This window comes from Cheilinus undulatus, linkage group 22 (assembly GCF_018320785.1).
Source record: "Cheilinus undulatus linkage group 22, ASM1832078v1, whole genome shotgun sequence".
Lineage (NCBI taxonomy): Eukaryota > Metazoa > Chordata > Actinopteri > Labriformes > Labridae > Cheilinus > Cheilinus undulatus.
This window is the reverse complement of record NC_054886.1, coordinates 33,378,255-33,450,122: the sequence shown is the minus strand read 5'-3', so window position 1 is coordinate 33,450,122 and position 71,868 is coordinate 33,378,255. Positions and strand designations below refer to the sequence as shown.

Sequence of the window (71,868 nt, the reverse complement as noted above, 5' to 3'; positions counted from 1 at the left end):
CCCACGACCCCTAACTGGATAAGCAGTATAGAAAATAGATGGATGGATGTTTGAACCATAGAAGGCAGAACTGTCCTCTCATTAAAGAAGCAGTTCATGTTTTCACACCATTCTCTCACGGATTATTAACATAGTACAGACTTTGTGGTTCAAGTCTTTTGCATGGTTGCTATTTAACCACCGTATTATTAATGTAAATACATCTCCTGCTGTGTGTCTGTCTGGGGTCAAACTTTGATCGATGGTTCTAGTTTACCACAAACAGTCTCACTGAGGTCACAGCGATTAAGTTCTCAGCTACTTCAGATGTGAACAGGCTGAGCACAAACACCACGGCGGTTTAACCACTGCATCATTATATCTCCAGCCTTTAAAAATAAACTTAGCTAAGCGGGGAGACACGTTTTAGCCTAGCTGAGACCAGATATATGCAATGCATGGGCTGAAACTTTCAACTGCTTGCAGGGTGCTTTTCTGCTGCATTCAGATCATGCCGCTGCAACTGGAGAAAACAATGTACCATTTCAGTGGCTACAACTCTTACATCCACTAATCTAAGAGTAATTTATCTTCAATTAATGTGTAGTCTCTCTATCTATACATGAAGAACAGTGTTGCACATTCTAACCATTGATATGTACATGCATGAAGAAGTAGTCACAGATTGCCCAGCAGTCCTTTTTTGTTTACTCATTTTATGCCTGTTTTTTTTTCTGTTTTATGCATTCTGAAACAAAAATGTTGCAGAAAAAAAATGTATATATGGTAGTTCAAAAGTTATAATTACTATTAAAGGCCAGGTCCCAGCTACAGAAATGACTGAGTCTCTAAAAGAATGAGTGAATTTGCCTCCTTTTAGATGATATCTACATTTCTGCATTATCAAATTTAACTGGGTTAAAATTCATCACTATTCTTTCCTTTGGTAGTAAATTCTGTTTCAGGACCTTTACACAAGTACAGCGTTCATGATGTGAACATAAAAGAAAATAATCTCCCTCTGCCATGCAGCTGGGCTCTGAAAACCTCCCACCACTACAGCTCACAGAGATTCTCTTCCAGTATTCAGTGTTTCTGTGCAGTCATCTGAAAGAGACAAAGGGCAAGTTACAAACAGCTGATAAGATAGAAAACGTGATATCATACTAACCCCTTTAAGATGATTTGATTTTTCATTTTTTGTATGAATTTCTTTGTTGATAAAAAGCCATTCAACACCTCATAAAGGGAATGAGCTTTGTTGAATGAACATTAATGTAAGTGTATTATTATTCCAGTATTCGAATAACAACACTGCTAAAATAAAGTGCATGATTTAGAGTTATCATTAGCAAAACCTTTAAATGTGAGATTCAAGTTGAATATTAAGAAAAAAAAGTCAAGTTTGACATGATTCAACAATTTTGGCAAATCAATTGACATTTCTGTATTTTATGTTTTCAAAATATTGTAAAACCTAAAGAAGTACAACTTGTTTAAAAATGAACACATCTCCGGGTGCACAGATGGTTGAGTGGTTTAAGATGCTTAAGTTGCTTCTGTACGCAGGTGGCCGGGTTCGAATCCGGCCTGTGGCCATTTGCCGCATGTCTGTCCCCACTCTCTTCCTTGTTTCCAAGTCTATCCACTGTTCTTCCTCTTTCTCATAAAGGCATAAAAAGGTCCAAAAATAAACAAATCTCCATTATTTAATTCATACTATCAAAAATTCCATAAACGTAACAAATTTAAGTTGTAGGCTTTACATGAAGAGAGAGTACTGTCTATATTTTTTCAATGTACTGGCAACATTGGAGAAGTGGGAGCAGTTGGTGGGGGGTGGGGGAGATCTTATGTTTCACCAACTGAGATTTCAGAATAGGGCAGGGCCACATTCTGGCCGCAAAGTTTGAAAATAGATATTTTTCCTTCAAAATCTATTCAAACAATCAGCCCTCTTGGACCATTCAACGTAGCCTTATGATTTTTAGTCTGCTTATGGGTGATCATGAGACCTATAATTAGTATAATAATAATAATTTATCTCTGCTGGTGCTGTGAAGTTTCACTGACATCCACCGCGTAGCAGCATCCAATCAGAGACTGATATCCAACAAGGGGGCGTGCCTTTGAGTAAAAAGAGTTCCAGGAAGCCTGCTCTCATGTGTCTTTGCTCATTGGTCTTAAAATCTCAGTCCTTGGTCTTATGGTTTTGGTCCTAAAACCGCGTAAGAGCTTTGGCAGGGTCTTTAAGATGACGGATCAGAAACTACTTCCGTAGGACCGAGAACCGATCTATAAGAGACTTGGGATCCAGCTAGTATGACACTTAACACACGCTTATGGAAATATCTCATCAAAGTGCCCCCTACTGACAACAGGAATTGATTAAATTGGGTCATTTATTTATTTCTCTCACTGTGCTGAAACTAACAAGCCCAGGTTTTGAGCTGACATACTCTATATCAGTCCGCAACACAGATATGTGTTTTGTATATCTCTCTCTGGCGATGGCAAGCACTGCGATATCTTGCCAGGTACACAGGAAGTTGGCCATGTGGAATGTCTGATTTCGTTCAAATTTCACATGTATGGGGCTGTTATCTTTTTTTCTATTTAATTCCAGTCCCAGGAAGATCTACTTATGTCTCTGCTGTGCTGCAGCACACTTCATGGTCTACGAACATGCACCCAGGTGTGAGGGCCCTTCAGTGCTGCTTGCAGCCCTAGTTCAATATGCTTTTTAAATTCTAAATGCATCCTAGGGGAACATATGGGGACCATCATTTTTTATTCATTTATTATGGCTGATTACTTTCAAATCTGCAAATCCTCCTCCAAACTTATGCTTACCTATGCTTTCAAGCCATTGGAATATTTTAACCCAGCTCATTCGTTGCCAGACTGGCCTGTTAATTTTGTGATCACACTGTGATTGGGATCATACAGATCCCTCTCTGATCGTTTCCATCCATTATTTGTAATTGCATCATACAATTTAGACAAATTTTTGCAGTCTTGTTCTTTTAATACCCAGGATAGCTAAACTCCTTATAAGAAAGATCTTTGAACCCTGTGTCACTGCTCATCTCCTTTTATCCCCCCTCACTACTTCAGCACTTAGAGATCACAATCACCCACCTCACACTAACTTGCATCATAAGACTAATACTGTAATCGGATTTCCTACTTAGGTTTATCATCAGCACATCAATAACAAAGGACTGAAAATTAAAGATTCAAGCACTAGTAAAAGCCTGTCAGTTGGTGCAGAAAGGTGTAAATGTCCACAATTCTTCCTGCAGTGGCATCCATGATAATGATTTTTACTATCTGAATACATGTATTTTACTGACCTGTTTGGTCTTCTACTGAGTGGGAACCTCGGGCTGATTTTCCAGACAATACACCAAAACATACTGGGGAATCAATGAAAGTATCATTAGAAGATGGACACAATACAGAAAAAAGCAGATATCAATGAACAAAAAATTATAGAGAGCAACTGTAGATAGATAAACTGTAAATAACACACAAAAAAATGCTTATGTTTTTTTAACATGACTTGAAATGCTGTACCTCGGTCGTTGCAGCAGAGAAAGAGTCCCATCACTAAAAGAAGTGTGGCTACTATGGAGGTCCTGAAAATCCACGGCAGGGTGGGAGAATCAGATGAATCGGAGAAGTTTTTGGGAGGTTGAGTCTCTTTGTAGGTTTTGTTCTCTTTGTTCGAGACAGTCAGCCAACTCTCTGGTGATTGTCCACTTCCAGAGATGCTGCACTTGTAGAGTCCTTCATGAGACTTGGAGACATTTCTGATTTTCATGTTGTTGTCATACTCAGTTCTCAGAAAGTTACCATCTTTGTAGAAATCAGTAATACGTGTTAAAGTTTGGCTTTTCTTTCTACAGTAAAGAGTCACATTAGATCCCTCTATCACAGGACGGGCAGGAAAGTCCAGAATCACAGATCCAGCTGAAAAATGTCATACAAAGAGTGCAAAAGTCAGTTTTCATACATAACACAAAACATTCTGTCACATATAACAGTGTTGAGAAAGTAATTTGCACCAGATTTTCAAAGTAAGAACTCCCAAAGAGAGAAGTGTGTTTACAGTAGGACTGTTACTACTGTTTTAACTTCAATTCATTAATTAACAGAAAACTGTTAAAACATACACACAGATAAATCACACTATAACATCATAATCCACTGATTGTTCAAGGCAGGGCTCATCAAGTACATCTGCACAAGGGCCAGATTTAGTCCTGAAGGGGACTCTGGGGGCCGGACTTTCAAATAAACTAAAATTTAGTAAATATTTTAGCCTATATAACATATTATTGTATTAATATTACCGTTTTCTTTTCAAATGCAGAAAATGTTTCAGCATCAACAGTGACATCTATTCCCATTATCTATATGAGGCAGGCCACAAGGAGACAGATCTGCCCACAGAATCGGCTAGGCCCCTGAAAAGTTTTTTTTTTGCCAATCTCAGGACATGTTTTTATCATTTTTGCCAATTTTCACCCATCTTGCCACATTTTAACCCAATTTCACCACTTTCCTGCTGTCATTTTTTGCCTCTTTTTAACCCCTTTTCAGTACTTTACCAGGCTATTATTGCCACTTTAAACCCATTTTTGATACTTTTAGCCCTTTTTTGTCTTTTCTTACAATTTTTTGCAACATTGTAACATTTTTTCACCACTTTTCCAGCCAATTTTTGTCTCTTTACAATACGATACGATACAATATGATACAATACACTTTATTGTCCCCTTAGGGAAATTTGTCTTGGACTCCAAAAGCTGCACAGATGAAGCTGCCAGTTAATAACACAGAAGTGATAGACGAGAACAAAGATACAATCACATAACCCACACATATTGAACAGGACTCACATATAAATAGTTAAAAAAGATAACACCATCACGTTACTGAACAATCCAGCTACATCCTCATGAAATATTATTCAAAAACCCTAATTGAAGTGGGCATGAATGAGTTTTTAAAATGGTTCAGTTTACATTTGGGGACTCTGTATCTCCTACCAGACGGAAGGAGCTTTACTCAGGGTGAAAGATGTGAGAAGGTTCAGATAAAGCTCGCTGCACTTGCCTGAGAACAGACTGTTCATACAGGGACTGCAGAGAAGAGTATTCAGTCCTCCCTACAACCTTTATGGCGGTCTGCACCAGACGAGCAAGTTTAGATTTTAACTGGACAGAGAGCTTACCACACCAGGCTGACATCCCATCATGAATAATGCTCTCTAGAACAGCCTGATAAAACAAAAAACACGATCTTCTGATCAACACCAAACCCCCTGATTCGGCGTAAAAAATACAGCCTTTGCTGTAAACGAGAACACAAACTAGTAACATTTTTTTCCCAGCTAAACTGGTTATCTAAGTAAATGCCTAGATACCTGTAAGAGCTGACCTGGTTGATTTTTTTCATCATGGATTAACAGTGGGGTATGATCACCAGCTGAACGAGGGTCGAGTACCATCTCCTCTGTTTTTTTACATTTATGGTGAGATAGTTAACATCAATCCAGTGGACAAAAGACTGCATCTCATTAAAGTACATTGAGAGATCTGAGTCTTTGAACAGGAGGCTGAGGATGGCATCATCCGAGAACTTAAAAACATAGTTTCCATGGAAGCTGCTGGTGCAATGATTGGTATAGATGGTAAAAAGGGCAGGTGAGCTCACACAGTCCTGAGGTACACCTGCACTGATGCTTTTTGAGTCAGAGATGGTGTTATTATTTATGTCACCCCACAACTCATTGTACAACTTATCACCCATTTCAGCAACTTTAACCCAGTTCACCTCTTTATCTGTCCATTTTTGCAATATTTCTGGCAGTCTTAACCCATTTTTAAAATAGATTTTTAAGATACTCACAAAAATGTCCTCAAATGTTAAGTTATTCTAAAACTATTTCAATGTAAATTGTTTTTGGTGTGGGGTTAACAGCTGAAGACATTTAAAGCCAAAAGATACTCTTTAAACCACATGTTGTGTTCCTCATCTCTAAATTTAATGATGTCCCGGGGGCAAAGTTGTGAAGTTTGTTGTACCTGATTAATGATATAATATACATTTACGTTGATTGGCTGAGTTTCTTGCTTAAAGTATTTTCTACATACCATTAACAGAAATGTTGATGGAACCACTGGTTTTTCCATCCTTGTCTTCACACCAGTACTCTCCACTGTGTCGTTTAAAGGCAGGCTGAATAGTGCAGCTTGATGCAGGAGGGGTAAAGATGGAAGAATTTGTTGGTTTGTTGTGTCTGTGCATCACTCTCCATCCAGTCAGTCCCATCAACTCTTCACAACTAATGTGGACGGTCTCATACTCAAAGAACTGCAGTCTGTCTGGAGTAATACGAGGACGAGCTTCACCTGAGGGTTACAAGGAAAGAAAGGAACACCTGATGTTCAAGTATTCTCTTTTAGATAGCATGGTTGAGTTGAGTTTTCACCTTCTGCTTCATTTTGCACTTCCACAAATACAGGCCTTAAGTTTCTCTACTCAGACTTATAAAAGTTATAAAACCAGTCTCTGTGTAAAAAATAGTTCTGTTTAGATGTTAGCAGAAGACACATAACTATATGATATGCTATTAGAGACACAAGCACAAACTGAGTGTGAAACCTACCAGCACTCTGAGCAGAGTGACTCTGGTTAATCTGTGCAACCAGCAGAACCATCACAGCAACCACTGGAGAGACAAAATATATATATATATATATATATATATATAGATTTTAACTGTACTTATGAAAACAGTTAGGAGTGAAGATCTAAGAAGAACCTGAACTCACAGAGTCTGCTGCAGAGAGATGTGACGTCCATGATGCCTGACTGCTGACTCTGAACTGTAACGACCACACAGAGACACCCTGTCAGTGAGAACTTCCTCTTCCTGTCTGATCTATTTCTGATTCAGCAGTTGTGTACATATACAGTATATTTATATATTAGTCTCTTTACCTTGGTCATAGTTTTTGTTATCTTTTATTTTTCAGTTGGCTAGGTTTTAGTTTTAGTAATAGGTTTGATCTACAAATTTAACAACCATGTTTTTTTCCTGCTTTATATGGCTACAAACAGCAACAAAACTATTCTCACCAAATCCTACACACACAATCAGCATTGCCAGCAAACACAACAAACAGCACGGAATTAAAGCCTGCATAGCTCTGAGCTTTCTGAATATTAATGAAAATAAACAGAACTAATTGTTTATGGCCCCAATGGAGCCTGTGATACACCTCTGAAGGACCTGGACCCCTTGTTGCCTTTTTTATGTTTTCATCGTCTGAGGCTCAGTTTAATGATTTAAGTGGGTGATTCATACTTATTTCAAAATTTTTGGACGACTGCAGTGGCCCCTTAAAGGTAGAACATACTACTTCTTCAAATTGTCTCTTACATTTAGATCTTTTAAAACCTGTTGTCCTTATGACTTGTTTTATTTCCATTTATTTATTGATCTTATTTGTTTATTTCTTTGTGTAAAGTCAATGTTGCACACAAAGTTAACATGTAAAATCACGACTTCCCCTCAGTCTCCTGCTTGTACTGCCGTGTCCATATGTATTTCCCTGATCCTGATTTCTGCATTCTTTGTTGTTTTTTGGAGGGAAAGGCATCAAAAAAAGCGTATGTTAACATTTTCCATGTTTTAAAGTGCTGATGTCTGATATACTGTAAGGATTACTAATTTGAACTTGAATTTTAACAGAGGCAGAGGCAAAACAGGAAGAAGAAAATCGTGTTAGAGAACTGAACAATCAACACGAGATGGATCAACTTAATGAGAAGTTAAAGGAGACAGAGGAGGAAAAAGAGGACATGAAACTAGTGATTTCAATATTGGAGGAGCAGAAAAAGGATCTGGAAAACTCAGCAGATAAACTCAAGTCAAAGCTAGATGAAGTGGAGCATGATCTGAAGAAAAAGAAGGGGAACCCAATTCAGAAACTATAAAGGAAAATGGACAAAGATGCCAAAGAGAACTGGGCTCAGATCAAACAGGAATTTCAAATCAAAAAGACAAAATACAAAAATTCACTGGAGAGCACTGAGGAAAAACTCAAGAAAATGGCAGAGTTGATTTCAGAAATGATTGAAAAGAAGGAAAGAGTGTAAATCCAGATCAGTGAAATTAACCAGAGTTTAAAGACAATGGGCTCTATTTTCGTCACGCAGGGCAGGGTGGGGGAGCGTGACGCACCCCGCGCAGTGGTAATTTCGTCCAGTACACCACCGTGCACAGGCAATTTGACAATTTGGTAGACCAGGCTGCGCTGAGATGGGTGTGGCGGCGACTGGGGGAGGTGTCGACAGATTCAGCTTGGTGCAGTGACAATGTCACCAAAACCTCACAGGCAGGTTTCCAGAGTGTCAGGCACATTTCAATGCAATAAACAATCACAGCAACCACTATATAATGTAACCGTCTGAACCAGCATATACATTTGTATCTATATAAATTGTCCCGTCACATCTGATGTCAGATCAAAGATGTTTGTCACACGTAATTGAAACTCAACCTGATGGCAGCTGGGAGTGATAAAAACTAGCGAGTTCACATCTCTCAGCCAACCACAAACAGCCACGGCATCCGATACGGAGTATATATTCGGCTTCTCTCATCTCATGAAATTCAAAAGAAAAGAAAAAAGAGAGAGACGCTCGCTGAATAAATGTAAGTCAGTCGGTGTCTTAAGGATTTACCTGTGATTGCCCATATTTCTCTGTTTTAATCTTTATTCTTAACGTGATCTAAAAAGATGGAGTACATTATTGCAAGGAGGATGAGGAGGAGATACCGGGAGAGAATATATCACCAAAGGTTCTCCTATTTGGCAATGACAGAGCAGGACTGCAGGTGAATCACAAGCATGATGCCTGGATTAGCTTGCTGCTGTGTTTAATGTCATTGTCACTTAATTTTGTACTCCTATTCATGACACAGGAACAGATTACAACTGTCCCGTGAGATGGTCCACACGGTGACGCGCATCGTGGCCTCTGATGCGCAGCCCTGTAGCCACTGTGTGCCTTCTTTGCTCTGACAGCTTTTTTTTGGCCCTTCTCCTTACATCATTGAACCGTTTTTTACATTGGGCAGCGGTTCTCAGAATATCTGGGCAAACTTGATTGACAATATTAGTAACTTCCTCCCAGGCAGTTTTTGCATCATCAGCCCTGGAGGTCTGTTAGCATTACCATATATTCTGGTACTGCGAGCTTGGACCTCCCGGACCAGCAGATCAGTTTCCTCCTGGGAGAAGTTTGGCCGCCTGGAGCTGCTGCTGCTCTCTTCGTCCATGGTGGTGGCGAGGTGAAATTGGCACTGCGCCTTGCCCGCAGCGCGTTTAAAGGCGAGGAGAGGCGTTCATTTGATCGGTGAAGATTACACTCGGCTGTGTAAAACCCACTCACACCTTCTCTCCTCCTTCTTTGCCACTTGTGCCGGTGGGAGGGACGGAGGCATGGGTGCGCCACACTGTGCCGGACTGCGCCATGCATGAAAATTGCAAAATGCCCTGGACACACCCCGTTGGCATGGTGCAGGCGCGGCGCAGGGCAGGTACACCACGCCGTGGATGAGTTGGGCATGTCCAGATTGGGATGCTTTGCTCACGGGCTTCAGCTGGTTGTGCACGAAGGGCTGCTGTCTCAGAGAAGTGTAAATGATGCCCTAGCAACTAGGAGGAAGATCGTGGGTCACTTCAGACACTCAGCTGGCTACTACACGCCTTGAGGACATCCAGATAAAGCTGCAAATACCCATCAAGCATTTGCAACAAGATGTGCCAACGAGGTGGAACAGCTCACACTACATGATTGAGAATTTACTGGAGCAGAAACACTCAATAGCAGCTTATGGACCTGACCACAACGTGCCAGCCACCCTGACATCCAACCAGTGGGCTTAACTGGAGTGGAGCATAACTGTTCTAGCACCATTTGAAGAATTGAGAAAGCAGATCAGGTCCTCTACCTCTGTTGCAGCTGAGGTTATCCCCTCAGTCACAGTGCTCAAACGACAGCATGTTCAAGAGGCCCAGGAGGACACAGGCCTGAAAACTATGAAAACCACCCTTCTGGAGGCTGTGAGTAGGAGATTCAAGGATGCCCTTGTATGCTGTTGCCACACTTTTGGATCCATGGTTCAAAGACAGGTATGTCTAGTAAATACTAGACATTATTTTTTGTTTTGTTTTGTTTTTTTTGTTTTTTTTTGTTTTGGTGCAAAATTTTACAGTCCATAACAAAAGTGTGTAGAAGTACTAGAAATATTGCAGTTTGCATGAGTGATTACTTCTGTTATTGTAGACTATTGAGGAGGTTGTTTATTTTATTTACTTGTTTTTTTTAAACATATTTATTTGTTTATTTTTTTAGATACTTCACCAATGCAGAGAGCATCAAGCATGTGAAGGATGCTCTGATCAAAGAGGTGAAGAAAATGGAGGCATCAACAAAATAGTGCCACAGCTGAGTCAGAGGCAGCAGGTAGGGAGCCCCCTGAAAAAGAACCACACAGGGAGGCACAGGCAAGCAGCAGCTTAAAGGGGCTGTTTGAGGAAATCCTGCAGGAGCGCAATGAGGGACATGGGGCAAGCACCTGTAGCGTACAAGTTCAGATCCAAGCGTACCTGACAGAGCAAACTGTCCCACGCTCAGACAACCCATTTCATCACTAGTACATCAACAAAGTCAAATGTTCCACCCTGGCTGCCACAGCTGCGAAATTTTTCAGTGCTCCTTCTACCAGTGTGGAGAGTGAAAGACTATTCAGCACAGCCTCCAACATCGTTGATTGGAGGAAAAAGAGAAGAAGTGCTCATCTTCTCGAGGAAGAACTTGCCATTGCTGTTGAAATTGTGAGCATACTGAGTTAATACTGCGATCTGTAGCTTACCATACCAGAACTTGATTTGATTGTTTTCCAATGTTTTTGTTTTTATGAATAAGTTGCACTGTGCAGAAAGGTGTCTGCACTTTTTTTTATATTGTAAGAGTACCACTACTCTTTAAAAAAGCTCAGGGCCTTAGCCAAGTAGCTGCTGTTATTTTGTAGTAATTGTTGTTCAGTTTTGAATGTTTACTTTTTAACTTGATGTTGCTCTACATTTTATACTTTACTCTTTACATGTGCAGTTTTATAAAGAGGTTCTATTTTTTGAGAATTTGAATTGATTCTAAGATTTAGTGAAGTTGTTGCACTGTAAGTGTACTACTGCCTCTTAAAAAGCTCAGGACCTTTGTCAAGTAGCTGCTGCTATTTTGCTGTAATTATTCAGTTTTTAATGTTTACTATTTGACTTGATTTTTCAAACTTGAAACTGTTTTAAAGAGGCTAAAAGGTTATAATAAATAAATGTAATAATAAATATAATAAATGACTCTTCAATGAGTAATTACTCTTTGAATGGGTTTCTGTTAATGTACAAAGGGTTAAATCTGAGACAGGACGTACAGTAATGGTAGTGATCATATCACATCCTTACAGACTACACAGCTGTTTACATTTGATTGTGAATAAATTTAAATTTAAAAATTGAGCACTGTCGATTGTAGAATGTACAGATAACTGTATAAAGTTGTGTGCCTTGTATTCCAACAGATGGCGATATTTAAAGTTCTGATGTATGAATATGAATGAGACTTGACAGTGGTGATGTAGGTTAATGTGAATTATTGTAATATTTTGCAGTAAAACTCACAATATAGCTGTAAAAAACTACTTAAAGTGTCACTGAGGGGCATTACAGTACCACTGTATTTGTTAAGCCATGTTCTGAGTTCACTGCAGGGCTAAAATAATGTACCAGGTTTTCACAGCATAGTCGGTCTAGAAAGTTTGTACCGGTATCAGATTGTACTCGGTATCGGGCGATACCCAACACTCTGGTATCGGTATCGTATCAGGGAGGAAAAAATGGTATTGGAACATCCCTAGCTGTTTATCTTACATGCAGAATTGAGGAGTGATGAGAGAACATCTTAGTCAGAGCCAGCAGGTGGATGCTGGGGTGGAGCTGGGTTGAAGTGAGAGCACAGTGCTGAACCAGGGCAGCAGGCAATTGCAGCACAGAGGAAGAGACTGGACATCTTGTAGCTTAAATAGACCACTGAATTAGGAGGATGTGAGTCATGTGATTTGATTAGATACATGTCAGGTGTGAATCATCAATTAAAATTACTGCCTAAACTAACTCAGGAGGTCGGTCACATTTATCCCATGTTTGGATCAAAATAGTCACTGAGAGTAAAGGCCGTTTTATTTGTGTACAAGGTGGACACTCCTGTTTATCTAGTTATAAACTGGAACTGTGAAAGCATGAATCATTTTATTGTCAGACTTTGGTCACTGAAACCGCGGTGAGTGGACTCAAGGAAACAGCAGGCAAGACATGGGAAACTTTTATTTTCTTTGTTTTTAGACTTTAGTTTTTTGCTTTGGATATGAAATCTGATGTGTTTACAACATCAATTTAATGTTTTAAGTTCTAAAAAGTATTTTTTATGTCAGTTGTAAAGCAGAAATGAACAGCTGTGGTCCTTTTTGTATATGTTTTTCTGAATTTTCCATGCCTTACCAGGTGACATGGTGACGACTTCAGGTCTATCCAGCGTTCTTTCTGAGTCCTCTGTTCTGATGACATTGATTTTTTCCTTGGCTGTTGTTCTTGTGGTACTGTATTTGGTGTTTTTATGTTCAGGTAAGTCACTTATCATTATGCATACATTAATAACACCACTGACTGCTTAACAAAATTCAAGTTTAATAAAGGACGTTCTCTTAGTTTAACATCTTTTAATCTTTGTACACCATTTATGCCATTATAAAATTATAGTTTTCAAAATGGTGTAGGCCCTGTTTTGATATAAAATGCTTGAAAAGAAAAATATCGATGTGGCTATTCATAGTCATTGTTTTGTTTATGTTGAATGAAATTAATTTAGTTTATTGTCATTTTACATTTTCTCTTCACTATAGGAAAAAGTGAGAAAAATGCTCAAAATGAATCACAACAGAAGATGGAGCGAGAATATAAGGGCTTGGTTGCTACACTGGAAAAGGTCAAAACTGAACTGGAGGAGCAAAAAAAAGAACTTGAAGTAAAACTTCAGGACGTGGAAGATGAGATAGAGAAGAACAAGAGGAAGCTTCAGTCAGTGGAGGCACAAATAACAGAGAGTAGAGAGGGCAGAGAAATGTCTGAACAAACAGAACTACTGAGGGAAAAAGAAGATCTCATACAGGCCGATAAAAACTATAACAAGATTAAAAAAATGTATAAGCGTGAGATACTGAATAGAGAGAAACTGCTGGATCACATAGAAAACACACTTCCTCAATTTAATAGAGATAATGTTTAATTGATATAGATGAGACAAGGTAAAGCACAAAGAGAAAACACTTTCTCTAAATAATGTCCATTACACATGCTTTGCTCCTGATATACCTGGGCTAGAAAATACAGATTAATTATGGAATGCACGCATTAAGTTTTACACATGAATGAAATAAAATGGATCTTAAAGTTGCTGTAATCTCACTGTTTATCTGAATCTTGTGGAATATGCTGACATCTTATCAAAAAGCTAAATAAAAACTCGGACTACAATTTTGATGAAAAAATCAGTTTTGTGTGTGTTTTCTGTGTTGATATTGCTTGTGTTTGTTCTTTGGCTTCTAAATTCAGTAATCTTTACTATTTTGCCAGATGATTGAAATTGTCTTGAAAAATAAAGTAACATGAAATAGTTTAAGTTCTTGTAGCATTTTTCCACTGTTTAAGTTTATGTTTCATATTAAATTCTCTTTTTTCTTGAATAGTTGCATAGAAAGAATATTTCATATTTTTAAAAAGCATGTTTTACAATGTTTAGAGAAATAATAGCAAGGAAGACAAAAGTGAAATTAAAAAGTCAAGATAATTCAGGTAGAAAGAGACCATTTGAGCCTTTGAAACTTTATGATGCAGTTCCAATAAAAAAAAAAAAAAAATCCTCTCTGGGTGGTCGTGTGTCTTCCTTTTGGTTTGGATCCTCTACCAGAACCCTGGGAGAATGAGGGTTCTGCAGAGAATATGCAGCTGGTTTCCAAGTATAAGAGATGCTTAATCTGTAGCTGAAATATTAAATTCATAAATATTTAAAAGAAGTTAACATTAAAAATGCTATATATTATTTGATTTTTTATTTTCATTTGTCCTTACCTTCCACCCAGGGTGTGCTATTTATGTTTATCTTTGCCTGTATCAGCAATACTAAATAGTTCTAATTTCTAACCAGTTGTAGAAAAGTTATAAATACAGTTGTTTCAGGACTCTACACTGCTGTTTAGTTGGAATGACAGTCTGGCTTCTACTGACTATGCATCAAGGTTATAATAGTTTTGGATTTTTCAAAAGTTTTATTTTTATTTCGTTTTCACTTTCTTTTTTAAATTTCAGTTTAGTTTTAATTAGTTTTTACCGCTGGCTTCTTAGTTTAGTTTAGTTTTTATTTTGTAAAAATGCTTCGTGTCAGTTTCGTTTTTATTAGTTTTAGTGTTAGTTTTAGTTTTTCAGATAGATGTTAGGGCTGAGGGAACATCATCATACATTTTTAAAAAACATATTCAAGCAGGCTACTCTTCACTTTTAATTTTCTTTATTTAAAGATGATGTTTGAATACAACTCCAGACATTAAACTACCACTGTATGAAGTCTTAACCAATCAGATATAAGTTCCCCATGTCTTACCTGCTGTTTCCTTGATTCCATTGCCAAGTAACTTTATAGCCGTGTTCAAAGTACGTTCATATCATTTGAGGGCTTGCCTGAAGGACGTACTGACAAAATGAGGGGACATACAAATAAGGTATGCTATGATACTAAAGTCTATTTACTTATATTTACCAAACTTTGTCACCTTTGTCTTGACAGAATTAACACGATTCCAGTAAATGCAAAACCAGCTAGAATACAGGCTATTCTGTCCCATAACCTGTGTGTACAGAGTGCTGTTTGTATGTTTTACAAAAACCACATTAAAACAGGAGCGTGAATTGATTTCCTGTTCAAATAACATGAGTGCACGGCGTAAGCCTCAAGAGATGATAGGGAAGATGCCTACACTTAGTCAACTAAACTCTTCATACTCTACGATAGGGCTCTAAATGTTCTGCCCTAAAACAGTCTGTCTCTGGTAAAACCTGAAACTTTAAAAAAATTACGAAGCAAATTGAATTTCTACTTATTCTGTGTAATTTGTTTTGTATGGTTTTTTTAGCACTTCAGGATGTATCACATAGAAGATTTGTTTCGACATACACTGGTCTTCTGTCTTTTGGCTTTCTTTAGAGGAGGTAAGATAAATTCATATCACTCTTGTGGTCATTTGTTTTTAACCTAATTTTGATCAAATAAAGACACCTATCAGGTAGAAAAAGGCAACCACTGATTTATCTGTGAGCTTCTGTAATTTCTACATGTTCAAGGCAGCAATAGTCCAGGCCTCCAGACTGCCCCTAAATGGTCGCATTTTGCCCCTAAAATTTGAGACAGTGAGAGTAAATTTTTCATCTACTCACGAATGTGCAACCAGTAAATTTGCAGATTTTTTAAAAATTATTATTAAATATTTTTGTTGCTGACAAACTTCTGCCCCACACTTCAGCCCAGTAGTTGGCAATAATGCACAAGTGAGCTGGTTTGCCAACTCCAAAAGAAGAAGGCGTATTATCTGCCTCGAGGCTTCGCTTAAATCCGTCATGTATCCTTACATGCTGTGGTATAAGCTTGACATCTTGCTGTGGCGCACGGTTTGCTGTGTTTCACACGGTTGGTAATTTGTGTGAAAATCATGAATGAAAAGAAAGAAGCTGATGCACTCATGTTGACAGACACTCATCCTGCTGCGTTTTTACACATTCAATGGCTGTGAAGTAATGGCAGATGTGGCACTAACGTTGTAGTGATATTTTATCGTAAAAAAGGTTTAAATAAAGAAAAACAGTTTCCTACCGAGATTGAATAGCCTTTAATGGGTGAAAGTGTGCAGAACTCCGAGATTACGAGCAGCCTGCACCATGCGCTCATACGAGATAGCGGTCAGTTTAATAAAATAAACTTCACTGAAAAGAGACACGCTTCATTATTCAAGCCTTGCTCAGGTGTATGGGGGGGCCATGCAAGACATAATACATTCTGGACCTTTCACATACATACGTTCTTCTCTCATACACATATATTCTTCTCTCAGATACATACATATATATACTTCTCATACATACACATACATTCTCCTTGCACACACATACAGTATCTCACAAAAGTGAGTACACCCCTCACATTTCTGCAAATATTTGATTATATCTTTTCATGGGACAACACTGAAGAAATGACAATTTGATACAATGTAAAGTAGTCTGTGTACAGCTTGCTTAACTGTGTAAATTTACTGTCCCCTAAAAACAACTCAACACACAGCCATTAATGTCTAAACCACTGGCAACAAAAGTGAGTACACCCCGAAATGAAAATGTCCGAATTGGGCCCAAAGTGTCAGTGTTTTGTGTGGCCACCATTATTTTCCAGCACTGCCTTAACCCTCTTGGGCATGGAGTTCACCAGAGCTTCACAGGTTGCCACTGGAATCCTCTTCCACTCCTCCATGACGACATCATGGAGCTGGTGGATGTTAGAGACCTCGTGCTTCTCCACCTTCCGTTTGAGGATGCCCCACAGATGCTCAACAGGGTTTAGGTCTCGAGACATGCTTGGCCAGTCCATCACCTTTACCCTCAGCTTCTTTAGCAAGGCAGTGGTCATCTTGGAGGTGTGTTTGGGGTCGTTATCATGTTGGTATACTGCCCTGCTGCCCAGTTTCTGAAGGGAGGGGATCATGCTCTGCTTCAGTGTGTCACAATACATGTTGGCATTCATGGTCCCCTCAATGAACTGTTGCTCCCCAGTGCCAGCAGCACCAGACCATGACGCTGCCACCACCATGCTTGACTGTAGGCAAGACACACCTGTCTTTGTACTCCTAACCTAGTTGCGGCCACACACCCTTGACACCATCTGAACCAGTTTAAGTTTATCTTGGTCTCATCAGACCACAGGACATGGTTCCAGTAATCCATGTCCTTAGTCTGCTTGTCTTTAGCAAACTGTTTGCGGGCTTTCTTGTACATCATCTTTAGAAGAGGCTTCCTTCTGAGACGACAGCCATGCAGACCAATTTGATGCAGTGTGCGGCGTATGGTCTGAGCACTGACAGGCTGACCCCCATCCCTTCAACCTCCACAGCAATGCTGACAGCACTCATACGTCTATTTTCCAAAGAATATATGTATATGCAAAAAGAATATATGTATGTGAGAGAAGAATGTATGTGTGAAAGGTCCAGAATGAATTATGCCTCTCTCTCTCTCTCTTCTGTGTGTGCACGTCATGCATTTAATTAACAATTTGAACTTTGTTCAGCTTATTTTTTTTCAAAATCCTTTGGCCCCCTGAAGCATTTCATAAGACTACATTTTGATGATTAGGTGCCAGTTAAATAGAAATGTTATTGCCACTAACAGTGACTGAGACAGAGAGAGCAAAGAGGTCAGAGTTCACCATCGTACAGTCAGGATTCAACGGATCACAGATGCAGCTTTACCCTAAAACCTGTTCCCAGGTCCAGATATGGTGTTAAAAAGTCACGGTGGGTCAAACAAAAATGTGGTTGAAAAAATTAAAAGTGAACACCCTTTGAGAAATAGATCAAATTTCTGGAATGTAAAAGTCGAGCTTCCAGAGATAATCATACCATTATGTGGATAATGGAGATTTATTTCTTGCTAGAACCTGAAATATTACAGTAATGCTTGAAGTAAAGGAAGTTAAAGTAGTTAAGTGTCTCTTTACAGAGTGAAAAATAAAAGTAAACTACAATATAAGAAATAAAGAAATAGCAGCCAGAATTTCCTGGGAGATGATCCCTAAACCTCAATTATGGCATAACCTAATGGAATTATTTCACTTCCTTTCCTTTAAACTTTAATAAATGTAAATTGCTATCAGAACTATTTTAGATATTTTGTTTAGATAACCTTTTAATACCTATTTTTAACTTACAAATAGTCCATTTAAGGGACTAACCCTGTTTTATCATTTGTCTGGTACTTTTTGTCTTGAAGAAAACCAAAAGGGATTGATTTAAAAAATGCAGTGAAATACAGTGAAAATGAGAGGAAATGTGAATATTTATTTCGCAAGTCGATTTACAGTGTTGCGCCCCTAAATTTTCTGCTTGCACCCCGAAAATTTTAAGTTAGGGGCCACTGTGCTCCTAGTAAAAAATGTTAGTCTGGAGCCCTGTAGTCGGCAAATTTTTGTCTGTTGGTTTACCTGATTTTTTCTCCTTGATGTATTACAGTAAAACTGCTGTTGCTATCAAATTGCAAAGTTAAACAGATTTATTTGTGCTTTAAAGTAACCTGATGGTATTTCCATGTTTTTTCCAATCCAACATAAACTTGAGTAATGCACAAATAAAAGAAAAATAAAACTAGCTAATCACCAAGCAGGAGATTAGTCACTACTGTTCTGCAAAGTAAGGCCCCGTTCACACAGAAATGTATACGCAAAAGTTTTTTGTCGGATCGGCGTTTCATCCACACGGAAACGGCGTTTCAGGTGGCTGTAAATGTTACTTTTCGAAACCGGGTCCCAGAGTGCATAAATCCGTAAACGAATACCGTTTCGTCTCCGTGTGGACTGTTCTCCGCATCTTTCTTGAAACAATTACGTCACACACAGCGTAGCGCCCTTAAGGCGCCTGCATGGGTTAGGCCAAAACGATAATAGCGGACTGCACGGTTGTGTTCGTGCTGCAGAAGCTACAGAGCTTGTTGTGTCTTTTACAGGAAAATCTGATGCTCCTTTACAACCACCGCGAAATGCATACTCCATATGTTCTTAAATCCAACGCAGAGAACAACCAGAAGGGCAACTAAATGGAAGTTTGTGTTAGTTTTCTGTGATATTCTTCTACTCTGGTGCAATTCTCTGGTTCCGAGTTTACGCGGATATTTCCTGAAACGATCCCGTCTTTACAGAAAACTTTTCCAAAACGAAACGGCAGTATAGCGTTTTGTTTCCATGTGAACGGGGCCTAAAACAAGGGTTTTGTCTTTGACATGTGGTTGCTCTAAAGATAGTGATGCAAAGGTTTCTTCTGGTTTTAAAAAATCTATCTCATTCTCTAGCAGAAAATCAAGATTAGTTAAGATAATATGCTGCCTAACAACATATTTCATCTCTTGGATACATATTTTTAAATTTGAGAGTGTGTGGATGTGAAACATGCCATGTCATGCATTTATAAACAAAAAACATATATTTCTAACAGCATTAATATGTGCATTTCATCAACATTATTAATGATCCCTGCTTTTTTCCAGGTCAGGCAAATGCTGACGTTCAAACCCAGTCACTCATCGTAAAGTTGGGTGAAGATGTAGTGTTGCCCTGTCAGCTGGATCCTCCTGTGGATGCTGTCTCCATGACAGTTGAGTGGGCAAGGCCTGACCTGAACCCCAGATTTGTCTTTGTCTGGCATGAAGGGAAGCAACTTGTTGCTGAACAAAATGAGGCCTACAAGAAAAGAGCCTCATTGTCCACCGACAAACTGAAGCATGGAGACCTCTCTCTGACACTGTCTAAAGTCAGGATCTCTGATAACGGGACCTACAGATGCTACATTCCAACAAAGGATAAGGAGTATTTTTTGGATCTTCTTGTTAGTAAGTCAATTATTTCCTTTCTTCTTTGTGTGCAAACTCCAATTCCCAAAAAGTTAGGACGTTGTGTTTTAAAGTGGGAAAAAAAAAATGGAATATGCTTTTTGTTTCTTAGCCTAGAGAACAAGCAGCTGTTATTTCCAAAAAAAAGTTTAAAATGTGGTCAGACCACCAACTATGGTTTTCAGAAGCCCACATTGTAATATCATCACAGACTGATGCAGACGTTTAATGCAGTGCTCTCAGAGTTTACATGCATGGTGCATGATGCATACATGGTTTTCAGCCTTGCTCCCTATGAGCAGAGATTTCTCCAAATTTGCTGAGTCTTTTGATGATATTATGGACTACAGGAGGTAAAATCTCTAAATTCTTTGCAGTTGCATGTTCAGGAACATTGTTAAAAAATGTTGGACTATTTCCCATGCAGTTTTTCACAAGGAGAGGTTAATAATAACTGAAATTTTTGGAATGCTCATTTTATACATATCATAGTACTAGCCCATGTTAACATGTGGAATGTTCCAGGTATTTTATGAACATTCCATATCTTTCCCTATTTTTTATGCCCTTGTCCCTACTTTTTGGGAATGTGTGGCCTTAATATTAGAGTATGTGTGTATTTGCAATACACAAAGCACTTTTAGTTTGAACTTGAAATATCTTGTCTGTGTGCTTTATTAAACTGAACATAGGTTGAAAAGACTTTGCAAATCTTTTCACAAAAAGCTACCATAAAGCTTACTGCTTTACAGAGAAAGACATGTATTTCACTGGCATGTGACATTTTGACCACCTCCACATAAAGAAGACCTGGAGCAGGTTTCTCTCTTTGCTATCTACAGTCATGGATGAAAGTATTGGCACCCCTGGAATTTTTCCAGAAAATACACCATTTCTCCCAGAAATTGTTGAAATTACAAATGTTTTTGGTATACATGTGTTTATTTCCTTTATGTGCATTGGAACAACACAAAAAGTCTGAAGAAAAAAGACAAAATTGACATAATTTTACATAACACTCAAAAATGGGCAGGACAAAATGATTGTCCCCCTTTTAAAACTGTGGGTAAATCATTTTATTTCCAGCATGTGATGCTCATTTAAACTCACCTGTGGCAGTAACAGGTGCTGCAATCTAGAAATCACACCTGAAGCCAGTTAGAATGTCTAAAAGTTGACTCAACCTTTGTGTTGTGTGTCTGTGTGTGTCACACCAAGCATGGAGAAGAGAAAGAGGAGCCCAGAATTGTCTGAGGACTTAAGAAGCAAAATTGTGGAAAAATATGAACAATCTCAAGGTTACAAGACCATCTCCAGAGATCTAGAAATTCCTTTGTCCACTGTGTGTAATATAATCAAGAAGTTTATAACCCATGGAGCTGTGGCTAATCTTCCTGGACGTGGACGGAAGAGAAAAACTGACAAAAGAATGCAACGCAGGATAGTTGGAATGTTGGATAAACATCCTCAGTCAACTTCCACACAAATTCAGGCTGTCCTGCAGACTCAGGGTGCAAAAGTGTCAGCTGGGACCATACGTGGTCATCTGAATGAGATGAAGCGCTATGGCAGGAGACCGAGGAGAACCCCACTGCTGACAAAGAGACATAAAAAAGCCAGACTGGAGTTTGCAAAAATGTTCCTGAGTAAGCCTCAATCCTTCTGGGAGAACATTTTGTGGACAGATGAGACTAAGGTAGAGCTTTTTGGAGAAGCACGTCATTCTACTGTTTACAGAAAACAGAATGAGGCCTACAAAGAAAAGAACACAGTACCTACAGTCAAACATGGTGGAGGTTCAAGGATGTTTTGGGGTTGTTTTGCTGCCTCTGGCACTGGGTGCCTTGACTGTGTGCAAGGAATCATGAAATCTGGAGACTATCAAAAAATTTTGGGCCGCAATGTAGGGCCTAGTGTCAGAAAGCTGGGTCTGGGTCAGAGGTCATGGGTGTTCCAGCAGGACAATGACCCCAAACAAACCTCAAAAAGCACCAAGAAATGGTTGGAGACAAAGCTGGAGAGTTCTGAAGTGGCCAGCAATGAGTCCAGATCTAAATCCCACTGAACACCTATGGAGAGATCTCAAAACTGCTGTTGCAAGAAGCACCCTTCAAATCTGAGAGACCTGGAGCAGTTTGCAAAAGAAGAGTGGTCCAAAATTCCAGTTGAGAGGTGTCAGAAGCTTGTTGATGGTTATAGGAAGAGATTGGTTTCAGTTATTTTTTTCCGAGGTTGTGCAACCAAATATTAAGTTGAGGGTGCCAACAATTTTGTCCTGCCCATTTTTTGAGTTTTGTGTAAAATTATGTAAATTTTGTCTTTTTTCTTTCAGATTTTTTGTGTTGTTCCAATAAACATAAATGAAATAAACATGTGTATACCAAAAACATTTGTAATTGCAACAATTTCTGGGAGAAATGGTGTATTTTCTGAAAAAATGCAGGGGTGCCAATACTTTCATCCATGACTGTATGTGCAATGATAAACTCTGGCTACAGATAGAAGAGTGGTGTTGGTGTTATAATGGAGGTAAAAGTAAAGCACAACAGAATCTAGGACTGGGACAATTATTTTATTAATATGTTTTCCTGCCATCAGGTTCTGTCTCCTCTCCAGACATCAGATTGGCCGGCATCGATCAGGTCAGCGGTGGTGTGATGTTAGACTGTGAGTCTAAAGGCTGGTTTCCACAGCCTGAAGTGTTGTGGTCAGACAGTGATGGTAAACTCCTGTCTCCTGGACCTACAGAGGCAGTCAGAGGTCCTGAAGGTCTCTTTACTATCAGCAGCAGAGTGACTCTGGAGAAGAGACGCTACAACAACTTCACCTGTAAACTCCATCAGAAGAACATCAACCAGACCAGAGAGAGACACTTTCATGTTCCAGGTAGAAATAGTTTCAAAAATAATTGATTTCAGTTTGGCAACCATGAAGTCCATGTGTTGTAACTATTGTTTTTTGTTTCAGATGATTTCTTTGTGGTTCCCTCCAGTTGCTCTTCATGTATAACCATCAGTGTACTCCTGAGCCTAATGTTCATTTTTGCAGTTGTGTTGGGAGCCTGGAGATGGAGAAAAAGCAAAATGGGTAAGCAAAGAAGGTCCCTGGTTCTCTTCCCGGTCAGGGCCTTTGTGTGTGGAGTTTGTATGTTCTCCCCCGTGCATGTGTGGGTTCTCTCCAGGTACTCCAGCTTCCTTCCACAAACCAAAAACATGCTCGTTACGTTAACTGGTGACTCTAAATTGGCTGTAGGTGTGAGTATGAGCGTGCCTGGTTGTCTGTCTCTATATGTCAGCCCTGCGATTGACTGGTGACCAGTCGAGGGTGTACCCCGCCTCTCGCTCAATGACAGCTGGGATAGGCTCCAGCTCTCCGCTGTCTCTAACGGGATAAGCAGTATAGAAAATGGATGGATGTTAATCAAAAGGTAATTGTTCAATATTGAAAAATGTGATCCTGTTGATTCAAATTCTCAGATATCATGCAAAGTGTATGAATTCAAAATTGTTTTGCAACTACAATATTGCATATACATGTTTTTCAATAACAACTTAAAGTCAACTCATCTCCTCTTTCATTGTAGTACTTTGGCAACGCAGAGGCTTATTCACTGGTACACCTTTATTTATAAGGCAGTTCCTGGTCTGCTTCCCCTCTATCTGTGTTTTTATGCATGCAGAGAAGTACTGGACACTGTTCTTTGCATTCTCAGGACCTCTTTATGCTGTCCGTCCCAAACGCTCGGACAGGAATTGGGAAAAGGGCTTTTGGGTACTCTGCACACTCAGCCCGAAATCAGTTGCAGAATGACTTAAAGCTCAAGGAGCTAGTGTCCTTAAATGTTTTTAAATCTAAAATGAAAGATATGGAAGCAGATTCTATAGGATTCTTTGTCTCTCTTTGTATTTCCGTCTGTAACTTTGTGGGGGTTTTTTTGGTTTGTTCTGTTTTTGTTTTTTTTGCTGCTGCTGCCTGTCTTGGCCAGGTCTCCCTTGGAAAAGAGGTTTTTGATTCCAGTGGGACCAACCTGGTTAAATAAAGGTTAAATAAAATAATAAATGGTATCTAAAAGGTAATTTTTACTGCCATGTTCTACTCTCTTTGTCCACAGAAAGACAGAAGGACTACAGAAATACGGAGGACGGAAAAGAAAAAGGTGTCAACAAGCAGCTCATGATGGAGAGCAAGAAAAAGGAGGATTTTGAAAAAAAGAAGAAACTTAAGGATGAATTACAGAGAATAAAGAATGAACAGAGAGAAATGGCACCAATTGAAGAGGTGCTGATAAGAATGAAGGGGGAACTAGAGAAAAAGAAAGACCACCTCAGTGGAATAATGCAGAACGCAGAGAGACAGATAGAGGAGAGAGACAAGAGGATTCATTCAGTGCAACAAGAAGTGTCAGAAAAGAAGGGAGATAATACAGCAAGCAAAGCAGAGGCATATTTTAAACTCATGGAAATCTTGAATGAGGATAACTGGACCGAGACAAAGGAAGAACTTCAACAACTGGACGTTTTCATGGATAGACTAGTGAATCAGACAACTGATGGTCTTGGTAGAATATCAGAGATGAAGCACAAAGCAGACAATAACATGGAGCAGATTAAAGAAGAAATAGACCAGTTAGAAAAAAGTCCAAAGAAGAGGTGATAAATGTCAAATCATGACAACAAACCTTTTACAAAATACAGCCCAATTAGAGAAATAATTTGAGAATGTAATGTTCATATTTTATGTTACCTAACCAGGGTGGCACTATATGTGTTGTGTCATAACTTAGGCCGGCCACACACTAGACGATTTTTTAATCTGAAATGATTTTTAGACCGTGGGAGACCACAGACTTCAGGACAATTTCCAAAGATTTTTCATCTTTGATCCTCTGAACACACACAACAGACGACTCAGCCAGACTGTCAGATCACTGGAGACCACACACCTGTCGACCTGCCTACGACCTTGCATGATCACGTGACTTGAGAAAAACAAAACAAACCACAGATGTCTGTCGATACCATCTTGCTGTCTCTCCACAACAGGCTGTCCTGGCATGAGCTACAGGTCCAGCAACAATTTTAAAACATGGGAAAGACTCAGGACGAAATCCTGGCTGGAACTAAGGTACAGTTGTGTTTATGGTTGTGAGCAGTGAAAGTACGTATCATCCGTATGATGACACTACCCGGTCTGCTCGCTCTCATTGGTTGTTGTGGGTACTCTGTCAGCGGCACTATGACCTAGAATGGTAAATATCAAACATGTTTGATATTTACCATTCAGGGCCTGTGAGGCTACGATGTGATTTGGAGCAGTAAAATAATTGTGTTGACACCACACACATGCAGACTACTCAGACAAATAATCGTTTGCCTTAGGCATACATGACAGAAAAACAAAACAAAACACTGCTTTCAAACACAGATGACAAGCTGTTGTTGTTGTTTTTTTTTTTTTTTCTTGGTCCTTATTTTATTTCCATTAATCATTCTTTAGTCAATTTATTCAAACAAAACAGATGCACAATATGAAGTCTTTTTCTAGCAGGCCTTGTTGTGAACTTGTTATTGATTTTGATGAAAATGAAAAAAGAGATCATTAAAATGGTTCCAGTGACTTTTGACTTCCACTGAGCTGTCCGTAGGTGTTTTTTTTTTTTTTTTCAAGTGAAATAAGACATTAAGGAACAGTGGTGGATTTAATTGTCATCAATGTGGCTGCAGAGAAACACTGACTTGCTTTCCCTCTCACTCTCTTGAACTCATATATATATATATGTACACACACAATATACAGTTGTGCTGTTGGTCATGCTGTTCGTCTTCTCACGTGGCTGATGGATGGCTGACTTTTCAACTTTTATCCGTTTTCTTTACTTTTTTCTTGAAATGCACAGCATTATTCTTTTTCCTTCCCTCATGGCTCTAATCCTCTCTTGTAAAGTTAAATCCCAACACAACGTGAGGCTTTGTTTCTCTTAAACCAAAATGTAATTCTATGTGGAACTGATAAAAAAAAATGATAAGGTGCTAGTAATATTGAAAAAAAAAAACATCTTCCCAATCAAATACAGTGGTTGTTTTATCATATCGTGAAAACTGAATAGATTGATTTAAACAGATCATTTAATTTAAAACAAAATTCTGCTGAACAAGTGCTCTGAAGGTTGAAAAACTAGAAAACTGGTAAATATCCTAATAAGTCAGTTTTCATCCATGGGAGTTATTTGATGAAACTAGTGATTAGATGCTGATTGTTAATGATCACTCTAGTTATAAAACCATCCAATGGCAGTTAGTTCAAAGTCTCCCTCTGACCGTAAAAGCTTTGATAAGAAGTTAACAAAAAATGTGCTTGCATTTTATTGCTTCATTGTCCAACATGGATGGGAAATGGTGGAAATAAATAAAGAAGACTTATGACTTGTGTGTCCTGTACAATGACTTAAACATGACAAAGACATCTTGTTCCTTTTTTTCATTCAGCCTTAACAGTAAATATAAATTGTGGATCAATCTAGGGCCATTTCCTTTATGTTTTTTTTATTTTATTTTATTTTGTATTCAAATGTCTCAAAGGTGAAACAAAATGGGGTTTGCATTGAATGATTGCAAATCTAGAGATTTGTATGTTCAGTGTATCTGATTTCAATATATTATGTTGATTTGTTTCCTTCATGATAATTGTATGTCCAGCATTTGTGAGGCAGTGCTAAATCGCTCACCATCATGCGGTCTTTAGTTTCATGGGAGAAATAACAAGAAATCAGCAAACAGCAAATAAACATCAACAGACAGCAGCCTGCACCAGTCTTACAGCCTCTGGGAACATGCCTTAAAGTGGCTTAAACTCTGCACTAGAATGACCCAAATATATAACATCATGTTTTTTAGATTTACTTGAAACATTTTATTTCTACATGTATAAGGATATTGTTTTCATCGTGGTCAACTCTGACGACAAGAGAGACAGTAAAAACATAGGTAATGCATATTTTATTTATTTATGGTACATACTTTTCAGTTTTTCAGTAGTTGGGGGAATAATTTGGTGAAGTTATTAAAGACAAAGACAGAACAGTGGAGTTATGTTGTGTTTAACCAGGAGTAAAGGGTCTCTTTTCAGATAATGCCAGAGCCTGTTTGTCTTCCCAGTCTCATGCTGCCTATAGGAAAGGTACTGCCTGACTGGTACAAACATAATCTTAAATCATTTTGTTGGTGAAGTAATACCTGACCCACTTTCACACACTGGAGACACTGGTACATTTCAGTACTTAGTGGCACCATCTACTCTGATTGGTAATGCAAAATAATAATGATAAATAAATCTGGGTGTTATTTGGGCCTCTTCTGCACGTCACCCTCCTATCAAAAGTCAGAGATCCTAGAAGAATGTACTATTTCCAGCCTACAAAATTGACAATGGTGTTGTCATGTATACATGCAGCTATCCATGTGACATCCACCCTGCTAATGGTCTATTTGCAAGATAAGTAACCCAAATGTGTCTGACAGACATTGAAAATCAGACTAGTATACACCCTCTACACTTCACCCATCACTGGCTGTAGAACAGAGCAGTCAAATAGTGAGGCTACATGAGAGTAAAAAAATGCTGGGTTATAATTATCACCACCTCTAGCTTCTCATTAGCGTTTGTTTGTGTTTGTTATTTTGTTCATTTGCATTCAAAATCAACTCCTTTTTTCATCAAAGCCAAGTTGCATACAATTTGAAAAATATTGCCCCATATGTACAGTATGTATAATGCTTAACAGGTCAGATAAATGTAAAAATAAATACACACTCAATGATATAGTGACAGTTGAACAGCTTGTACCCTTTCTTTTTACAGCTCTCCTCATTATTTATCACTCAATGTATTAAACACTTTATTCAGTCTTTCAGTTTCTTTCTGTATGATACCTTATATCTGAAAATCTGCTTTATACAGGAGACAACACAGCCAATTATTTCACTTTAGTTTGTGTTTGTTTCTCTGAGTAAACCCTTTATTATTTGGGCTAATAATTGTATTCACTGTTTATATTTTTTAATGATGTTACATCATTGCAAATGAGGGAAAACTCAATGATTTTCAAAATATAAATAAAGGTTTGTGATAAAGGATGGTGATGAAGATGTCCCTTGAGGTGCATATTACCTGTTGCATGTGCACTGAGATATCAGTGGTCTGTTTTAGGGGCCATAAACCTTGACAATACTTAGGTAGATGAAAATGCTTCAATGCAGGGCCTAGTCTTCTCCATGGTGTTTTTTTTTTCTTTTTTGCATTATAACATCTACACCTTTTTTTAAATAAATACCTGCATTAGACTGAGACACAGGAGGTGGTATAGTTCTTTAAACAAAATGTTGAAGGTAAACTAATTGTAAAATATGCTTAAGATAACACATTAATAATACTCATGTTGCAGTTTTCTTTACCTCACAATTGAAGCCCAGATTTCCGGAATAAGGGAACCAATGAAAAACTATCACTGTTTATGGCCCATGTGGTCATAAAACCATAATGTGGATCATAGTACAAAGTCTAAAACCAACAAAAGATTTGAAGCTTTATTTCACGGTAAGTTGATCAAGATTTTTTATTCCGCTTTTAAGTTACAGTTTTAAACAGTGTGTGTGTGAGACTGGATCATCCTACCTAAGGACTAGAAGTTCTTTTGTCAACAGCTTATATTTACAGCTGGTAATGAATGTCTCTGTTGTCTGTAAATAAGACTCTTACACGTCAGCCACACAGCCAAGCTCTAACTGTTGGTCAGAGCAGCCTCAAACTAAACTTGTGGCTTGCGTACCTGTGATGCCAGCACAGAGTGTTTCAGGGCTTCCAGTGATGTGTCAGTGTACTTTAACAATTGTGCACACATTTCTCATGAAATGAAGCTAAATATTATTACCCTGATAGCAGTAATGCACAGACAGACCAGCTATGGTGGGCTCAGACACTTGTTTATAGTTCACTCTCAGCTTAGGCTTTAAGATATTTGTTTGGTAGCCATGTTAATGAATCACCAAAGACAAGGCTACCTTCTTATAATTTCAATAACTAGATCTTTAAAAAAAAGTTCTACAACTCAAAACTGACTGAAACTTCAATTTGTATTGGAAGTAAACATCTTTGAAAACTACATGGGAAAGGCAGACTGAGTCAGTTGAAATCGACTGTTTTCTTTTTCAGGTCTTCAGACATTATTCAAGCATGTGGAACCAATTATTGTGTTTTGCAGTTGCCTTAATCCTGTCCTCTATATGTAAGTCTTAATTATTTATATTCATTCAACATTTTCATGGACTAGCAACAAGACAACCTTTCATTTATTTCACCTAACCATAAGAATATTATCCAAGGCTGTCTTTGTTGTAGCTTTCATGCCAGTCCTTGTTTGTCCATGTTAATGGTAATCTATATTTGTGTCTTATTTTTATATTTAGACCACTATCTATTTGATCAGAAAATGGAAATAGACAACACAAACCAATTGTTTGAGAAACAGTCCCAGATGATGGAGAGTGACTCTGAAAAAGTTTCCACTCTGTTGTTAAAAGAGAAGGAACTGGAATCCTCTACTGAGAAACTTGAACCTCAACATCTAAAGGTAAAGGAGACAGAAAGCTGAAATAGGTTTGTCTTCATCTTTTTGATCTTAGAAGGCTTGTTCTTTACTTCTTCCAGAAGAGTGGACTATATGAAACCTCACGCCTATGGTATTTCTGAAATCTTAGACTAATACATTTCTGAAAGCATCCAGATCAGGAGGTGTGATGTGTTTGGTCATGTTTTCAGGAATGGCCAAGCTCATGGACAGTTTTAGCCACCCATGGGACCAAAAGGAGCTCTCACATAAAGTTACTAAGACCATGACCTCTGTTATCTAGTCAGTTGTCCCTCTGCATGGCTTTTAAAAGTCATGACATAATGTTATATTTGCAGATACAACTCCAATTCTAAAGAAGTTGGCGTGCTGTGTTAAATGTAAATAAAATCAGAATGTGATGATTTACAAAAATCATAACCCTATATTTTATTCAGGATAGAACATAAATAACACATCTCATAAAAGTAGGGACGGGGTGATGCTTACCATTGTGTACCCTCCCCTCTCCTTTCACAACAGTCTGCAAACATCTGGGAAGTGAGGAGAGCAGTTGCTAGAGTTTTGGGAGAGAAAGGCTGCTCAACAGTCCTTGGTCTCTTTGTCAGATTTTTCATTTTCTGATGCTGGATGGGAGCATGTGTTGCTCTAAAAGCTCTCTACTTCTCAGCATTGATAGTTCCTTTCCAGATGTTAGAGCTGTCCACGCCATAGGCACTAATGCAACCCCATACCATCAGAGATGCAGGCTTTAGAAGTATGTGCTGATAACATGCTGGATGGTTCCTCTCCTCTTTAGTCAACAGGACATGACATCCATGTTTTCCAAAAAATTTTTGAATTACGATTCATCTGACCACAGAACAGTTTTCCATTATAGAACAGTCCTTTTGAAATGAGCTTTGGCCCACAGAAGACAGCTGTGTTTCTGGATCCTGTTTACATTCAGCTTAACTGTCATTTGTGGATGGCGCGGCCATCTGTGTTCACAGTGATTTCTGGAAGTGCTCCTGAGCCCATGCAGAGATTCCCTGTAGAAAATCATGCCTGTTTTTAATGCTATGGGCCAGAGGGCCTGAACATCACACCTTCAGCCTTGGCCCTTGCTTACAGAGATTTCTCCAGATTCTCTGAATCTTATAATATATTATATTGCCAAAAGAATTCACTCATCCATCCAAATCATTGAAATCAGGTGTTCCAATCACTTCCATGGCCACAGGTGTATAAAATCAAGCACCTAGGCATGCAGACTGTTTCTACAAACATTTGTGCTCAGTGAATTCCAGCTAGTACTGTGATAGGATGCCACCTGTGCAACAAGTTCAGTGGTGAAACTTCCTCACTCCTTGATACAATACAATACAATACAAGAACTTTATTTATCCCCGAAGGGAAATTCAATGATATTCAATGATATTCCACAGTCAACTGTCAGTGGTATTATAACAAAGTGGAAGTGATTGGGAACGACAGCAACTCAGCCACCAAGTGGTAGACCACGTAAAATGACGAAGAGGGGTCGCCAACTTTCTTTAGAGTCAATCGCTACAGACCTCCAAACTTCATGTGGCCTTCAGATTAGCTCAAGAACAGTGGTATCCAAGCCATACATCACCAAGTGCAATGCAAAGTGTTGCATGCAGTGGGGTAAAGCATGCCGCCACTGGATTCTAGAGCAGTGGAGACAAGTCTGGGTTTGGCGGTTGCCAGGAGAACGGTACTTGTCTGACTGCATTGTGCCAAGTGTAAGGTTTGGTGGAGGGGGGATTATGGTGTGGGCTTGTTTTTCAGGAGCTGGGCTTGGCCCCTTAGTTCCAGTGAAAGGAACTCTGAATGCTTCAGCATACCAAGAGATTTTGGACAATTCCATGCTCCCAACTTTGTGGGAACAGTTTGGGGATGGCCCCTTCCTGTTCCAACATGACTGTGCACCAGTGCACAAAGCAAGGTCCATAAAGACATGGAGGAGAGAGTTTGGTGTGGATCAACTTGACTGGCCTGCACAGAGTCCTGACCTCAACCCCATAGAACACCTTTGGGATGGATTAGAGCGGAGACTGAGAGCCAGGCCTTCTGGTCCAACATCAGTGTGTGAGCTCACAAATGTGCTTCTGGGAGAATGGTTAAAAATTCCCATAAACACACTCCTAAACCTTGTGGAAAGCCTTCCCAGAAGAGTTGAAGCTGTTATAGCTGCAAGGGGTGGACCAACGTCATATTAAAACCTATGGATTAAGAATGGGATGTTATTTAAGTTCATATGCTAGTCAAGGCAGGTGAGCGAATACTTTTGGCAATATAGTGTATATATTATAGACTGTAGCTGGTGGGATATTTAAAGTCTTCTCAATTTTATGTTGAGAAACTTTTTTTTAATGTTCTATAAGTTAGACTTAGTTTAATTCTGCCCATCTTTATTTCTGAGAGACTCTGCCTCTTTAAAATGTTCCTTTTATAACCAGTCATGTTAGTTACAGACCTGTTGAAAATAAAGTGAAATAGTTGAAAAATGTTCCCCCAGCTGTTTTTCAGCTGCTATCGAATTCAAAATGAGCTGATATTTTTCACTACATGGCAAATTTGTCAGTTTAGAGATCTGATATGTTGTTTATGTTCTATTGTTGAACAATATGGGGGTTTTGAGATTTGACAATAATTGAATTCTGTTTTTAATTACATTTTATATAGTGACACATGTTTTTGGACTTGGAGTTGCATGGAACCGGGAGGCGAAAAAAAGTTGTTGCCTAGCAACAGTGTTCCCCAGTTACCATTTGTAGGCCAGGCTTTTTCAGAACACGCTTCATGACACAACTTTACAGGGTTGTGAGTTCCATCTGAAGACAGGGTTTGTTTCATTCCTCCAAACTGGACAAAAAGATGGTTGATATGAGAAATGTGTTCAGCTGTAGACTGATAGCTCGTTGTTTCATTTAACAGAGTTTCAGAAAGCCTGACGATGAGGAGGATAAAATCTCTGAATGTAAGTATGCCATGTGTAAAATCATTTAACCAGCTCTGATCATCATATGGAAGACTGTCTTCACTGTATAAGACAAGAACATTTTTTGCTTCTGTATTGTTCTACTTTTTCATTTCAATTTCTGTTATCATGGTCATATCCCGGTGTGTTTCAGACAATTTTCAAAATGATCAGGAAACAGAGAATGACAATATAAATCAGAAACAGCCAAAGATGACAGAGACTGAATTAGAAGTACCCACTGCACTGATAGAAGAAAAGAAGCTTCAACAGGAGGATGCACCGTTCCTTAAACCTTCCTTTACAGAAGTGAGCCTTGACCAGGACTTCTTTATTCTGCTTTTACAACTCTTAGGAGGTAAGTCATATTAGAGAGGGGAGATTTTTATATTTTAAAGCCTATCACTTTAATTACAAAGATGCCTGATTTTAAACATAGTCACCAAACATCAGGATTCAATGTCAGTTAATAATTTCCTTGTTTATTTTTTGTGTTGGTTTGCTTTCCATCCTTCCCGCAGCCTTTCACGACATGATCTCAGTTTGGTTCCTGGTTGGACTGGCCTCAAGTTTTACTGTAACTGTGATTGTTGGGAAGAAACTGAGAAGTGAGTCACAGTTCTTCCACCTCCATTAATATATATGAAGAGATACTGTAAAAGAGGAAATCAAAATTCTGAATATCTCAAATTTAGGTAGCTTTTATCAACTCTGTAGGTGTTTTCTGTCACAGCCTGTTTCAGTTAGAGCATTGAATATGATTTTTTCCATCTACATTTTTGTCTTTGATTTATGTCTCCACTACAGAAAGGAATATGGATTTAGAGAAGAAAATGCCACAGCTTCAAAGTGACTTCCAAGGCCATGAATCTCTGGTGAATACACTGATGGAGGTGAACGCTGAGCTGGAGAACATGAGAGATCGACTCAAAGAGCAGCTGGAGGAGATGGAGAGGAAGAGGGAAGAGAACAAACTGAAACTCCAGGCACTGGAAACTGAAATCAGGGAAAAGTACATGAGTTATGATAAAAAAGAGGAATTATTAAGAGAAAAAGAAAACCTCCTGCAGGAACAGCGGAGGCTGGATCACACAAAGAAAGATATAAAAATTCAGGTGCTGAACATGGAGAAACTTCATGGACCCATAGAGATTCAGCTTGCCAGGTTGTATCAAAAATAGGAGGTACACAAACAAGCAGTTGTATGAACACATGCTCTGATATTGCCGCTTGTAAGAAAGTCATGCAAGTGCACCAGCTAGGAGTAAAGTCGGTCTTATGTGCTTCATCCAATTTAGCCACATCTGATTTTAAGGCTGCACTGAGCAGACCAAGTGTGACATAAAACAGCTGAGCTCGATCTCAGCATGCATGTTAATGTGAATATTCTGTGGTTGTTGTGAACTATTTTACCTTCTATCAAACAATCAGTTCAAGGTTTGGATAACAAACAACTGAAAGAAGATAGGTTGAAATTTATTAGACAAGTCTTTTTCATCAAATTAGCCCCCCACAAGTTTTATTTACTATATAGTATATTGTTGCTTTTTTAAATAGATGATTATTATGTACTGAAGAAGAAATGTGTTTTTTTTTTTTTATGTTTTAAGGGGTCAACATGTCCGTCAGAAGGAAACCTTTCTTTCAGCTCACTGCCTGAATAAACATCCAGGTTTGTGGTTCCACTGCAGATGACTCCGTCTCTCACATTTACATTTTTTGGAGATGATTTCCTAGATGCACTGCTATTGTGTGCTACTTACAAAATTTATGGCCAGTGCTGTGCGTTTAACATGCATATTACTGTGAATAAGACTGACTTTTTAAAAGCCTGTCTGCTCCATCCTAGCATGACTTTTTAAGTCAGGCTTGATCTATCCTTGCATGACTGTTCAAACAAATGCCAGCTCCATCCTTGCAGTTTTTCAACACATACCCTGCTCCATTCTTGTATGACTTTTTAAAACTTCTTCCTGCTCAATCTTTGGTGTAATAGTAACACCCAAGTGTTACTCAAACAGAGCTCAAGCCCAGCTGATGCTCAGAAAATAACTTTTCAATTGGCGTGACCCTCCAGCCTTGGCTTGACTTAATGTTACATATCAGTCATATGACCAACTGGTGCACTCACCTCCAGGTTTCACACAGTGTGAGTTACTGTATGTTTTCAGCTACTTTTTACAAGGTTAGTATGCAGCTACTGTACTTGGTTTGTTTGCTTCAGTAGTTCTCTCATGCATTTGTTTTTCTGCTTGCCTGTGTATGAGGTCAGTTTTGTTGTTGTAGTTTTTTCCCCACACAATGTTTTTGTCTTTTTTCATTGTTTACCTTGACTTCCTACTCCAAAGTCTTTTTTTTTTTTACCTCTCTGTATCATTGTTTTGTTCTAACTGATGGCACAGATGCTGTGGGGCCCTTCTTATGTTGGTCTGCTTGTTTCATTCCTCCTGTGTGTTGTCACCAGTGTAAACGTCATGATGCTACATGTTGTTTAGAGAAAGGATAACACAGCATGGCTCAGGAAGACAGACAAAAAAACAAAGCAAAAAAAAAGTATTAAGCCATAAGATCTGAAATAATAATTTCATGATCTTCTAAATTTGAATCTAATTATGTCATCTTAATGAATAATGTACTGCTGCGTTAAGTTTGTTCAGTGTTGTGAAGTCGTGAGATGTTTAACACAAACAACTCTCTTTATTGTTATTTTATTATTTTTTTATTATTCTTATTTTTTTATACTATGTGAGTATTGGAAATATTGCAGTACTTTGAGATCATCTTGTTCTGAAACTTCATTAAAACATTTTCATTGTTAGAAATAAATTTAAAAGTTATTTTTAACCTTCTGTTGTTTCTGTTTCTGCTCTGTGGTCTATGTTTTGAATGTGTTGCTGATATCTTTCCACCTTTAAACAAGATGACTGACTAGAGGTTTAGACTAAAAATTGGTCTAACAAAAGCGTATTAATGTGCAGCCAGTCATTTTAGATTCATACTGATATAAGTCAGCTACAACAAATACGTGGTACTAAGAATAATTAGTATTTAAATGTATTTCTGGGGCAGACTTAGAATTAACTAGCTTTTGATTTGACTCTAAAGCAAAAAACAGCCTATAAATGTTTAACACTGAATCTGCTCAGAATCACATAACCTTGCAAAGCAGACGGATTCCCCAGTCTGTCATCAGAAAAAATCATCCTCCAATCCACAAAAATGGGTCAAAACAAACAGCATCATTTAAGTAGAATGAGGCAGTAGCTATTATGGATCAGTATAGCAGTCCAGTAATTAACGTGGCACCAGTACTTATACAATTTCTAACAACTGGACCGAATGACCACACGGGTTTTGATAGTCCATTTCAGTAGTCCACCACCCCAGTGTTAACTCTTTGTCAACCACAATGAAAGGCATGCTCTCTGTTTTTCTTATCCTATGTTCTGCTGGTATCTTTTAAAGACATCTCTGCAAATCATGTACAAAAGCTAATCAAGTCAAATCGTGCTGTTTATTTATTTTTTAAGGGAAGGAAAACAGTGCAGATTGGATTGTGGGTAATTCCTGCGACCAGAGGACACACATGTGCATCCTTGGAAATTCTGTGAAGGACTCGGTCTTTGGACAGTTTTGAGGATCCTTGTCATTGGACCAGTCCTCTGACAGCAGTCGATGCCGTACTATCCTTCAAAAACGTCCGTTTAAGGATCCTTCCTTGGCTTTGAGAAACAGAAAGTGTGACCAGTAGTGGATAATCTGAAGGCTTGCAGGTCCTCTCATAGACTGATTGATTCCCCAGTTATGGTCTTCTTGGCCAGTTTAAATGAATTATGTTTTTATGACTTTTAATAAACTATACCATTTCTATTACTGTAAATCTGCATTCTGTGATTATTTTGTTGGCTCTGACTTAGTTGCAGTAAATTTCTGCTAAAAACCCACTGATTGTTACCATAGAAACATTAAAAATACACCACCTATCTGCTTGAGCCTTCATTTTGACACCCTGAAGCTAAATGAATGCCTTTTAGATTTTTCAAACCATCTTAAGTGCCAGGATCTGGATTATTTTTCCAACCCTTTAACAAAAATGTATGTTAACCCCTTAAAGCCTGTTGTATCATATTTGATACATACTTTTGTGATACCTCTATCTAATCAATATGATCAATAAATGACTGAGAAATGATAAAAATGTCCTCAGGTGGATTATCAGTTACCAAAAACAGCTAATGAATGAAATGAGATACTAAAAATATATTTGTTAAATTTTATGGAAATTTGGGTGTTTTTGAATTTCAGTGGAAAGTTAAATGAACATTTCAGCTCCAAAAATTTCTTGCTATTATTTGTGTCTTCAGGCTTTAATGGGTTAATAGTGAAGGTGATAGGATGATTATTTGATAGGGGTAATAATAATATAATCATATTTTAGGGCCTCTGCTAAAAGACCCTTTAGAATCACACTAACTTTTCTCCTCCATCCAGCAGACTGTAGAATAAGATGGACAGAGTGTAGAATAACCTACATTGTGTTGTCGTTGTAGTATCAGTAATAAAAGCAGGAATGATTGATAGTTAATGGTTTATGTGTTTATGAGTTCATAAAAGTGTCTCAGAGTCCAAAGTCAAAGCTGAACAAAAGACTGGAAGCTTCAGATCACAGTAAGATGACGGGGAAATCTTTGACTCTTCAATCATAATTTTAAACAGACAGTTTAAGGTTGATAATCCTTCAGAGTTTGATAATGTAATAAATTCTTGGAATCAAATCTAGTTTATAGTTGAACAGAGCTACAGTAGGAGGTTAGGTTACTTTCTCTTTGTGAGCTTTCTGTAATGTTTGACTGGAGAAGCTGAGATTAAATCAGAACGGTAGCACACCTTTATTTCTTCTTTCTATTGAGCTGAAAGGATTTTGACTCCATGTCACTGAATCTGGTCAGTATTTATGCTCTGCCTTTTTTACTGAAATGAATCATCAGTCTTCATGCCTGTTCTCATTCTTTTAATTTCTCTCTGAACTGAACATATCTCATTACTTTATTTTACACCTTTCATTTTTTAAAGGAGAGAATGAGTCTTTACGGCTGGACTACATTCTGGATCTTTGTCTACAGCCTCCCAGTGACTACAGGTAATGAGATTTATTTGATAAATATGTGAAAGGAAACAAGTAACTCATGAACTGAGATTTGTGGAAATAAAAACTTTTCAGATGTTTTAATGACGTGTTCAGTGACATTTTTATGAAGAGGGTAATATTCTTACACCAAGAGAGAAACTGCCCCTAACTGCAAAATACTGCTGCAGCTAGCTAGGTCATGTTTATGCACGTGTGCTTGGATTCAGGTTACTCCCAGACACTTTGTCCTCCAAGTTTTCAATCTTTCTGTTTTGTTAAGAGTTTCACCGAAGCTTTTGCTAATCTCTTATCCAGCGTGTTTAACATTTCTCCATGACTTTCCTTGCGCTGCTGTGCTCTCATGGCAAATATAGCTGTGACCTCCTTCTGCATCTTGTCTAATTTTGCAGGACAGTTACACATGGCAACTGTTTGCTGTACTTCCTGAATGTCATGCTATTGCTACTGATAACAGATTAGTACAATGAAGTGTAGGTATTATCTATGGATGCCAACCTAATATAATCTACAGTGGTTCTCAGCAGGTCCAATGTCAAGACCATAACAGCACATTGCAATGTAAATGTCTTGACTTGAGATGCAAATAAAAGATATGAGAGAACAAGGAGATGGGGACGACCTTTTATTGTTGGAAAAGGAGGTGAGAAAACCTGCAGAGAAAAGATTTTAAAAATGCAACAAATGCAGTCAGTGGAAGTAGAGGAATATTGTTTTTGCTTGCAAATCAATGTTTAGAGTTAAATAAATGATTTCTCAGGTGTTTTTTTTTTCTTAATGCTTACCTTGTCAACACTTATTACACATTATCCTTTACATGAACGCCCAATGATAAAATAGGAAGTAGTTCCTTTGAGCAACAAGTTTCATTAAACTGTACAACTCAACTGCAGTAAAATTCCAGTCCATCTTCTTGTATCCCTTTTCTCCAACAGGGCAGCCACAGCTGAACTGTTCCCAACCAGTCGTAGCCTGTGCTGGTGATGATGTCGTCATACCATGCCACCTTGACCCCCCCATCAGTACTACTTCCAGGGCGATAGAGTGGACCAAACCTGGACTGGACCCTGAGTACATCCATGTGGACGACTGGTGTATCAGAGTCAGAATCCTCTGTTTAACTATCGCACCACTCTGTTTGTGGATCAGCTGATCAATGGAAACGTCTCCCTGAAACTCCTCAGAGTGAAAACCTCTGATTCAGGGAGATATAAATGCTTCATTCCCTCATTATGGACAGAGGCGTTTGTCCAAGTCACTGTGAGAGAGGAGGGAGACGTCTGCAAAGGTTTGTAAGGAAACATCAGAATTAATATATAAAGTGATGTTAGACTGTTTTTTTTCTGTCACAGTTTAAAGTAGAGCATGAAACTTAACCTCACACAGCTCTGAAAGGTTAGAGTGTGTAAAAAGATGGCCGACATGCCAGATAAAGAGCTCCCAGTCTTCACTGGCTGCAGTTAAAGCCATAGACATGACCCCCTCCATGGAAACAGAAGGGACATGGGTCAAACTTCAAAATCAAAATACACATTAGAAAAGAATCAAAAGGCATTCTCTCTATAGTTTGAGCTAAAATTCTGATTTATGTCTGAGTTTGTTGAATTTTTACTTTTAAATGTTATCTGATGCCATTAAGAAGTCTGAATGAAGGCTTAAGGCCACGACTGAGAGCTTCGATGACAAACTCTTCACAGCAGTAAGACGAGCATTAAAGTCTGTTAAATAACTGTTTTGACTTTTATTAAGAGGATCCTGGAACGCCCCAGACCAGCTGTACTCCATGGATCGCCATCAGCTCATTGCTTGCTCTCCTGATCATAATCACTGCAGCCTGTCTGGTTTTGAAATGGAGGAGAAATGTCAATGGTGAGTCGAAATTTAATCACATTAAAGCCTGAGGTTAATCAGGATTAGTCAGAGATTTAAAAAACTTCCACTTACCTGCATTTTGGTTTGGAATTTAAGTAGTACAAGTATGGTATACAATAGATTTTAAACTTTATTTTTAATATTACATATAATTCCTTTTGTAATAATATACTAAAACTACCAACTATATATAAATATATATACAGGTTAAACCTTTCTGCTTCCACTTCCCGACAGAGAGGAAGAAACGCCACAACGACAAAAGTGACGACTGCAAAGGTGAAGGAAGCCAAAAGCTGCTCACCATGGAAAGCAGGAGGTCTAAACTCACAGAGGAACTACAGAGGAAACAGGAAGAACTGAAGGATAAGGCACAGTTTAAAGAGACACTGATGGGACTGAAGGAGGAACTGGAGAAACAGAAAGATCATCTGAGAGTTAAGGTGCAGGAGGCAAAGGTAGTGGTGCAGTCACATGAGGAAAAAACTAAAAAAGTAGAAGAAGAAATAAGAGAGAAGAAGGGGGATAAAACCTCCAATGAAGCTCAGGGGTATTTAAAACTCAGAGACATCTGTAGGGAGGCTGGCTCTAACCATGAGGACAGAATGAAAGAACTCCAACAGCTGCACATGGCCACGGACAAAATACTGAGGAAGACGACAGATGACGTCAACAGGATGACAAAGAAGAAGAACAAAGTAGAAGAGGACATCGAGAAACTCAAAAAAGAGATGGAAAGGACAGAGACCCAGTCAGGAGACTAGAATAAACTTCAGACAGAGAAATGTCTGAATCTAGTCTGTCTGAAATATATAAAGTTACAGAGCTGTGTTTGCTTCTGCTGCTGAGGACGGAAACATAATCCAAGGATTACCTTTGTTCTGCTTTGCATTACCATAGCTGTTAGAGCCAAAGTTAGAGCAGCAGATAAGTGAATAAATCTGCCATGTGAACAACGGTGAACTTTTCTATTCACATTTACCTGGCCTGAACATCCTGCACCATCCTGTCTTCTCATGGTTTAAAATTTTCCATGGTTTACACACTCCTTTAAAATGTGAAATACAAAGTAAACCTGGTCATGTTAAAGTAGCATTAAAGCTTATAAAAAATAAATGAAATGTAAATATTTTAGCTTTTCATTTTAAACACATCAAAATCAGGTCATTTGGTGAAACTGTTCTTTAACCAATTATTTTATATCATACAAATAAATTAACAAATGAACACATTTGGCCATTTTTCACTGGCTTTAGTTGGTAAAACATGACATTTAAAAAATCCCAAAATGTAACTTATCTTTGTTATTTTTATTTCTTTTGAGATTTTTTTGTATACATTTCTTTAATAAATTGTGTTTCAAATTCATATAATAAACATCAACTTTATACTTTTTAGAAATATATACTTTATATTATATTTTACATAACTTCATACTTTATGTTGAATTGTTTTAAATTTACATTTGTATAAGTGTGTAAAAATAAAAATGTTAATTCAGTTTCCCATTGCTCTGGTGTCATTTGGCTGCCTGATGTGCATTTAGAGTCTCCAAATATACATTTTAATACCCACAAGGACATTTTCTGTTTAAAGACCATTGCTCAACAGTCATTCAGATTGATTTTACATCAAGTTACAAGTAGGACTGTCTTTGATAAATAAGAATTTAACAGGGATGTGGAGGGTTGCATGTATGTGGTCACCTGGTGCCACATAACTGCTAAATCCACCACTGATGTGAAGAGGATGACTTGATCCTAACCAGCCCCAGAACACACCTTTGAACAAAGGTGAAACTTCATACAACCTTTGTTTTGTATCCAGGTTGCTTTCTGGCTGACTGAGGCTGTGATTGGACGATCACTGATGACCTCAGACCTTACGTTATAGTTATTTTAACATTCCCATCACATCTCCTCTGCTTAATCAGTGTCCCAAATAAAAAAATCTCTTAAATCACCTCTTATTGAAAAACCTTACCATGTATTTCTATTCTTCTATCTATTTTATTACTGAATATTTGGTTAAATTAGGATTTTAGATGTAAATGTGACAAATATGAACTTTAAAGACGCTCTCTTGTTTCCTTATCCTCCAGGATAAAGCTCCATTGTTAATAATGAGATGTAAAAAAAATCCTGTATTTAAAAATCTATTATTTATGGGGAAAAACTATATGAAATCTGATTGAGTTCAGCGTTCGTGTTGTTGATAATATTCTTGATGTCTGGTAGAGGTGACTGAGTTTGGTTCTCTGCCCGGCTGAGGAGAAATAAATATTTAAGCCCAGTAACAACCTTCACAAGATATACTGAATATAACTGATGGTTTGGCTTCTAACTCAAATTCTTGACTTTTTTTGTAGAACGATGTCGTTCCCACAGCCCAAGCTAACAGAAACACCTGGCTGAACTGGACAAAACAAAAAAGACTTGGATTAGATAAAGTTTTTTTTTCAGATTTGTTTCTCTCTAATGTTGAAGAATAACACTGAGTATAAAGGTTTAGCTGCTGGCTTGAAGAAAAAAGTCCTTCTGTCGACACAATGTGTTGCCAGTGGAGTGACAAGAGAAAGGGAATATGTTTTTTTTTTTTTTTCTGAATTTTTTAAAGATGTGTGGATTCAAAAAATAAATGGATTGTAATATGTAGATACACATAAAGTAAAAAAACATCAACAAAGATGGTCAGGCTTTTCTCTTTCCACCTTTATTTACTGTATTATTTTGGCTTATTCCAGTTACATCTGATAGAGTCTTTTTAAATCAAATCAAAACTGTTGATAGAACAACATATAGATGTAAAGGTTGGATTAAAAAAATCCAAGATTTACTGACAAAAAAATGTTCAGTGACCAATGACATCAACGAGCCAAACTCAAAAAGTGAAAAAGGCACCTGTCAGGGAGATCACAGTGTTATTGTTTAAAAAAAAAATCAGTTCTTGGACCTATTTTGTTTACAGCTATGACTGTCAATGTTATCTTTATGCAGACAGCATTATTTGACATTGTTCTCCTGATTCTAGACAGATGGCTGTATGAAAACTGTAACTTGTTTTCAAAAGTCTTCAAAATGCTTTTATCATTCTTAAACATTCTGTGAATTTCTTAGTCTACACCTGTCTGCACTCACTGGTAGCAGTGTTTGAAGGCTATCAGTGATTAAGTGTCCTGGTATTTTGCTGAATTAATCGTTTACATGTAAACAGTGTAGCCAATATTTATCTACCTGACAAAAAACAATGAGAACCTTAAAGAAAACACTGGAAATGGGACAGCCAGGAAACTACAGCCTAAACAAGACATGGAAAGGGATGTTTATTGAGGAGAAAAGAAACTGCTTGATTAAATTGAAAAACAACAACATAAGAAACAAGAGGAGTTCACACACCAACCTCCTCCTTATGCTATCTTTGTTAGGAGCATTCTGCCTCATGCTCGGCTTCTTGACGCCAGCAGGACTGCATTTAACAACATTTATGACTTTACAGACAGAAGATCAACTCTTCATCACATCACTGAACTTCTTCCATCAGGACTTCATTGCATGCTGTTGTCTCTCCTGCTGGCTTTGCTGCAGACTCGTCAACACCTGTGCAAAAAGATATCCACGACTTTAACCAATTAAAATGTTAATGTTGTTATTTTTAAACTGTTATTAAGCAAACAAACTTTTATCATATCAATGTTTGGAACTCCTGAGCAAATTTATCTTCCTCACAATGGATATGAAAATGTTGTGACTCACTGTTAGTCCTGTCTCTGCATACGAGTGCCAGCAAGACTGTGGACAGCAGGTAAGGAGCTCCAACAACTAGAAGACATATGAGTCTGTTTACAGACAGGAGGGGAGATTCAGGAGGGACAGGAGCTGGGAACACAAACAAAGCATATGAAACATGTTGTTAGTGTACAGAATAACCCCCAATTTACACATACTTCACCTGCACCACTTTCCAAGCATGCAGTAGTTTACTGGGTGCATTTTTAAGCAGTGGCAGCAAAGCCCTGAGCATCTGGAGACAAGAGATCACAATACCAAGGGAGAGAGAGTTCAGCAGCTAGAGTTTTTGGAGAGGAATGTTGTCCCATTTTTCTCTAATGTAGGATTCTAGCAGCTCAACAGTCTTGGGTCTCCTTTGCTGGAATTTTCCTTTGATGATGCTTCAAATTTTCTCCTGGTGAAAGGTCTGGACTGTAGGCAGGCCATTTCAGGACCTGGACTCTTCTCCTGTGAAGCCATGCTGTTGTGATAGACGTGGTTTGTGGTTTAGCATCGTCTTACTGAAATAGTCAAGGCCGTCCCTTAAAGAGATGATGTCTGGATGGGAGCATATGTTGCTCTAGAACCTCCATGTGCTTTTCAAATATAGAGGACATGTTTTCTTTTGAAAACCTGAAGTTGAGGATTATTACTTGGAGAAAGTTTTTTTTTCAGGTTATGAAAAATGTGTTTTATTTTAAATCTAACCATTTCTTTTCTTACTTTAATATAATTCCTGTTCTCCAGCATTAATCACATACTTTACAGTCCATTAGCAGGATTTATGTTCATGTTCAATGCAAACTATCCATATTCAAAATTGACAACTTTAGTGGAATCATCCATTTTACTTATTGTTGGCTTGATTTTGACACATACTTTCTTCAAACTGAAACTGAATGAGTTCTAGTAAACTATGTTTTGTCTAGGTCTTGTTTATACCAAAGAGAATGTTTATCTTCGTTGCAGTTTGTCCCTCATACTGCTCTAGAATTACACCTGTGAACACCTTCTAAACTCACCTACTGTCCCATTTGTAGTAAAACCATCAGATAGTTTCTGTTCTTTCTCCTCCTCTGTGGCTCGTTCTGTGGATCAAAAGAAACCTGATGTCATACTACATCAAAAATAAATTCGATAAAGTAGCAGGAATACACAAATATAGCTCCTCATTTACTGTTTTATCATACCTCTGACAGAGATCCAGCTCTCTGCTGATGTTCCCACGTCGTTGATCACGCACATGTTAAGACCTTCATCAGACTTGGACACTGTTGGGAGGGTCACCTGTCCTGTTATAGAGGCTCCCACTGGAGATCTGTCCTTCATAAAGACGCTGACTAGAGGGCTGGATGAGTTTCTTTGAGTCGTGCAGCGCAGAGTCACAGATTCTCCCTCCATCACTGGAAGCACAGGACTCTCCAGGATCACACTGTTGTCTTTGACAGGACATAAAACGTGTTATTAAAACCCCTCCGCTACATGTTAGCATGAAATGTGCATGGTTGTTCTAATGCTGGACCGTTCTATAATTTCTCTTAAAGTACTAGCTTTTACTACTTTGGCTGAAAATGAACACACTTCCCCTAACATCACCCTTAAAATACAGACGGTGGACACAAACAATTCAGGAATATTAGAGACAACCTACAGAGGAAAAAATCACGACTTAGTGCTCTGAACATCATACTGACATGATCCAATTCTACCAATTATTTTAGCCAGAAAGAAAGATAGGTTAAATTCAAATCAACTGGAATATAGTGTGAAGGGAAACCTAAAATCTTTTTTTTTTTTTTTTTTTAAGAAAATCTGTTGCTATTTTCTTCATACTGAGTCAAAGATACTGATACTGATGTTCCATCAGAAATTGTTTTTTTTTTTTTTGAGATCTGAAAAAAAGAAATCTATTATGAACTTCTGACAACATAAAAATGAAATAATGGAATAAAATACCTGTGGATACCTCATATGATGGTGGGATTGAGATTACATCATGTATATTTTTGTTGTTTTCCTCTTGACAGATTAGATTTTTGGTCATGTATGAGCTGCTAACTTCCTGCAGTCTTCCTCAGAAGAGTCACATGATAACAATATTAAGTGTCTTACCAGCTGACCTTATAAAGGTTCAGCCATCCTGTCTTGTTTGAGAGGAAAACTGCGCCCCCTGCTGTCTGGCAGCTAAGGTAAATTCCCTTGTCCCTGTTCACCGTCCAGAGAGGCCTCCCAGCTATGGGCTGTTTGAGTAACTGTAACATATGTGACCTTTAAAGACGACTAAAATGGCAGTTTATTAAAAAAAAGCCCTCTGACAGAACAATATAGTGGGCACTTTGTTAAAGTGAGGGGATCCTAGAGCGAGCTTTGTCAGATTTTGCCCCCTGAGGTCACCCTAAAAGGCAGTTAACCAAATTCTGACCACTCAGAGGGCCCATCAGGGAGCACATTATCGTGTTTAGCTTCTATAGAGGCTACCTATAGTCCACTTTTTTGGCTGTTTTTCAAACATTAAAATCTTGGGAAGAGGCGCTTGCGATTAAGAGGGTATTTATTTAAAATTACAACTTAAGCCACTAAATGGCAGGTTTGTGAAAAATGTGAACAGTCAGAGGGCAAGTACATGCTTCTTTTCTGCTTTTGTTCTGCATAGTTTACAAGTTTTTATCACCTCCGCCAAGGAGGTTATGTGATCGGCAGGGTTTGTTAGTTTGTTAGTTTGTTAGTTAGTAACATAATTTAAAAAGTTATGGACGAGTTTTGATGAAATTTTCAGGAAATGTCAGAAATGGCATAAGGAAGAACTGATTCAATTTTGGGAGTGATCCGGATCACCGTCTGGATCCAGGAATTTTTTAAAGGATTCTTTATTATTGGGAGACAGAGCTAATGGCGGAGGTCTGCGCTCTCCGAGTGCTTTTCTAGTTAGAATTTATTTTATAAAACTTTTACACCATCCTTTAGTTCAGTTTTGATTCAATCAAAGACATTTTGCCTGTTTCAAACTTCAGTTTAATGATATCCAGCTCTTAAGGCCTCAATTCTGTGTTTGTCTGTGAGCTTGTTAGATGTATGCAGCTGGTATAAAGAGATATTCAGACTCTGCTGTGTTTATATTTTGTGTAGCTGTCTCTCCTCTCTGTGGTGATGCTCTAACCTGTGATGGTGATATTCAGACTCTGCTGTGTTTATATTCTGTGTAGCTGTCTCTCCTCTCTGTGGTGATGCTCTAACCTGTGATGGTGATATTCAGAGCTGGACTCCTCTCTCCTGACTGGGACTCACACCAGTACTCCCCACTGTTCCACTGGTAGGCTTCAGTGATGACACAGACCGATGTCTCCACAGAGCCCCAGTCCTGTCCACACTCTGAGACTCCTCGCTCTGTTTCAGCATTCACCCTCCATGTAGAAGGTTTTCTGTTCTCTTCACAGCTCAGAGAGAGAGACTCGTACTTAAAGAACTGACATCTGTCAGGAGAGACCGTCAGAGAGGCTGCAGAGACATGAAAAGGTCACCGTCTTAATTCCTACACCTGATAACCAGCAGGAAAGACCAGCAAGACAAATGGTGGGAAAATATATCCAACTTTCATAAATGTATTACAAGTTGTGATTTAAAAAAAAGTTATTTTCTACAGAAATGGTCGCCTGATGTTTCCAACAAAATAATAACAGTGGTAGAAAAGATAGCAAAGACGTTTGAAAATGTTACTCACTGAGCGTGAGAAGGAAACCTGTGAGCTCCATCGTGTCTTGATGTCAACTGAGCGTGAGACGATGCAGCGAAACACGGAGACTGAGGGATAAAAATAAATAACGTGGTTCATCACCAAAACTGTCACGCAGGAAGTGTTTTCTGCAAAGAAGTGCAATCATAAAAGTGAAGTGCTGTTTACAACTGTACCAACCATTAAAAAATCAGCCCCGAAGTTAGAGACACTCAAGTGTAGGAATAAAACTGATGTCTGTAGAAATTTTCTAATAACTGCAGTGTGAAGGTTCAGCTAGAGCTTTTATGTACTAACGCCTGAACCAGTGTTCTTAACTTCCCACCTGCTATGTGACCTTAGCATTTCATCAGGATCACATGACTGCAGTCGACCTGTTGAATGCGAACTGTTAGATTGAGTTCACCATTATAAAGATAGACGCTGCATGTCTACCTAGAACAGCAGCTAAAGATGAGGTAAATATAGGCACAGCGTCTAACGCTTTTGTCGAAAGTTTTGTTTAGATATGAAGTTCTCACAGTGAAGCTCTTTATATATTTAGAGCTTTACTTTTTAAACCACATGCAGGCTGACCAGACTTGTGGGTTCATGTTGTTAGAATAACACTCATAAAGGTATTTATTCAAAGCATCCATAGCAACGACTGTGTTCAGTGATGTCACTCATATGGTTTTATTTATCCCCACCTTTATTCACTGAACAACCCACTGGCCTACATCACCTGTACCTGTTTCTCACCACAAATATAAATTAAACACTGTGTGATGATCATTGGCAGTCTGAAACCACAGTTACATGAAATCAGCAAGTCAAATCTGACTTTTTAATCAAAAACAAATAAAAAACCTCCCTGCACGAGTCAGCCAAACAGCGTTAAAGGCTGTAGTGCTCATTCCAGGCCAGTAGGTGGTGCTGCGACTTTCTAGTGAAACTCTACCTACATGCTTACATACAGAGCAGTGAGGTGCAAACATACAAACACGGCTGAACATAAATGTTGCTGGGAACAATGGGGTTTGGTTGCTGCAACCCATTCCAAAAAAGCTGGGGTACTTTGATGGATTTAACGGCAGCAACACATCTCAAAAAAGTGGGGAAAGTAAATGGTAAGAAAGTAAGCGGTGTGAATGATAAACAGCCGGAGCAGTGTTTAGTAATGGATTATTTGAAGTAACATGACTGTGTATAAAAGGAGCATTTTAGAGAGGCAGAGTCTCTCCAAAGTAAAGATGGATACAGTTTTACCAATCTAAATAAACCTGCATTTAAACATTTTTCAACCATTTCAGAAAAATTTTCCTGAATATAAAATTATAAAATTGTCTATGAGTATCCCACCATCCATAATATAATATAATTCATTATATAACAAAAAGTGAAAGCAAGTTAAAGCTGTATCATGCAAAAAGAAGCCAAATGTGAACCCGATCCAGAAACACTGCCATCTTCTCTGAGAGAGGAACTGAGGCAAAATGGAAAACTGTTCTGTGGTCAAATGAATCAAAACATGAAATTCTTAATGCAAACCATGGGTGCTGTCATGCAGACTAGGGAGGAGAGGGACCGTCCAGCTTGTTTTCAGTGCACAGTTTTAAAATGCATACCACATCCATCACAAAAGCATGGCTTCCTAGTAGAAAAGTCCTGGTCCTGCCTGCAGTCCAGACCTTTCACCAATAGAAAATATTTGGAGCATCAGAAAAAAAAAAAAATCCAGCAAAGAAGAACCAGGTCACCAACTGGTGAGCAGCTAGAATCCTACATCATACAAGAATGGGACAACATTCCTCTCCCAAAATGAGAGCTACTGTTCTCCTGACTTCCCAGAGCTTTACAGAAACAACAATAAACATGGCCCTGTCCCTACTTTTTTGAGATGCACTGCTGCCACCAAATTTATAACGAGCTAATATTTTATAAAATAGCAAAATGTTCCAGTTTCATCATCTGATATGTTTTTTTTATTTTCTATTGTGAATAAAAAATGGGTTTCTGAGCTCCGCAATTCATTGCATCTTTTAATTTACAATTTACAAGGCGCCCCAACATTTTTGGAATTTTGGGTTGTAATTCAAATAAGCCAAAACAACAAAATGAGTCAAGAGCAGCATAAACAGAACTAGAGAGTCCACAGTAGTTATAGTAGTCTGCCTTTTCCCACATGTCTGTTGACTGTTGCTGTTATTGAGGCTAGAAGGTCTGTTAACTCCCTTTCACCTGGATTTGCATCTCTTTGCTTGTATTCACGTAAAGCATTCTTAAAAATAATTAGCATCAAATATATTTCTCCATTCATTAGTTAAACAGTTGTGTGGTGGAGGGCGTGTTTGAAAATGACAGGTCAGACTTGGTGAACTTACCCTTCATAAATATTTGATGTTGCTGCTTTATCTTTATGATCCTAATCTATCACCTGGTTTATGGGATGTATAGCAGGTCTGCTGTTAGCAGGGCGAAACGTCTAACACAATAAAGGGAGCCATGTGTCAGAGGAGAGGCTGAAACAACAGTTATAAAACAGAATTCTGGGGAAATGCCCAAGAAAGCCAAAGACTGATAATCTGTAGTCATCAACACTTTAACCCTCTGTATTTCCTCAAAGCTAACTGATCATCATGAAAAGAATGTCAGCTTTCTACATTAGTATGAAATTATTGTTCTCATTATAAACTAGGGCTGATAGCATTAATGCATTTATTATGATGACTTCAGGTCCATAGTGAGTATGTTATATTGTCCCCTTTAGCACACTTTGATTTATCCATGTCAGCGTCTCTCTGCAGCCACAGTGATAGAAAATAAGTAAACCACTGCTCCTAGTCTCTTTCTATTTAAAAAAAAACTCACAGACAGCTCTGGGGACAAGTCTGAAGTCATCTGAACCTTATGATATTAAACATTTACCTTTTTACTGTAACCATTTTTCTACCAATGAAAAAGCATTGTCATTTTACTACATTATGAATGCATTTTGACTGTAAATCCAGGCTGTTGGCCTCCAACACCTTGGAAATAATTTGCCTTGTGCTTTAGTCATCAAAGGTGTATTCACAAATTGTCATAGTACGGTACTTAGAAGTATATTTAAAAGTTAAAAAAAAAACAATGCTGTGTACACCAAACATTGAAAATGGTGTTGGTTGGAATAAGAACATTTGTAAGTTGTCTTGTGAAAATTTTCTGAGAATAACTGTGTATTCTGTGCCATAAAATCGATCTGATCTGTTGCTACTATGAGTTGGATTTTTAACTGTTGCCCTGACAAGAAGTAACTTTTAATGGCACTTTCTGAAGGGATATTTTGACATCAGTAATCTCCAGACTTTGTCGAATATGTACAGAATTAAACAACAGAAAAATACATTTGAAATATTGAAATATTGAAATATGATCTGTATCAAAACAAGTCAGTTACCTTTAATTCAAGGCAGTATAACAATAAAATAAAACATTTACAATGCAACAGTTTAGATTTTCAAAATGGGAAGATTGATCACAACTTACTACAGAAAATTAAATCAAAAATTGTGTTCTATAGTGTAAAAGCCCTGCAATAAATTCAATTCAACTCAAATCAGCGTTGTTTTTTTAAACTCAAATGCATTCACAGGATGCCTCTCTGCAGATGACACTCTTTTTTTCTTTTTTCATCTTTGTATTGATTTCATCCTGAAATTTTTCCATACATGAATAAAAATACACATAAGTGACACTGATGGGCTGTCTTTTCTAGATGTAAAGTCAGTTCTGATGTGTTAAACACAATAAAGCAAGTACACACCATTTAAACCAGCAAACAGTATGCAAAAAAAAAAAAAGTGGAGCGATGTTTTTGATAAATTAAAGATGACAAATTTGGATTTGATGCAAGAAAATAAAGGGTCAAGTAAAGACACCAGTAAATACTTTAAACATATCCATATTCAGTTATAACTGCACTGCCTTCACTTGGAGTTTTAATTTGGTACTACTTTTTTATTGGACAAGCAGACTATATAATCAAAGACACAAGTGTAACTGAAAACTGTGCTAGGTTTTGGCGTGGCCGTGGTTTTTGATAGTCTTAAATTCCTTCAATCTTTAATGCCAGTTTCATTTAAAGATAAACTGTTTTAATGTTTCTAAACTGACCTGGTTTAGAGACCAACAGCTTTGAGGTGCATGAGTGTGACCATGTTTGTTTAAAGGGTGTAGAGTGAAGTGTTTAGTAAATGTTTACCAGAGATGTGGTCCTCTTAATTTTCATCCCTAATCCCATCTCTGGATTTTATCAACTCAGCACTGTTAAAGTTGGAAACAGAGCCAAAATAATCAAAGATGGCAGCCACATGTGGAAGATTATTTTATACCACAGTGTCGAAGGGCACATGTGAGTCTACATACAATTTTAAGAAGATGAGAATCACTAGATTTACTTTACCATGAGGAAACAAGAATCAGAGATGATGGCCTCCAGATTGAGAAGAAGTTAGCCATAGAAAAATCCTATCAAGATGGCAAAGTTTTGCACTGTACAGCTGTCATCCGGTCAAACTGTGGGGAAAAAACATCTCAAAGTACTTTTGAGTCCTTGGGGACAAACAGCAGCAGACATGGATTAAAAGCCGCTGTTTGAAATCAGACAACGCTAACCTTTGGTCTATTTCCACCAACTGCACCAGTTTGGTCTGGCACGGTTTGTCACAGTAGATCAGGGTAAAACCCTGATGTTTGTGTTTCCACATCTGTCCTGTCTCACTTGTTGTAACTGGAAATCCATCTGGTTTAAGACTCCTGTATCATTTGGCTCAACAGGAGCCGGTCTCTTGAATCCCAGATGGCGTCTCTTTTGTTAACAGTTTGGCTTTTCAAATGTACTTCCTTCATTCACCCTTTCATAGGATGCCATTAATTGTTGTTAAAGGTGATACAAGTTGTTGGAGGACATTCTTTGTAAACTTTCTTCCATCATCATTTTTATAGTGTGCAGGTGCCTTAGCTGAGGGTTCACCTCTAAAGTAAACAGTAGTTAGAGAGGTCACACCTCTGACCAGCTGTAAATCTGATAATCCTTTATGGAGCACCAATGATCTTCTCTACTATCTACTATCAACCAGGGTGGAGGAAACCTATTCAACATATGTTCTGATTAATGGTCAGATAATTCTGTGCATATAAGAGCCAGTCCTTTCAATCATCCACGTTTACTCTGACTCTGTCTAGGAAGACCAGACATTGACATTTTAACAGGTTTGCTTTCATTTTTCCTCTTATTTGTGTTTGTCTTGTTCTCTGTGATTTCTCTCTAATCTCACTTTAACCCTGCTCCCTCTGTATTTTAAAGATAATTTCAACACCTCCATCCTCTTCATGATGAAGATGTTGACTGCGTCTTCACTTCTCTGTGCCGTGATGGCTCTGACCACAGCAGCTGGTAAGGGACAGCATTTATGTTGTAGTTTCCCCTTTTTCAGTTCATCTTGAAAACTTTTTTATCTGCTGACACCAAGAATGTAAAATAACAAACTACTGTGTTTAACCTTTCAGCTCTTTCAGGCGCAGTGGTACCAGTTCATGATGGTAAACACACACTTGCTCACATTTATGCAGATGACTCTGTGATTTACTTTGCTCTATCTAAAAGCTAACTGTACCCCTTAGACATACTGAATAAAACATTTAGTGTAATAGAAAGGCTTTTGATTCTCTACAGCTGAACAAAGACAAGATAGAAATCCCTGTATTTCGCATAAGAGTTAAAAAATAAAAATCAACAGCTTGTTTACTGAGCTGAAAAGACGACAGCTTCCTTTATGACCCTTGTCTGATGACTCAGATCAGAATTTTACCAGCAACCATACAGGAAAATAAATTACAATTTAAAAATCTCAACAAGATATGGAGATTAGGATAACTTGGGTCAATATTTGAGAAACATATGCCTTTGTTGTAGAGTAATGGTTTCCACAAACAAAGACTTGATTTCAGCCAGAATGCTGCTGCCAAAGTTAAAATGTTTTAAATATCAATAACCAAAAATGATGTCTGACCTTCATAGAGAATAAAAATTAGATCCTAAGGTTTGAGTCTGCTGGTAGGACAGCAGATTAACCTTGGCTGTGAGGCTGAAAAGACTGGACCAACCTTCTTAATCCATAACACATGTCCCTAATCACAATGTGTGATGCTGTCCTTTCCAAATGATCACACCTGCAAATGCATGTGTATACAGAATTTGCTTTTAAATAGAATAATAACCCCTCACTGTCTTACCCTTGAGACTGAACATCAACTGAGTCTCTACTCCTGTGTCTTCAGTAGGACATTCCTGCCCTGGTGGTTGGAATCTGATCATCGATCGTTGTTTCCTCTATGTCCCAAGAGAAATGAGTTGGGCCAGGGCTGAGGTTTGTAGCAGTTTCTATTGGTCAGGGTGCTGTATTCCTTTTAAATAGATTTACCTCTTTCTTCTAACTTTGCCACCCTCTGAGGACTCCTACTAACCTTTACTGACCTCGCAGAAAAACTGCCAGTCCTTGGGTGCAAACCTTGCATCTGTACACAGAGCAGAGGAGTACCACGGCATTAAGAAGATGATCTCTGACAGGACTCACGGACATCCAGAGACATGGCTCGGAGGCTCTGACAGTGAAGAGGTAGGAAATATATCAGTGCAAAAATATCTTTACATAATCCTGCCCTAATTTATTCACTTCAATCTAAAACAGTGGTTCGCAAATGGTGTGGCAAGGCACACTAGTGTGCCTCGAGGCAAGTCTAGGCGTGACTTTGGGATCTGGCTGGGCCCCTGAAAAAAAACCCAGAGAATGGGACCTCCCTCGTAGTGATTTATTGATGATATCAGTGTATGTGTGTTGGATCAGTAGCATCATGGCTAACAGGTAGCTCATTAAGCAAGCTATTATTGAGTTGAAATTGGTGTTGAATTATTAATTCATGCTATTTTTAACCAAGTTAACCAGTTTTCTACCCATTTTGCCACTAATTTTGACAACTTCAACCATTTTTTGCAACTTTTTTTGTACTTTTTACCCATTTTTTGCAACTTTTTTGGAAATTTTTGCTACCTTTTTGCTGGTTTTGGCCTACTTTTACTATTATTTGGACATTTTTTGCCCATTTTTTCATCACTGTTTACCACCTTTTGGCAACTTTAAGCCTTTTTTGACACTTGTAACCTATTTTGCCACCTTTTTACACACTATAAACCAATTTTTGCCACCTTCTTGCCAAATTTCACTCACTTTGCCTTTGTTTGGCCACTTTTTTTCCTAATTTTGTCCATTTTATTTAAACACTTTAAACCATTTTAACAACCCTTTTGTAACATTTAACCCTTCTGGCCACTTGTAACTCATTTGTGCCACCTTTTTGACACTTTCAACATGTTTTAACACTTTTAACTAATTTTTTTGGCCCCTTATACCCCTTGTTAACCATTTTTGACTTTGTCTTGCCACTTTTTTGCCCAATTTTGCCATGTTCTATCAGCACTTTAACCACTTTTTCCCACCTTTCAGGCACCTTTTGCCCTCTTTTGCCACCCCCAGTTGTCTGGGCCCCAGAAACCACTCCTCTTGGGCCACCTTGACTGTTAAATCATTTAAAGTCTGTTTTGTATTGATATGAATATGGTTTGCCTTGAGACTTTGACTTTAACATTAGGTGTGCCTTGGGCAAAAAAAGTTTGAAAACCCCTGGTCTAAAATAAATATAAAGGAAAACTCTATCATTTTCCTTCTAATATTTGATAATGGTTTGGGGGACATTTTGGTTTCATTTTTCTCTTCATATAGTCTTGCATGTATTTTTATGTCAAATTTTTGTGCCTATGGTTTCTATAATTCATGATTTTACCCAGCTGCAAAGAAAATTTTCCCTTGGTGCCAATAGAGATGAAATTTTAAGCTTTGCATTTGACCTGCTCTTGCAGCGATACCTAAAATGACACACTGCTTCTTATACCCAGTGATGTGAAACATGTCACACACATCTGTGTTCAGGAAGGGCAGGACCTTTAAAAAAGAAATCTCAAACCCTCTGTTCATCACATCTATTACAGACCAATCAGAGCAACCAAAGATGTGACTTTGTAGTTTAGTGTAACTGAGGCATAAACTACATGAGTCCAAGAGGCAGTATCTGAATAGAACGAGAGAGACCAGAAATGTGTGGAAATTCAGTAGAGAATGAAATGTAACAAACAGCATGAGGACCTGAGTGAAACCAAGATGTCAGGTTTTCTCTGGGATGTTTATGTCACCAACAAAAAAGTATCCTTATTACACTGGCAGCATCTTCATCATGGCTAACATTTTGCAGTGCAGGGAGTTTGAAACTCTAAGTTTAATGTTTCAGTATACATTTTTAATTTAATCTGTTCTTTTTATCCAGGAGGGCGTTTGGTTCTGGAGTGACGGTTCTCCTTTCAGCTTCTCATACTGGTGCAGAGGCGAGCCAAACAACCGCCTCAAACAGCACTGTCTACAGATGAACCATGGAGGTATTAAAATACATTTATTACCTATAGATTTAAGGAGTATAAACATAAGGTAAACTCAGATTTATTGGCAGGGGTCTGTCTGCAGACCGTACATTTCTGACGGCAAATCTCTCTAACCGTTTATCTGAGACACCGTGTATCTCAGAAGGGAAAGGCACATTATTTCAGTTTTAGATCCTTTTTTTTTTATTTTTTTGTAGCTGTATTTATAAACAGAGTTTGGCATGAAGAAACCACTTTACAAACATCACACACTAATTAACTTTTCATCAGTAACATTTAAAAAGGTCAGAGGTCTAATCCAGAATTGAAGTTTGAACTGTGGCTCACTGTAGCTTTATTCGCTTTTTCTTTAGCTAACAGAGCTATGCTAGCTACATAATTGAAGTTAATACATGATCCAAAGTAGCTAAGTTAGCTTTTGCTTTATGAGCTTTAGCAGATGTAGCTTAAGCTAACGTAGCTAAATAGATAATAGACCTACTTAGCATACATAGTTGCTTAATGAGCTTAACTTTAGCTACTTAATTGTTATCTATAGCTGAGTTAGCTTTAAATACATAAGCTTTAGCAACCATAGCTAAAGCTAATGTAGCTACATAGATAATGGACCTAGCTGCTTTGTAAGCTTAATTTCAGCTACGTAACTATGTTAACTACATAGCTTTGTTATCTATAGCTGAGTTAGCTTTAGAAACATGAGCTTTAGCAAGCATAGCTAAAGCTAACTTAACTATGCAGATAACATAGACATAGCTGTTTTGCATAGCTTTAGCTACATTAGCTATGTAGCTCTGTTATCTTAGGCAGTTAACAGAGCTACATAACCATCCTGGCTGTGTTTGAATGTTTTCACAGAGTACCACCTCTTTTCCTGTTTGTAATCTGTCTACTAGGCTTTATTAAACATTTTGTAATCACATTATTAAGTCAGGTTTTGACCTTTAACCTTTGGTATCCTAACCTTTACCTAAACACTAAACTGAAGTTTAATCTGATTTGATTTAGAAAGTTTAAGCGTGTATTTCCGTTCTGTGATATAGTGTCTCAGATGAACAGTCTGTGAGAGCAGCTGTCAGAGATGAACGGCTGTCAGCCAGACTGTCCTGGATTTATTAGCCATCTTGAGACAAGTTAAGTCAAACCCAAGTTTCATCTCATGTTATATTAACAGGAACACTGATGCGCCTCATGCTCTGTTCTTTTACAGACGACAAATGCTGGGATGATGAAAAGTGTCACCATGGCCTTCCCTCTGTCTGTGCCAAATATCCTGCATAATTCCTGCATGAAGTGTCTTTAAAAGGCACAAAACTCAACTGACAGATATTAACCTCTTTAGTTTATATATATATTTTCTTTTCAATGCAACAACACTGCCAGTGAAATGGAGCACAAAATAGGAGTGATTATTTTCTGAGCTTTTGGTGTCTTTATTAAGAGCTGACTTTGTGCATAATGATCTTTATTATTCTATTCAAATTAAAGATATTTAGCATTGATTGTTTTTGTCTGAGCTTTTCTGTGAACTTAAATCAATAGGAAATACCTTCAAAAAACAATTACTAGATGGTAATTTCAAGGCATTCATCCAAGTGATTAGTATTTGGATTGACTACACAAATATTTTTGCTTCTGTTAAGGACCAAAAGTTAAATTAAAGCTGCAAGCAGCGATAACGGGTTTGATTCTTGGTGCATTTTTAAGTCCAGTACCCAGAAGCAGAGATCAGATCATCTGAGAACCATAAACAGGTGTGTGTCTCAGTGGATTAGTGGAAAAGCAAACTGACTGTGAATCAGGAGGTCACAGGTTCAAATCTTATCATGGGTTCATCTATTTTAAAAGTCTGAGTCCAAATCTAGACTTCAGGAGACCTGGACAGGAGTTGGCCTTTCAAATCTAACCAATGCCTTTAAGTTTTCAAGATTTGAGTCCAGATAAAGAAGGAAAAGCCGCTCTGAGGCTCTGCCGCATGTCTGGCTCTGTAGCCTAAAGAGATAGTGGACTGACTCAGAGTCTGGAGGTTCCTGGTTCGAGTCCCATCTTGGTCTCAGTGAATTTTAAAGCCACATCCTGAACAAAGAGGATAAATGCGCCAGGAGAAGAGATGGTAGCGTGAAAGGTATGGCGGTGGTAGCACAGAGGACTGGACTAGACCAGTTCTGCAGAGGATGCTGGGGTTCAAACCCCACTGTGGCCGGTACCTGGATCAAGGCATGCCTGATGGAGGAGGGGGGACGCGGTGCAGCTCCCCCCTGGGGAGGCGTCAGAGATGTAAGTAGGGGGTTATGCAACAAAAACGCAGACACAGCTGGAGTTTTACAGGATGGAGTCTTTATTTGCACACATGGATGATCACTGAGCCCCTCATGGGGACTTCATCTCCTCCACTGTACAAACAGGAAATACTTACCTTATCCTCCAGGGTCAGGGTACCAAAGTATCATTTATTTTGAAAGGGCATTTGAACGTACGGAAATCAAGGAAACGGACAACTTCACTCGTTTTTCAATTCTGGACACATCGAAAAACAAGTGAAGTTGTCCGTTTTCTTGATTTCCGTATGTTCAAATGCCCTTTCAAAATAAATGATACTTTGGTACCCTGACCCTCCAGGCCCTTCAGGTCCTCTCTGGTCTGCTCCCTCTGCTCGTTCAGCAGTCTGCAAACAAAAACCACATGAACTCACATTCAACATAAATAAACGTACGGATGAGTCCTTTACTCACATGAGTTTCTGCAGCTTGGCGTCCTTCTCCTGCTCTTCAGTCTTCAGTCTGTCGTAGTCTGACATCAGCCTCTCCTGCTCCAGCAGCAGACCCTGGTTCAGACTGAGAGGAGACGCTCGCTAAGCTCTGATTGGGCGCTTTTTCACGGCAGAGTGATTGTCTGGAGTAATTCATTTTGAATAATGATCACATTATCATTATTCCCCAGACTCTGAAGAGACATTTCTGTTCACTGTTTTCAGTTTGGATCTTTGTAAATTCACTAGTTTAAGATGTTCAATGCTGACATTACAAACTTGAAATTTTAAAGTGCATGATGAAATAATTTAGGACTTCTGAAATAGAAAATTCTGAGTTCAGGTTCTTAAAAAATAAAAAGACTTTATCATCTCAAAAATGTATTTTTAAATGTCACCTTTTTCCAAGAAATGTACAGATCCTCTTTATTTTGTTTGGCCTTTTAGAGGGCTTGAATACTTCCTCTTACATCACATTTTCAACCATGACTCTATAAATAAAAGTTCATTGTAGGCGCCCCCCCTAGGGGTGTCTGGACCCCAGGTAGGGAACCTTCACATGACAACAATCTAACAGGTGTGTGTAGACTTTTAGAGCCAGTGTAAAGCCAGACTAATGTAACAGGTGTGTGTAGACTTTTAGAGCCAGGGTAAAGCCTGTAAAGTTCCTGGCTCAGTAAAGAGGAGTGTTTACATCCTTCCTCATGAGGATCACACACAGCAGACAGTCGTTATGACTGTCACTACTTTGGTTTGAAAAAATAATAAAAAACAAACTTTAGGATCATTTAAACCAGCATAAAGTGGGCCAATGAGAACCAATCAAATCTGTGGAAATATCCTAGATCTAAAAAACATCAAACATGAATAGGTTTGTTAATTTTTCTACTGCTTCATTCGTCTCTGTGGACTTGAGGTCAAAATTTTAGGCCCTATTTAGACAGTTTAGACTAAATTCCTGATCCAGTTCAAGTCTTGTCACAGACAGTTATTAGTCTAAATGAGTAAAACTCAATGTGTGGCTTCATTGGGATGGTTTGTGGCTCTTTTATGTCTTCATTTCAAATATTTTTCCCCAGAAAACCTTAAAAAACTTTCACCTCAGGAATGATCCATATCAGTCACATTAATCAGTTTGTTCCCACTCTTCTACAGGAGGCTTTAATGACAACCTTTATTTTTTCTCTTAGTTTTTTTCTACCCTTATTTCTAATTCTTCTCCTTTTTTTTCATTTTTGCCTCTTTTAGCCCTAGGTGCCTCCTCTTCTTGCCAGTTTTGTAGTTTTTGCCACTTTCATCCTGCTATGCTAATTGCAATTATCTCCCCTTTTTGGCAATTTTTTGGCCACTTTTCACCCAAATTCAGCTTCTTTTTGACATGAAATGACACTTTTTACCTTTTTGTCACTCGTTGCAGCATTTTGCCCCTTTCAGTCACTTTTCACCAATAATTTACCACATTTTTGCTACTTTTTGACTATTTAACTCAACGTTCACCATTTTTTTTAACCATATTTTGTCAATTTTTACAATTTAAGTCACTTTTCACATCATTTTTTTAGCCAATTTTGCCACTTTTTGGCCCTTTAAGTCTCTTTTCACCATTATTTTACCACATTTTTGCCACTTTGTGACCATTTTTGTCATCTGTAACTCCTTTTTTATGTTGCTTCTCACCCAATTTTGGCCATTTAATTCCAACTTTGCACCTTCCCCCCAATTTTTTTTTTTTTTTTTTTTTTTTTTTTTGCTGCTTTTTGACCTTTTTAGTGACATTTCATTAATTTTACTACATTTTTGCCACTTTCTGACCATTTTATCAGCTGTAACTCCTTTTTTAATGTCACTTCTCATCCATTTTTGCCACTTTACAGCCGTTCTTTGCCATTTTATTCCAATTTGGCACCTTTTCACTATATTTTGCTGCTTTTGGTCATTTTAATCTCTATTCATTCATTTTTACCATATTTCTGCATCTTTTTGCTTATTTTAGTCACTATCCACTATTTTTTAACCACATTTTTTTCAGCCTTTTGCCATTTTAGTCACTTTTCAATATTTTATACCTTATTTTTGCAGCTTTTTGACCATTTTAGTCACTTTTCATTAATTTTTACCACATTTTTGCCGCTTTTGCCCGTTTTTATCATGCATAACTCCTTTTTAAAATCACTTTTCCCCCAGTTTTGCTACTTGTCACCTAGTTGTTGCCATTTAATGTCTATTTTTTGCCTATTCACCAATTCTATTGCCGTTTTTTTGGCCATTTTAGTCACTTTTCACCATTTTAGCATTTTTTTTTTTGCTGCTTTCTGACCATTTCTGTTATCTGTAACTCCTTTTTTTGACACTTTTCACCCAGTTTTTGCCATTTTGTTCCAATTTTGAACGTTTTTACCATTCTGCTTTTTGATCATTTATGTCTCCTTTAATCCATTTTTGCCACTTTTCACCACTTTAAATGTGGCTATTGCAAAGGTGTTTTTCATCAATTTGGCTCTTTTGTTGAGCAGTTTTCAGTAACACCGGTCTAAATTAGTATACTTATTTTACTGCAGACTTTGATTCAAATATCTCATACCATGTGTTTCTTCTTATGTCTGTGCTCTCTAACATCTTTAAAAATGTAGTTTGATTTAAAACAGTCAGACTTACTCTGTGAGCTGGTCCAGCATCCTCTGCTGGTCTTGGATCTGGTCTCTCAGTGGGCTCAGCTGTTTGTGGTGAGCCTCTCTGTGGTTCTCCAGCTGCTCCTCCAGAGTTTTCTGTGCCACACAGACACAAAAACATTCAGCTATTTCACATTTCTGTAACAGAGATTCTCAGTGACGTGTTTCCTCCTCACCTTTATGTCCCCGTCCTCCTTCTCCTTCTCCTCTCCTGACATCTCGTGTCTTTTCTCTGATGAAAAACAAAGAGGAAAATTCATTCAAGTTAACCTGTTTTTACTTGAGCTCAGATGTTTTAATGGTTAATATAAATGTGCGAACCGTGAGCCTGCAGCTTAGCGAGCTCCTCTGTCAGAGCGTCCTGGCTCTCCTCCAGCTGTCTCTTCTTCTGCTCCATGTTCTGCATGTAGTCCTTCAGAGACTTGATCTTGGCCTGGTGCTGCACAGACCACACAAAAATGTGCTGTTTGTTTGTGCTGCTCACTTCCTGCCAACGTGTATATGTTCCCAGTTTTTAAATATCTATTTATTTTGAGGTTGACTGTCACTAGGAAGCAACCCCACTTCATCTGTCCACACAAACATTTGTGTGTCAGCCATGTTTGTCTGCTGACACCACCAGGAGGAAGGAAAGGTGAGCATGCATGTGTTTCACTGTCAGTCACACTGCCGCCTACTGGCCTGGCATGCACACTACAGCAGTTTCAGGCACATTAGTGGATCTGATTGACCTTTGAACACCAAACCTTAAAAAAAAAAACATAAACAAAGAAGAAAAGGGATTCTGTTCTCAGAGGGTAGCTTTTGTGTAAAAATGGCTGTAGTGATAATTATGCTAAATGTGCTGCTTTTTGACCACAAAAATAAAAATGGCAGACTTCCTGTTTGTTTTATGGCATGGGTCCAAAAAGGTTTTTTCTGTAGAACTTAAAATGATGTATAAGCTCATGAATTTTCAAAATCCTCAGATAATCCTGCTGCAGGGGCTGAATTTTCAAATTACTGTAGGGGGCGTTACTGAGCCAAAAAGCCACGCCCACCGACAATCATCCTACCAATCATCTAATTTTGCTACTGGGTGTTTTTCTGCCAAGTTTCATGGCTTTACAAGTTTTGTAGGCACTAGATAATTCTACTTCCTGTTACATGGTAAAAGAAAAATTTTCACCGCCACACCATTTTAGGTAAGGACTCTTGACCTTCAAATTTGAGTAATACCAACCTTGAGGAAGGTACCTGGGCTAATTTCAGCAGGATTTGGCCAATCTTGTAATAAATGGAAATTTTTTAGTGAGCACCAGCCACTTTTATCACATGATGAAGCATTTCAATCTAAGGGGCCGCCATGGCCACGCCTTTCGACTAATGAGAAAATCCCAAATAACTTTGGACCTAAGACATCTCTTCTTGCTCTACACCAAAAATCAAGTAGTTTGGATGAATGCCCTCGGACTAGTTCGTTCAAATACGACTCCTAAAATATGGCTTGCTTTACCAAAAAATTCAATATGGCTGACTTCCTGTTTGACTTATGATACGGGTCGAAGAGGATTTTTTCGTTGCGTCCTGACATGACACATCTGCCCACACATGTTCAAAATCCTAGGTTAAACCTGCTGGGGGGGCTGAATTTTTTAAATGTTCTAGGGGGCGCCATTGAGCCAATAGGCCACGCCCACCTACAAAATGTATATTTCAATCACCTCAGAATGCCAATGAGATTTTTTTTGCCAAGTTTCATTGCTCTAGATGTCTTATAACTGTTTGAAAAATCTACTTCCTGTTTCATGGCAAACAAAAAATCGCCATGGCCACGCCTTTTAATGTAGACATTTGACCATTGTATATGTGTGGGAACTGCCTGAGTGAATTTCAGAATGATTTGTCCAACCATGTAGGTACTGCGATGTGAAATTCAGGAGGAGTAACTTTCTGTTGCCAGAGGGTGGCGCTGTACAAGTTTTCAAAATTTCGAGTATGGATGTGTTCTGGCCTGGACTGTTATCAAGCACATGAAATTTGTCTCAGATATGACAATGTATACTAGAGTTATGACTGTTCAAAAATTTTTGGCAAGACAAAATGGCGACTCTTGTCTTTGTCGCCACACCCTCTGACGAAAAGTCAATTTTATTTTTCACAAAGCTAAATCCACTTCTTGAGTCCTTCCTGACACAAATTTGAAGTGGATATCTTGGATATTTTTTTAACAGGAGCTTGCACCATAAACCTTGACATTTCCTGTCACCACTTGGTGGCGCTTTGATCTGTAAAAACATCTGACCACATGAATGGATGAAGGCCTTGCCCGTCAATATACCTGAGCAATATGAGTCCTATCAGACAATGCACAGCTGAGTTATAAACTACTTCCTGTTTACCAAAGAAATATGCAAATTTGAGGGCTCACCATGGCCACACCTTTTGACTAATGAGAAAACCGCGAATATCTTTTCATCATCCATGTGTCATGTAGCTCTGTGCTGAAGTACAAATTGATTGGATGAAATCCCTCAGAGGAGTTAATCCAGATATGACCCCTGGAAAAGGCCAAAAACAGCCTCTTTTTTGCATATTTATTCAAAATGGTGGATTTCCTGTTGGAGATAGAGTGTAGGCCCAAGAGGCTTTTTTGTAGCTCTCCCCCAGCCGCACCTGCACACAAAATTTCATGAATCTACGACAAAGTCAAAGGAGGGGGCTTTAACTTTGAAAACTGTTAGGGGGCGCTATTTTTGCAATTCATGTTGGAGACCCAAAAAATATCAAAATTTTCATGGGACCGGATGTACCTGCAAAGTTTCCCGCAAATTCAGAAATGTTAAAGGTCTCAAAAGTCCATGCGATGATGGCAAATGCGTAAGTAAAATAATCTTAACAAATACAATTAGAGCCTCACACCACTCGGTGCTCGGGCCCTAATAAAAAAGCACAACCAACATATAGGTAAACAAAAGTAGCCTTCATTCAGTGTCTTTTCCATCTTAGGCCTGTGTGCATGCAGCCCTGTGTTGATTTCACTCCTATTCTATATCTCAGGGGTTTCCAGACTTTCTTAAGGCACACCTCATATGACGCCAAAATATTAAATCTCTTGAAGACTTTTCGCCTCTCCTCCTTCTTCAGTTCATGAAGAAAGCTTGTAGAGGTTTAGACAAAACATCTTAAAGAACCTCAAATCCAGGTTCCCACCTTTTTGGTACTAACATACAGTATATTGGTACAAACTTCCACAGCATGCTTAGACTAGCCTCAAGGTCCGCTACTGTGCCTAAGCACACCATTTGAGAACCACTGCTCTATCTCAGTGGTACCTGAACTTTTCTTTCTGGCTCCACTTTAGATGAAAAGTATTTGCATGAAAGTATTTTCAAGCCTCCCCAATCCAGTAACACAAATATATACATCAGTAAACACAGATAAAAACATCTCATTTATTTAGGTGGTAGCAAAGGCGGAGTTTGGCTCTCTATGATTCATTGACACATTCTGCCATCTAGTGGTGATTTACAGGAAATGGAGATGCCGTGTACCCCCATTATGGTGCTATGTGGATTATCTTAAATGTTGTTGACAATTATTTTAAAAGGATCTCTGAGAGTCTCTGGGACTACCAGGCACATTTTGCTTCATTTTATGGTTTATGTTTCACACACAACAGTATTTGTTTTATTATTATTTGCCTAATTTTAATTCTATTGGATGCACTCTTAAATACATGTTTGATGTTGACCCCTTTTATCCCTCTTTTTAAATACTCAGAATATTAAGTACTAAGAGGATTAAGTCAGAGGCTTTGGAGGAGATCTCAGCCCCAGGAGAAGACTTTAGAGAGTCCAGAGACAGACCTCTCCAGTGCTGGATGGCGAGCCATTGAGCCAGTGACCTGCTCCATCATGGAGCACGGTAGGACTGAACTGTACACACAAACACAGCTCCAGACACCTCAGATACCACTCCATTCATACTGGTCTGCTGCAGACTTGGTGTTTAGAAAAACCTCAGAAATACCTGATTGCTCTTTTATTTTAAAGTGCTCACAGTTTGTTATTTTGGGTTGTTATTGCCAGTGTGTTTTGATAAGTAGTGGACATTTTAACTTGAATGAAACCTTGGATCCCACAATCCTGTTCACCACAGTGTTCGACATTCCAGTCAGAGTCCTCTGCTCTGTTTCACTAGTTCCTCTCATGGTTTTGGTCATTTCTACGCTCTTCTGACTCTGGTCCAATCCTTACATTTACTCTCTACAGTGTATTCCTCACGTTTAATGAACAGTAGCCCAAACTGGTTATAACAGGGTATGACCAGCTTCTGCTCAGGGTGATACGGCGTCCTTCTATGTGAAGACTCTTATGAGAAAATGAACCACGACTGTTACACTACATTTTTAATCTTTATTGAAGCCAAACTAAAAATGATCAAAATCAGGACACAAGTGATAAAACCTGAGCATTCTCTGCTCAGCCAAATCCTCTTTTTGGTGGTTTGTTTTCCTTTGGTAAATGCTGCAGCCCAGGTTTTCTCTAAATGACACATCCCAGGTATTTAAGCCAGTGCCTCATTTTTAGTGGCCAAGGCTCAGTCACCTTTCAACAAGATGAACTATGAACCCAGTCCCACCATGCACCCACAGATGTCAGGAACCATCGGTGGAGTTTTTCTAGTTGGTGTCCATGTCTGTCATCAGTTTAAGCCCCAGGTCTATTTCCAAATGTGACTTTATACATGAACTTTAAATCTAATGTGTAAAGTCACAGATGAAGGTGCAGCAGAACACATAGCAGAGCAGAGAAGGCCTCACAATAAGCAACATTATCTGAACATACTGATGCATTTGTCATATTTATCAAATCAAAGAAAACTTCACTTTAAATCTACAAAAATATATAAAAAACTTAAAATATCTCAGAGTAACTAAACCCCAGAGTTTTAGCTGAAATTCATCAAACCTTAAATTTCAAAAATGCCTTTAAAACATCACATTTAGAGAGAGATAAACCCGACCAATCCTTTTTCACTGCTGAACTTTAAGAACATTTCCATCTATCAGTTTTTCTCTGGTGCCTAAAGAGGCTAAAACCAAAGCGATTTTTTATCCAGTCTGTCTTCTAAATGTGGATTTTATCAAATCATGATGCAGTTGATGTTTCCATGTCTTCAGAACAATGAGATCAACCACAATGAGCAGGCTTAAAGCAGGTCTTAAAGATATACCAGGAAGTATCATCTGGTGTAAATGGCTCAAAACATGCTTTTTTAACCTCCCTCTTTGATTTGTCATGTTTTGCTTTCTATGAGGTCCAATCTATCAGAGCTCCTACTAGATAAATCTGATTAGTTCAAAAAGAAGAAGTTTCTGATTGAGGAGGTGATGGTGGGTCCTGAGGCTCGACCAGTTGAGAAGCACTGATGTAGACCACACAGTTTTGTATGTTATCAACCCTGGAAAAACACGTTTTTAGATCATTTCAGTAACAGCCCTACATTACAAACGTCTCTGATTGGCTGAGCCCAGCTTTTTGCACCAAAAATCCCTGCAGTGACTTTTCTCATTTTTGACACGAAAGTAGAATTTAAACACTGTGTGATAAAGAGTCAACATGTGGACCCTATCTGATCAACAGCACTACTACCCATATACATGTTTATATCTGATCAGTTGTCTGAGGGTTTAGTTACTCTTTAAATGAACAGTACAGTTAATGAATAGTAATAATGCTTATACATATTTCATATAAAAGAGGCAGAAGGTTACACAAGACAAAGGAAAATACCAAACAAATATAGCTGCTGCACATATGTTACAGATCCTTCAAATCTAAAAGGCACCTGCGGGTGATAATTATTTACATCATCAGGTAATTATTAACCCTCTGAGACCTGAAGCGTTTGGTCTCTCCTGGTCTTTTTGTCTTAAAAGCTTGTAAAACATCAGCCCTGTGCTGCACAGTCAAGCTCTGAACATCCTTTCTTCAACAACCTGGGCTTTAAGAATATGTGTGCTGCAGTAATGTCACATGAATGTTAGAAAAATCATGGGACTATAGAGACGAAAGAAAAGAATGGAATTTAAAACTCAAAGATTTTAATGTATTTCCTGATGACAATAGTTACAAACAAACTTGTTCCCCCATCTCTTCTGGACTAAAAAATAAAAAAAAATTATCATTATGTGACAAAAAAATCTTCAAAATATTCGCATATGTACAAAAAAGTCCTCACACTTCTTTGAATTGGCTGATTTATGCCATTATTCAAAGCAGCTTCCTGTCTATTACTCAGGCGCTCTCCTGTATGATCTGCACAGTGACGAGCTGTTCATGTTACAATCAAGCTTGACGCTACAAAAGAATAGCCTGCTATTGTTTGTCACGGATAGTCACACAGCAAATAAGGCAGTTAGCATCAGCCACTAGTGGCAGAAATGGACAAAAAAATATATATGTATAAAAAACAGATAAAAATGCATTCAATATTGGAGTTCCTGGTATGGATTTAATCTTTACAAACTGCTTTTACACTCAAAAAAGTAAAAAAAAAGAGCACGTGATAATTAAGCTAATTTGCTAGTAGAATAAGGTTATATATTATACAACACTTCATCACAAATTTGTGGCTGAAGGTCAAAGTTGTTCTCTGTTTCTGAAATAGATGTAAGATGTACGTTAATGCTGTAATATTTAAAATACAAATCCAGTTAAAATCATAGGATTTAGGTGCCTTTATCAGCGACTGTCTAACATTTCCATCAGCTATCTCTGCTGCTGTCACAGTCAGCAGACAACAGCAGAAACAGCCATTACCACTGCTGTTATTAAGGCCTGCCACCATGGCAGCGCCCTCCAATCACCTGTAGGTTTCACCAACACTCTAACAGTGTGTAAGACTAGGGATGAGGATTAAAACCTGGGTCTATAAGGATCTGTGTTTTTGAAATACCCAAAAATCATTAACGTTTTAGCTTATTGATACTGCTATCAATCATGCTCTCATATCCCTCTCTTTAGCTGCTTCAGGACAGTTTTATTCTTCAGCTGCTCAGATAAATGCTAAAAGTGCTCCTGAACTTTGTGGTAAGTCCTGTTTGTTAACAATATTAATCCAGTGTAGAAGTCTGCAGTGGAATCAGAAGAATTGAAGTTAAGTGGCGAACTTTAGGAGCTGAAAAACAGACATATGATATGTTCAGGTAACCGCAGTAAATTAGCTGTATTCTACATGTTATGATGTGTTCAAATGTCAGAGAAAAATGTAGTTGTTTGATGAGAAACCTTCATAAATACAGTTGTGAATATGAAGAATATGTTTGAGAGATATTTAATAGATGTGACAGGCTGAATCATAGCTTCTTAACTCAAGCATTACTCAGCTAAGACCACTTCTAGTTTAAATATTTGTCTCCATTTTGTTTTTCCACCAAACTACAGAAAAGTATTGATAGTGGTATCAATAAGGACTCGGATCAATAAGGAGTGTTGATAAGGGTATCAATATCAAAAAAAAAAAAAAAGATCCCCATCCCTATGCAAGAGTCTTTAAAACGACACTGTCCGCTACGATGGTGCTTTGAAACTGATTTCCATGTGAGAAGCAGGAGGGTAGAGGAAGATATGAGTCTCAAAGAAAGAGAAATAGTAGGATCAGTCTGAGTTTCAGGCCTTGATGGTGTGAAGAAAAGATTTAGCAGACACCTTTGTGACTTTGAAGCTGATATTTGAGGAATAAAGAGGGCATTATCCTTCTGTTTATCCATCATCTATACCACTAATCCTGTTTGGACTCATGGAGAGCCGTGGCCAATGAGAGGTCATTATTTCAAGGTTAAATGTTTGCAGTATTGACAGCAGGAAGATGACCAGTTTAATGATGTTTGACAGATATTTCTATAGAATAAATGAAGCCAAACAGCACTAATAGTTCACTACATGTAGGATAGGAAATAGATGGAACCCTTTCTCTTCAGATGTGAAGTCCAAGTGAAGGAGGTCAGTGGTCTTATCATGCAGCTATGGCGTAAAGACATGAGTGACTTTTTCACTCTGAGAACAGATTTTGAAATAAAAGTATCAACATTTAGTTTAGATTTGGGCTCTTTTCACACAGAAACCCACAATGTCGACAAATGTCAGTTGAAAACGTCTCTGGCTCCACCGTCTTCACTGAGACAACGGGCAGTGTCTGGTTTTGACCATAGACTGTAGAAAGAATTGGACAAGCCCTGTGTGACGTCAGCCATCTGCCTACAGTAGGCGGACTCAAACAGATCTTGAAGCCAATCTGTGGCGGCTTCCATATTGAAATGGCGGTCTCAACTGAACTTTGGATCAACCTAACGGCCCACCCACTAAGCACGACTTCCTGTCAGCTAGCTAGCATTCTGGTAGACAGAAATGCAGTGTCTGCCTGTCGAGCTATCTGTCAATCAAATGAGACACGGCAATTAGCGCGGTGTGTTTTTTTTTTTTTTTTTTTTTTTTGGACATATAATCTAAACCATTGTGGTACATAACCCCCCGCCCCCCCGTACAGTTAACAGGTGTCCAGACTGGACTGTTTCTGCAGCCAGCCTCAAGTGGACTCTTGCGGTATTGTAAGTATTTCCATTTCCACATTGATTTCATTTCTCAGGACCGGAGGTTGCCGCTTGGTTTTGACCTGGAGAGAAATCAGAAAAACTATTTTTAAATCAGTAAAATCACTGAGAGTTTTTTCCTAATGACATCATGCCAAACAGTCTGAATCCTCCTCTAAATAAAGATGTGTGCAGTACCTTATAGTAACAGTAGAGGGCAGTGTCGTATATCAGCAGACCACCAAGCAGGACCACACATCTGATGATCAGGTCTCTCAGAGAGGCTGAAACAGATTTGACATCATCACATTTGGTCATAAGACTCATCTATCAAAGACAAAGTCAGCTCAAAACCTTCAGACCACTGAACCAGGGTCAAGTTAATGTTTATAAAGCTTTTAGATCTAGAAGAGCCCTTCATTTATCTCAGCAGCCCTGAAGTCATAAAAACAGGAACATTTCTGAAATCTGACAGGGATTTAGGAAACATCTTCATCAGGGACGTCCTGATCAGGACCTCAGTATCAGATCAGAGCTGATTTTAGTATTTTAACTGATTGAGAATCAGAAACCTGAGCTGATTTCTCCGCCCCCATCTTTTCCATCAGCTGTCACTAACTGGGAACACTGGAGCAGAACGTCAACACACCAGTAACGTAGCAGTGTTAGCAACCCCATGGCTAACATGTCAGCAGTGTGGAGGAAGTTTTAATGTGACCAAAATAATAATGAGCTGTTCTTGTCTGAGGAGATGACGAAATATTTAGTAACGTGAGCAGAAATGAGTGAACACCTGCTCAGATAAGAGAGTCTGACAGGAGTGAATGTGGTGGAGAATGACAGTCACTGTTTGAGCCAGATAATCAGAGAAGTTACCTCCAACAGTGAGAAAGACAGTCTGGCTCTCTGAGGAGAAGTTATGGGAGAAAGCATAGAGGTGATAAACGCAGCTGTACTGCCCTCCGTGGCTCTGGTTTGCAGGAGGAAACAGGAAATGGGCAGAATGGTTGACCGCTGTCAGCGTGTAGCTCTGTGTTGTGATGGAGTCAAAGAAGATGAGCTGGAAATCTCCTCCTTCATACTGAGGTTTGATGGAGCATGTGATGTTGAAGCTAGTGCCAATGAGGGCCTGGTAGCCCTGCGGCGAGGCCTCGGAGACCCCGTCAGTGAAGAGGGAGAAGGTGATGTTTGGCTTTTCAAGCAAATCTGGAGAAACAAACAGACATAATGGGAGGACATAAGAGGATGTTACTTTATTACAGCTCTAAGACTCCAGGGACCGATGCTCTCAGACCTCTGATGTAAACATCACTGATTGATTCACATCAGATTATCAGAGAGTTTTTTACCCCATGACTCCTGATTTAATTCTGCTACTCCAAAAATCTTCAATCTTCAGAACTTCAATGTTTTAAACAAGCAGAGGTCAGTTTCTATCGTGATATATGGCTCCAAATTCTGGATTATTACATCTACATGATTATGTGTTCAGAGATTTTTTGTGTTTTGTTGGTTCAGTTATATTCTAACATTATTTATTAATCTCTTCCTGCACATCATATTTATCCATGCATCTCCTTTTCATGGTGAAAACATAAAACTGAACTGAAAATCAAATAGAAAGTTGTTTTCTATGCAGTTGAAGAAACTCAAATCATACATTCATAGAAGGACTCAGGATACCAGATTCAGGTGTGATGTTTAGTATTACCTGAGCAGATCACCTCGAGGCCCTCGTCGCTGTGATAAAGTTCATGATCTACACACTGAAACAGAGAAGACGCAGTCTGGACACAGGAACCTCTGATCCCCCACACCGGTCTTCCATCATCATGTCTCACTGCTCTTGTTGAAACAGCAGAACCACATTTCAGAACTGTACACACTACAGCTGCAGACCTCTGGTCCCAGACAGAACTCTTCTCTACCAAAGGTCTCCACTCTTCCTTGTATTTCATCTCCAGTTTTCCTGCACACCGGCTGGGCTCTCCCACCAACCTGATATAATCTGGATCTAAACAGACAAGAACAGAATCATTAAAGGAAGTGAACTAGTGAGTCAAATCAAAGCTACGTCTGCTCTCTTACTTTCACAGGAGAGTCCAACAGCTTTACCAGGTGAGCAGGTGTTTCTACCTGAGCCAGATCCTCCACAGTCCAGGAGAGCAGACTCATTACCTTTACACTGGAAGTCTCTGGTCCAGAATGGAGCCTCCACTTCTCCAAACATTCCCCCCTTGAAGACTGAAGGAGCTCCACAGCCCAGCTCCCTGCAGACCACCTGAGCACCCTGCAGGTCCAAGTCCTCCTCACACACCGGGGACCAGCGCTGGTCAGACCTCACCTCCAGTCTGCCTGAACACAGACCAGTCCTGTTCACCAGTCTGACAGGGTCTGTGGAGATTTAAGGAGAGAGACAGAGAACTAGATCACAA

The 71,868-nt window shown here is 38.5% G+C and overlaps 4 protein-coding genes across 5 annotated transcripts; 2 read left to right on the top strand and 2 right to left on the bottom strand.

Annotated features, from left to right (window-relative positions):
• Positions 1-1,042: 1,042 nt before the first annotated feature.
• Positions 1,043-9,536, bottom strand: LOC121504358 (high affinity immunoglobulin gamma Fc receptor I-like). The gene is made up of 5 exons (XM_041779068.1): positions 9,456-9,536; positions 8,240-8,333; positions 6,144-6,401; positions 3,559-3,954; positions 1,043-1,086 (listed from the first exon to the last, which is right to left on the bottom strand). The coding sequence occupies exons 1-5, from the start codon at positions 9,534-9,536 to the stop codon at positions 1,043-1,045; spliced, it is 873 nt and encodes a 290-aa protein (XP_041635002.1).
• A 19,843-nt stretch (positions 9,537-29,379) lies between these two features.
• LOC121504357 lies at positions 29,380-33,600 on the top strand. Its single transcript, XM_041779067.1, has 5 exons — positions 29,380-29,436; positions 32,377-32,419; positions 32,574-32,777; positions 32,941-33,027; positions 33,227-33,600. Exons 3-5 carry the CDS (start codon positions 32,633-32,635, stop codon positions 33,598-33,600), a joined length of 606 nt encoding a protein of 201 aa, XP_041635001.1. The 5' UTR covers positions 29,380-29,436; positions 32,377-32,419; positions 32,574-32,632.
• Positions 33,601-42,649: 9,049 nt separating this feature from the next.
• LOC121504356 (low affinity immunoglobulin gamma Fc region receptor II-like) lies at positions 42,650-46,953 on the bottom strand. The gene is made up of 6 exons (XM_041779066.1): positions 46,923-46,953; positions 46,439-46,699; positions 44,395-44,643; positions 44,227-44,292; positions 43,190-43,312; positions 42,650-43,033 (listed from the first exon to the last, which is right to left on the bottom strand). The coding sequence occupies exons 1-6, from the start codon at positions 46,951-46,953 to the stop codon at positions 42,957-42,959; spliced, it is 807 nt and encodes a 268-aa protein (XP_041635000.1). The 3' UTR covers positions 42,650-42,956.
• A 970-nt stretch (positions 46,954-47,923) lies between these two features.
• On the top strand, positions 47,924-56,855 carry LOC121504219 (type-2 ice-structuring protein-like). Of its 2 annotated transcripts, none has more exons than XM_041778899.1 (7): positions 47,924-48,043; positions 52,261-52,350; positions 52,464-52,496; positions 53,235-53,323; positions 53,438-53,572; positions 55,332-55,440; positions 56,651-56,855. In XM_041778899.1, exons 1-7 carry the CDS (start codon positions 47,932-47,934, stop codon positions 56,719-56,721), a joined length of 639 nt encoding a protein of 212 aa, XP_041634833.1. In that variant the 5' UTR covers positions 47,924-47,931; the 3' UTR covers positions 56,722-56,855. The 2 variants fall into 2 exon arrangements, with proteins under 2 accessions (XP_041634833.1, XP_041634834.1); XM_041778900.1 differs by lacking the exon at positions 47,924-48,043 and adding an exon at positions 52,143-52,166.
• The last annotated feature ends 15,013 nt before the right edge of the window (positions 56,856-71,868 follow it).

Coding starts and splice junctions, on each gene's coding strand:
- LOC121504356 (XM_041779066.1), bottom strand. CDS start 46,953: ATGGAGCTCACAGGTTTCCTTCTCACGCTCA. Junction 46,700..46,922: donor AGGTTTCCTTCTCACGCTCA/GTGAGTAACATT, acceptor ATGTCTCTGCAG/CCTCTCTGACGGTCTCTCCT. Junction 44,293..44,394: donor GAGCTGGATCTCTGTCAGAG/GTATGATAAAAC, acceptor TTTGATCCACAG/AACGAGCCACAGAGGAGGAG.
- LOC121504358 (XM_041779068.1), bottom strand. CDS start 9,536: ATGGCGCAGTCCGGCACAGTGTGGCGCACCCATGCCTCCGTCCCTCCC. Junction 6,402..8,239: donor CGAAATTACCACTGCGCGGG/GTGCGTCACGCT, acceptor TGTAACCCTCAG/GTGAAGCTCGTCCTCGTATT. Junction 3,955..6,143: donor CATCAACATTTCTGTTAATG/GTATGTAGAAAA, acceptor GACATTTTTCAG/CTGGATCTGTGATTCTGGAC.
- LOC121504219 (XM_041778899.1), top strand. CDS start 47,932: ATGTTGCTGGGAACAATGGGGTTTGGTTGCTGCAACCCATTCCAAAAA. Junction 52,351..52,463: donor GGCTCTGACCACAGCAGCTG/GTAAGGGACAGC, acceptor TTAACCTTTCAG/CTCTTTCAGGCGCAGTGGTA. Junction 55,441..56,650: donor TCTACAGATGAACCATGGAG/GTATTAAAATAC, acceptor GTTCTTTTACAG/ACGACAAATGCTGGGATGAT.
- LOC121504357 (XM_041779067.1), top strand. CDS start 32,633: ATGACAGAGACTGAATTAGAAGTACCCACTGCACTGATAGAAGAAAAG. Junction 32,778..32,940: donor GCTTTTACAACTCTTAGGAG/GTAAGTCATATT, acceptor TCCTTCCCGCAG/CCTTTCACGACATGATCTCA. Junction 33,028..33,226: donor TGTTGGGAAGAAACTGAGAA/GTGAGTCACAGT, acceptor TCTCCACTACAG/AAAGGAATATGGATTTAGAG.